We start from the raw sequence: 72,089 nt of genomic DNA, 5'->3' as shown, positions 1-72,089 counted from the left end.
TGATATCGTTTGTGCATTGTGCGTTGAAATGGTATGCTAATTTAAATTGCTAGCGTGTATGAGGTAGTTGTGTAAGTGGTTGCAAGTAAGTAGGTTATATATGTATATGTATAACTATTGCATTTACTAAGCGTTAGCTTACCCCTCTCGTTGTTTACCTTTTTCAGGTATTGTGTCATGTGGCTAGCTAGTTGTTAGACTAGTTGCGTAGGAGTGCTTGTGCTCGATGGGGTAACTTTTGGATATACGGACTCGGATTGGGGATTTGGTAGTCCCCGGGATTATGCTCTTGGTATCGGGTTGGGTTATAGAGTCCTAACTCGTCTAAATGTAAATTGGGATTGAAACTTGTATTTTGTACGAAAGTCGTAAAACGGCCGATGTAGGCCCGGAGTTGTAAAACTCGTTTTATTATTGGAACGTGTTAGTTTTATCTAATATTATATGTTGTGAAAAGAGTTTCGTCTAAAAATGTCGCGAAGTGGGAGATCTTTAATTTAAAATTGGAAATTTCGGACAGAAGCTGACCAGGCCTTGTGCGCGCCGCGCACAGGCAGTGGAGCGCGCCGCGCACCCTTCTGTCATATATATATATATATATATAAAATTTGCTGCGTATTCGGTTGGATAGCGGGTTGAGTCGTTACAAGTGGTATCAGAGCATAGTCTAAGGGAATTTGGTAACCTTGGAATAGGTGCCTAGTCTTAGACTTATTGACAGTTACGTAATTATTTGCAGGACTTGTTGGAATACGGGCCGGATTGAGATTTGTTAGTGCCTTAGAGTAGGTGACTAACTAGGACTTCTGTTTGTCCAAAGTGTGATTATGTGGGGCCTTATTTCGTGTGTAAATTAGTGCCTTAGATGGATAGTGCCTAATGTAACTAGGCAAACTTGAACGTTGTTTTAGTGACAGTCACCTAAGTTGTAGGTGGACTTGTTGTTGCGGTGTACTTGGGGTACATTTATTATTTTATTGTATATAGGTGTATGTATATACAGGTATCTATTTGATGCGGTGTCCTAGGGATGAATCTATTGGAGAGATTCAAATGTTTGGCGGTTTTGAGTGATCAAATTCACGATAAGGACTTTGGTCATTCGGGTACTAGGAGTTATCGCGTGTTATTTTGTGTGAATGTTGCGTCAGTCCTAGTAAAGTACTTTGCGTAACCATGTGAAAATGGTAAGGTACGTATTTGTAATAGTGACTGATCACCATTATTACGAAAGTGTATCTTGACATCAAGCATGACATGACGAGTACCGAACGGAGGAAACGTGTCATGGTTGGGGTAGATTCGGGATGAATTAGGAATCGTTTATTGGTTCCTAGGATATAGTTGTCTCTGATGATGTGCTTGTAGACACATCGGGTTCATTGTTAGTCGGGAAGTGTTATGGTGGTTTTGGTTAGTTAAGTGAATGAGCAAACTCACGAGTTCGACGCGTACTTAGTCACCCTAGGTAGCGGGTGCACTATTGAGATTGTGATGTGTGCAGCGGGGTGTACGAAATAGTATTAATTTTTACTACAAAATGCGACGAAATATTACACAAGTTTTATTTATTTATTTATCGAGTGGATATACCTAAACCTTGCTACAACACTTATAGGCAGTGTACCTAATCGTAGAGTAGTGTAGTTTTTAGTAAGTCCGGTTCGTTCCACAGGGAGCTGGTGAAGTTAACGCTATATTATTAAGTTTATTTGTAAAAATATATATATAAATAAGTAGTAGTATTATTATAAAATGGGGGTTTTACCGTTTAATGACCGGTTTGTCAATTTTAAGCGTAAAAATAAATGACAAAAATTAAAGTGCGTAAAATAAATTGCGATAAATAAAATGACAGAAAATAAAAGTGCGATGAAAAATACAATAAAACAATTATGCTTATTTAAACTTCCGTAACCATGATGTTTGACTTTTTGATTTTAATTAATTGTCCAATGGGTTAATTGTCCTTTGTCCTGGATTATTTGAAACCTATGTGGTTTTTGTCCAAAATAGTTCACCGGTCATAATTATAAAATGCTCGGCAAATTATCCTTATTCCCGAAGTCAAATAATCCAACTAATTAGGGATCCGAACTGTAACAAGGTCTTAATACTTTGTTTAATGATTACACCAGGTTAACGACTGCGTGTAATCCAAGGTTTTAATTCTTTGTTAACAATTACACCAAGTGTCCTTAAATGTAATCCACCCTTGTTTTATTGGTCCATGAATATTAATTTATCCACTTGGCCGTAGTGAATAATAAATTACCCAACCCAAATAATTAATTAAATGATTGTAAAGGATGTCGTATAAACGTCACTAAATAGGACATCCATAACCATTTTATTATTATTTAGATTAATTAATTTGAAGATAGGTTCGACAGGCTCCCATGAGTTGTCGCTCAATTTTAGACAATACCCCCCATCTATTAATTGTCCATGGTCCAAAGTCCACAGGTGTCGGTCTTTTGTCCATACCCTAATTATGGTAAAAAAATCCAATTACCCCATCTTAATATTTAGCCTAACATCACGATTACTTCAATTTAAATAAGCATAATAATGACTTAGCTACTAGACATTAATTTAAAAAGGAAGAACATAGCTTACAGTGGTGATTAATCGCGTAGCGTTACACGGACAGAGTTCCTACTTTAAAACCCGTAAAACATTTCTTACAATAACCCAATTATTATTAATCTTAAATTAAACTTAATATTATAAATATAAATATAAATTACATAAGAAAGAAAGAAGATTGGAAAAGGTGTATCCAAATCATCGATTTAGATGGCCTTTTATAGGCAAATAATAAATTGAAATTTTCACTTATGACCCTGAACTATGCTCAATTAACAACTTTTTATTATTTAATATTATTCTTATTATGAATTATTTAAATATTATATTATATTCTTGTGCATAGTTGACTTGTACTTTCAGCTCCGTTGCGTCGAGCGTTGAAAGTTGGTTCATGCCTCGGTTCCGGATTTTCGAACGCTCTTTCGTACTATTTTATATCGTGTACTTTGTGTTTTGCGTCTTGTACTCTTATCATTTTTAGACGTTTCTCATCAATAAATTGAACCACTTTAATTGTATCTTGTACTTTTTAGCTTTTCGGACCTTTGTGTCTTCAATTCGTCGAATCTGCCTTTTGTCTTCGCACTTATTTAATATAAACGAATATTACTTGAAAATAGAACAATTGCAACTAAAATCTTGTCTTTCTTGAGGGATAATGCTATGAAATATATGTTCCTTTTTAGCCTTATCAATATCCCCACACTTGAGCGTTGCTTGTCCTCAAGCAATACAGTCTTGAAATAAGATAATACAAATCACACGAATCACTTCTTTATTCTTCACACTTTGTACATCAGTGATTTTAATAGAGCGGTATAAACAATGATAGTAACGATAGAACCATGGTTGAAGGTGGTTGTGCCATCCACAGTTGCCTCGGGTTCAGGTCAACGACACTTGCAATCAAATAGCCGATTTACTTTCGGTTTCCAAAGCAAAGTGCACATTTGAAAGGCGGTTTACAGTCCCACATGACTATAAAAATGTAGATCCTTAAGGAAATTGGATCTTTATGAAAACATTTGATCTTTTGAAAATTCAATCTAGATTTTACCCTAGATAAGTTTTCTGATTTGACCCACCATTCGTTGTTGCAAAATATATTTGTGGATCAATATTTTGGCTAAAAACTTTTAGGTTCGTGTAATCCACTGCTATCCCTGTATCGGAAAGCACACATCCAGTTTACTTGTTCCGTATATTACCTTTCGGTAAACTACCGTCCGGTTGTAAAGGAAAGCGATGAACAAGAAACTGTTAAGGCAATGTCCCATGACATGCAGATGATTATGGTCTTTTGACGTCTCGGATGCTAGTACTATCCTTGGTAGGAGCAATAGTAAAGATCATCCTATGATTTTTCGGTCTGGCACAAGGTCCTGTCTCCGACCATGCTATGCAACCACCGTTCTTACGGTTGACACCCGATTTGGTTCAGGTGACCTAATGAATTCCAGGTGAATTCCTAGGATTTTACGTTCAATGGTGATGAACGCATTGAAAATGGGTTTTCAGAAAACAAATCGGTTTGTATTTTTGATCAAAATATTTTCTCGTTCAAGCTCGAGTTTAGATATCATTGAATTCCATGAGTTTGAATTCTCAATCTTTAAGGTCAATATCAAGGATTGAGTAATATCAGGCTTAAATGCTGATTTTTAATCTTTAAGGAGATTATCCTTTCTGGGGATCTGATTCATTAGTCTTATCAAGCTAATTTTCACGGTGCCTCCCCATTGTACGAGATAAATCCTTCTCATGGTTAGGATAAATCTGACCACCTGGCGACCCTGTTTGATGCTGAGGTCCGTGGATTTCCTGCTGATTTTAGAGATGACTTTTCTAGATTTTTCGTCAACCTACAGCTGGTCTGGACGACAACTTCTTGACCTAAATCAAGAAGCGCGTGTCTTTTTCGGAAGACTTTACTTCCTTTTAATGATGGAATTGATTCATCGTGTAGATCCATCTCTTCTTTCAAAAGTATTACAATAAATCGGGTAAAACAGTTAATTTAGTCCAAAACAAAAGCACCTGCAATAAACTTTACACAAACATGTGATAGATAGTTTTTAATTGAATAACTTGGTATATTCTCCCCACACTTAGTTTCTTTCTTTGCCTTTTTATTCTCCTTTATTCCATTTTAAATGAATTCAAGCGTTTTGGGTTGTTTCTCAATTTATGTCCTTTTTGAGGTAACAATAATTTCGGTATTAACACCTAGTTTTCATCGTTCATAAATATATATAAACGTGATTTTGATTTCATTTAGTTGAAAATTTTTCAAATTTTCGCAAAATTTGGCAAATAAACCAAGTGTAAACCCGAGAGAATTTATAACCCTTCCCCACACTTAAGATCATGCAATGCCCTCATTTGCATGAAATCAGACTCTAATTATAAATTCATGAGGGTGATTAGTGTAGAAAAGTTATTGGAAATACCGAGTTTGCAAACATGTTGTTTTATATCACATTTGATATTTTGCGTCTTGTCGTCAAAATTAGAAGCTTTTGCTGAACTTAATGACATTCTTTGAAAGTGCGCTGTTTTACCCTGTTTTGTACATAACATAAAATACAAACATATATATACATATTTTTAAAGTTTGATATATTATCCCACGTTTAAAAATTTATAAAATATAATATATATATATATATATATATATATATATATATATATATTTTTTGCATACTTTAGATCAATAAAATTAAAAAAATAATGATAACAAAATATATCGCCCCGTCCTTGGGTAAAGCAATTTCGGTTCAACGACCTAGTCTTCAACTCACGACGAATTTTAGAAATCAATTTTTTAAACTTAATGAAATAAAGTAAATTTTGTTTTTAAAATCACACAAAACTTAAATTTAAAAGGCATATTAATTAAAACCTAAAAAATAAAAATTCAGAATGGTGGGAGAAAACTAGTTCTTTAGTGTCTGCTAGCGGAAAAGACCAATCGGATTCCATTCTCGGAACTACACGAGAACAGAACAATTAACTCTAGACAGCATTTTCTTTTTAGAACATTTAAATCTCCCCACACTTAGGTAGCTGTGGTGTCGAAATTGTGATTAACTTCATCGTCAATTTCTCTTGGTCCATAATCAACTTGCATATCCGTGACTTTTTCTTTAAGCCATTGGTCGGATTCCTGTGTAATATCCACAATTTCAACTAGTTTCTCCTTTTCTTTAGGTGATAGATTGGATACTAACCGGTTACATAACTTAAAGTTCCCCTTGGTTCTAGCATCGCGAATCCGTTTAATAAGTTTCTTCATTGAACTATTAATAACGGGGTCATTTAATTTCGTATCAACAACGGGGTTCTTTGTTATCAGGTCATCATTAGGTGTTACTTCATTTTCCCCACACTTAGGCGTTTTATTATTGCTAAGCACTACCGTTGGAGTTGGTAAAACAACATGGTTCTTACCAATCGTTTTTGCTGGTTCAACGGTTTTGGTTGGTGGAGATTTAGACTTTCGAATCATAAAGGTGATCGATTTTTCATCATTACTAAGTGTCATTCTACCATTTCTTACATCAAATAACGCCCCGGTGGACGCTAAGAATGGTCGACCTAAAATTAGAGGAATGTTTGGGTCCTCTTCTATGTCAATGACAATGAATTCGACTAGAAAGGTTAAATTACCTACTTGAATGGGTAGGTTGTTAGCAATTCCAACTGGGTGCTTAATGGTTTGATCAAGGAGTCGAACACTCATATCCGTTGGACTTAACTTACCTACACCTAATCTCTTATATAAGGAAAGAGGCATAACACTCACACTTGCACCTAAATCTGCCAGTGCATCATACATGACACAATCACTAAGTAGACAAGGAACAATAAATTCACCCAGATCACCTACCCTAGGTGGAGGTTTTGGTGGAACTGTATTCACCGGGTTTACTTCTACGGCTTTTGTTTCTTGTACTTTCTTATTCTTTTTCTTCTTCTTCTTTCCAGAGGTATCACAATCTTTATTACCTATTACTTGCTCATACTCAACTCCTTTTCTTGGAAACGGGATGGGTGGTTTGTATGGTGCCACCACTGGCTTTACATACTCGGGTGGTGGTGGTGTTGTAACTTCTTCATTGTTACTCATATCTAAAACCTCCCCAACTTCTGGAGCTGGTTTTTCAGAATTCGTGGACACCATATTAACATTCTCATTCCGAGGATTTACTTCAGTATCACTCGGTAGCTTTCCTTGTTCCCTCTCACTCATCATGCTAGCAAGAGTACCTACGTGTTTTTCTAGATTCAAAATGGAAGCTTGTTGAGTTCTTAATGACTGATCAAACCTCTCGTTCGTTTGGGTTTGAGACGTAATAAATTGTGTTTGAGATTCCATTAGCTTTGCCATCATTTCTTCTAGATTTGGCTTTTTCTCTTCGGTTTGATGTGGCGGTTTATACAAGCTAGGTCTTTGTTGATTGAAAGTGTTGTTTTGAGTTGGTTGGTTATTCGGACCTTGTTGGTTGTACGAGTTGTTGTTGGGTCCATTTGGATTGTAAAGAATGTTTTGATTTCGATCAAGGTTTAGCTTTGGCGGTTGATAATTATTCTGATAATTATTTTCCGGCCTTTGGTTCATATAGGAAACATTCTCTCGTTGTTCCATCGTTAGTTCAATGTGACAATCTTTCAATAAGTGTGGTCCACCGCATTGCTCACAACTAATTCGTATTGCGTGAATATCTTTATTCATCTTTTCCATTCGTCTTTCGAAAGCATCTATTTTTGCGGAAACGGAATCAAAGTCATGGCTAGAATCGGCTCTAGCCGCTTTAGATGATCGAAAGATATCTTTTTCTTGATGCCACTCATGAGAGTGGGAAGAAGTGTTATCAATAATTTTGTAAGCTTCAGTTGCGGTTTTCTTCATAATGGAACCACCAGCTGTTATGTCGATGTCTTTTCTTGTAGCAACGTTGACACCTTGGTAGAATATTTGTACTATTTGATAAGTGTCTAAACCGTGTTGAGGACATCCTCTCAACATCCTTCCGAATCTTGTCCACGCCTCATATAATGTTTCATTTGGCTTTTGTGTGAACGTAACAATTTCTCCTTGAAGTCTCACGGCTTTAGATGCCGGAAAGAATCTTTGAAGAAATTTTTCAACTAAGACATCCCATGTGTCAATCGCCCCTTCAGGTAACGATTCTAACCAATCTTTGGCTTCTCCCTTTAAAGTCCAGGGAAACAACATGAGATATATCTGTTCATCCTCCACTTCTCGGATTTTGAATAGTGTACAGATCCTATTAAAGGTACGAAGATGTTCGTTGGGATCTTCTTTTGGCGTACCACTATATTGGCACTGATTAGTTACCATATGTAGAATTTGTCCTTTGATTTCATAATCTGGAGCATTAACTTCTGGCTTAATAATGGCGTGACCTTGGCCCGTGCGTTTAGCTCTCATTCGATCTTCCATACTTAGAGGTTCCGTTACTTCCATAATTGAATTCGTTGAATACGAATCACTAGAGGACTCTGATTTAACGGTTTGTGGTTCAGGATCTTGGAATTGTCCTTGAATATCCTCCAGTTTCTTAGTTGTGAAATCGGGTTCAAAAGATGGATTGTCGGAAATTTGAATTGGAGTATTTGTTCGACTGGATGATGATTCTAAAGAAAAATCAACGGCGACAATATTTGCTAAATGTCTTGATCGAGTTACAGGTGGTGAATGTATGAAAGGTGGTGAACGTTTTGCTCGGTGCATTCACAGAATATCCTAGTAGTTATAAAAAAAATAAGAAAAACTTATATAAGTTGTCCAATTAATAGACTTTTCTGATTTTGCCCACGTTTCGAATAGCCAAAAGATGTAGCAGGTAGCCAGGACCCTTTAAATCGGAAGCCCACAACTAGCCACTAACAAATCCAACTATTACTACGAACCAGAAAAATGTCAACGTCCATTAATTTAACCGCTTAAATAATTTTTCTTTTCGTTTGAGAATTAGATAAGAAGTAGAGAAAATTTCTAAGTCCTAAAAACTAGAATGCGTCGAGAAATAAGAAAGAAAAAGATTGCGCGTCGAAAAATGTCGAAAAATAAAAGGTCGAAAAATAGGCGTCGAAAAATAAAAATAAGAAAGTAGCGCGAAAAACGGCGTCGCAAAATTCTAAAGCACCTAAATCTTAGTCTAAAGAAATATCACTTAAGGGATTTTACGGCAAACCTAAAAATTCTAGAAATAAAAATAACTATGCAAAACTAAACTTAATACTAAAAATTGTAACTATAGTCTAAAAATCTAAAGGTAATAAAACTTAAAAAAAAATTATTATTTATTATTTTTTTAAAAAAAAAAATTTTTTTTTAAATTTTTTTTTTTTTTTTTTTTTAAAACGAATTTTTTTTTTACAAATTTTTTTTTTTTTTTTTTTAAAAAAAAACGAATTTTTTTTTTACAAATTAATAATTTTTTTATAATTATTATTTTTTTTCAAAACTTTTTTTTTTAATTCATTTACTATTCATGAATAGTAAATGAAAAGAAATTAATTAATTTACTATTCACATGAAAGCGACATGATAGAAATTATTAATTACAAGTTACATAATATACCCCTGAAGTATTTAATAAATACGACTTTTTAAAATTTACGTATCAAATTTTGATTCTAAAATATTATTATATTATTATATTCTATTTCAATATTATTATATTATTATATTCTATTTCAATATTATTATATTATTATATTTTATTTCAATATTATTATAATTAAAAATACAGCGTTTTAGCGCTCCCCGGCAGCGGCGCCAAAAACTTGATGTGTGCAGCGGGGTGTACGAAATAGTATTAATTTTTACTACAAAATGCGACGAAATATTACACAAGTTTTATTTATTTATTTATCGAGTGGATATACCTAAACCTTGCTACAACACTTATAGGCAGTGTACCTAATCGTAGAGTAGTGTAGTTTTTAGTAAGTCCGGTTCGTTCCACAGGGAGCTGGTGAAGTTAACGCTATATTATTAAGTTTATTTGTAAAAATATATATATAAATAAGTAGTAGTATTATTATAAAATGGGGGTTTTACCGTTTAATGACCGGTTTGTCGATTTTAAGCGTAAAAATAAATGACAAAAATTAAAGTGCGTAAAATAAATTGCGATAAATAAAATGACAGAAAATAAAAGTGCGATGAAAAATACAATAAAACAATTATGCTTATTTAAACTTCCGTAACCATGATGTTTGACTTTTTGATTTTAATTAATTGTCCAATGGGTTAATTGTCCTTTGTCCTGGATTATTTGAAACCTATGTGGTTTTTGTCCAAAATAGTTCACCGGTCATAATTATAAAATGCTCGGCAAATTATCCTTATTCCCGAAGTCAAATAATCCAACTAATTAGGGATCCGAACTGTAACAAGGTCTTAATACTTTGTTTAATGATTACACCAGGTTAACGACTGCGTGTAATCCAAGGTTTTAATTCTTTGTTAACAATTACACCAAGTGTCCTTAAATGTAATCCACCCCTGTTTTATTGGTCCATGAATATTAATTTATCCACTTGGCCGTAGTGAATAATAAATTACCCAACCCAAATAATTAATTAAATGATTGTAAAGGATGTCGTATAAACGTCACTAAATAGGACATCCATAACCATTTTATTATTATTTAGATTAATTAATTTGAAGATAGGTTCGACAGGCTCCCATGAGTTGTCGCTCAATTTTAGACAATACCCCCCATCTATTAATTGTCCATGGTCCAAAGTCCACAGGTGTCGGTCTTTTGTCCATACCCTAATTATGGTAAAAAAATCCAATTACCCCATCTTAATATTTAGCCTAACATCACGATTACTTCAATTTAAATAAGCATAATAATGACTTAGCTACTAGACATTAATTTAAAAAGGAAGAACATAGCTTACAGTGGTGATTAATCGCGTAGCGTTACACGGACAGAGTTCCTACTTTAAAACCCGTAAAACATTTCTTACAATAACCCAATTATTATTAATCTTAAATTAAACTTAATATTATAAATATAAATATAAATTACATAAGAAAGAAAGAAGATTGGAAAAAGGTGTATCTAAATCATCGATTTAGATGGCCTTTTATAGGCAAATGATAAATTGAAATTTTCACTTATGACCCCTGAACTATGCTCAATTAACAACTTTTTATTATTTAATATTATTTTTATTATGAATTATTTAAATATTATATTATATTCTTGTGCATAGTTGACTTGTACTTTCAGCTCCGTTGCGTCGAGCGTTGAAAGTTGGTTCATGCCTCGGTTCCGGATTTTCGAACGCTCTTTCGTACTATTTTATATCGTGTACTTTGTGTTTTGCATCTTGTACTCTTGTCATTTTTAGACGTTTCTCATCAATAAATTGAACCACTTTAATTGTATCTTGTACTTTTTAGCTTTTCGGACCTTTGTGTCTTCAATTCGTCGAATCTGCCTTTTGTCTTCGCACTTATTTAATATAAACGAATATTACTTGAAAATAGAACAATTGCAACTAAAATCTTGTCTTTCTTGAGGGATAATGCTATGAAATATATGTTCCTTTTTAGCCTTATCAATTGTCATTGGTTAAAGTTACTCATCGTAACTAGGATAACCGATTAGTGTGTATGTGTGTGCGACGAGGACTTGAATCCCGTGATGGGACGTAGCAAGTCTAATGATTGTAAAATTGAGTTACACTCTGTAGAGTGTGTGGTTAGAGAATCGCGTAAGGATTATAGTTATGAGTCATCTTGGAATTTGCGAATCGAGGAGTCTTCGGGTCATTAAACTCATGGGAGTAAGATCCGAATGACAATGGTCGCGTTAGTGTGATTTGGACTATAGGGTAACATTCCTAACGGAATATCCCTTGTTGTAGTGGTTGTGTCGACATTCGGAAGGGTGTAAGACTTGGTATTCCAAGCACCTCTTAGCATTAGACGGAAGTTTTCATTAGGCTATATCGTTTGGCCTTGTGGAAATTACGAGTAGCGTGTGATCGGTAGAAACTTTCGATAAGACAGTAAACCGTAAGGTCTTTCGGGAAGGTATGACTTCAGGTCATTATTATGAGAGGTAGGTGATGTCGGGTGTATGGAACCCAAAGATCGAGTTTCTAAATCTCGATAGGTTGCGGTGGGAGTGTGCATGACACGGTGTCAGGTGCCTTTTTATACCTGCTAGTGTAATGTTCAACTCCGGTGATGGTGTGATCACTTTGTGCTTAGGGTGCCCGTAAGATACCCTTGGAAGCATCGAAGGTTATAATAGTGATCGACGAGTGATAGTAATTCGACGGTTGCACAGGTTGAAGTTTAAGAGCGTTGCGGTAAATACTTCTTATGAAGTGACGGGTGAGCGAATCATGTTGCTCTTAAGTGATAGGCGGGTAAAGATGACCGGTGAGTCAATGATGGACTTAGTGGTCGGTTAGGCCGAAGGTTAGGATGAAGTGTTGATATTGCGGTCGATGCAATTATTGTGTCGGGTTGGTCACTCTTCTCCATGAGAGTGAGCAATTGTTAATAAAGGTTCGTTGCGGGAAAGGTCGAGTGATCTCGACTGAGATGCACGACTGATTAAGCGGAGTGGCGTATGCCTAGGCTTAGAGGCGTACATAGGATTTTGGTGGTGTTCGCTTTGCGAACGATGAAGGGCTGTTAGTTTTTAATCGTGGTACGAAGGTGCGTTGTCGTCGCGTGTACGACATCTCTAGTGGGTGTGTATGACGGCTCTGAGAGCCTAAGGTGAATTTACGGTGATTTGGTGTGTATGACTAACGATGAGGAGGGTCATGTGTGTCGTGGAATGACAATTCCGCGGGATGTTATCATCTTGGCGGTGAGAATATGGAGCTAAATCCTAAGTGGGGGAGTTTTTACTGATGTATGAGGAAGCTCCGGTGGTGTTAGATCTAGTGAAGTGTAAGACCTCTTATGTAAGGTGGTCGTGTAGCACCAAAGTGCGGTATGAAACCAATTGTGAAGTTGGAGTTCACGGAGGTGAGATAATGAAGTTGTTGTTGCAGGTGCTCTCGAGATGTAAAATCTGGGTTGCTATGAAACTTGGATCGTATTGTCGAATAGATACAATTTCGATATTGTGGTGGATACTGCATTTTCCCTGTCGGGAAACGTGATCGTGAAAATTGTCAAGTGGATTATTCCACTTAATGGACGATTGTGAGGCGAGAGTGTCGGTTCTAATTGTCTCACATAGAGACACGCGGATGTTGTTTTGGTTGCGAGAGTGTGTACCATAGTGATGTGACCCGTAGGTTGCATTGAAATGTCGAGGCCATCCTTAACGGACGGTCTAGGTAGGAAGGTTCATCCGGATTTGGTGACTTTTTTTTTAGAGTCGTGTGATGAATTGCGGAAATTTTGTAATGATGATTCGCCGTTGACGGGGTTTTATTATACGAATAGCCTTTATGCTAGTAATAGGAAGCCGTATTATATGGTTCAGAGGAGAAACCCTATGATGATGCGTTGATGTTTCGCCTAACTCGTAGTGTATTATTATCATCCTGGATTAATCCAGTGACGGATAGTCGTGTGCGGATCGATCGGCGGGAAAGCGGTGCTTCTAAAGTGTTATTTTGGGGTTATTAAAATTTCTTCGTTGAAGAATGACCCGGGTATGGAGCCGGAGGAAGTTGGTTCTTGGTCTAGAGAATATTCAGGAATGATCGGTTGATTAGTACGTTTATTAACCAATGGAGTACGGAGTTTTAAGGAAGCATAAATCCTTCTCAATTTGGATTAATGCAAGTCATGGTTCACGACGTAGTGGATTTTAGTAGATCGCGTTGGGTGATGCGATTATTGATTTAGTTTGTTGCGAATTTTAGCCGAGAGGACTTGAAGAGATATGTGGTGTTTTTCGTATTTTTCTAAGCGGAAATTTTGGACTTCGAGTGTATGAGATATCACTTGTTGCGGTAGTGCACGCTAGTGATTATTAGCGTGTGGTGAGATCTTAGAATTTACGGAGGATGTTATGGATGTCGGGCTTGATTGTGTTTCGTAGGATCGTGAGGAGTGACGACGATGATTGTCGGTGAATTGTTCTACTTTTGGTTTGATTGTGAAATGTATTGTACGGGTTGGATACTCGGTGTAGGAGCAAACGGTTGCGGTTGTTTCGTCTCGAGGGGTGATTACCCTTTCTCGTTGTAATATATGATGCTTTAGTGTACGAAGCAAGAAGTCGGATGCGTGATTACTACATGTGTGACTCCGCATTTGGAGGCGAGAATGTTCAAGGGGGAAGTGCTTAACTTCTAGTATTTGGTGCGGATCACGAGGACGTGATCGAATCTAAGTGGGGGAGAGTTGTAAGACCCAAATAATTATTGTACATAGAGTAAAAATGATGCACATTAAGTGTGTGAAGCGTGGAGGAAATTTAAAAGCTGACAGACTATTTGGACCATCGTGCACGCCGCGCATGGGTAGGGGTGCGCGCCGCGCACTACACCTGGCGACAGTTTTCTGTTTTCTGTTAATTAGAGTTAAATGAAGGGCAATTGTGTGTTTTCACTTGGGGTCGGATCTGTAGCCTTAACACCAGAATTGGATCTAGTTTTGGATCATTTTCACATCCATTAAACACTCTCATCCATTCTTAGAGAGAGAGAGAGAGAGAGAGAGAGTTCTAGAGATAGATTTTAGGTTTTGGAGAAGAAGAAGCTTGAATCGATCAAAAGCTCGAGTGTTAAAGTTGTTCATCTTGTTCTTGGCTACGTTTTGGTAGTGTTGGTAAACTTTAACTTCAAATTTAATTGTTAAGATTCTTGTTCATGTTTAGGGTTTGAGTTTGTTGGGGTTCTAAACCCCATTTCTCATGAAATTGGGGGTTTTGTTGTATGTATTGTGTAAGTAAACCCGTTTATTGTGGGTTTAGGGTTTGAGGACGAATTTTTTTATGGTTTGGGTGTTAAATCACTAGCTTGTAAGTGTGTTAGTGTTTAGATGTTCATAAGAACATGTTTGTATGACAAAATGGGAGTTAACCTTGATTTGGTGTCAAACTAAGTTTTGAGTCAAGATTTAAAGAATCAAGTATGTAAATGCTTGGTTCATGCGTTAAATGGTGTTTTGAAAAGTTAATCACTAGCCGTTAGTGATTAAGGATGTTTTCGGAACTTATGTCAAATGGGTGAATTGAATTGGGTCAAATTTGGTAATGACACTAATTTTGGATTAATTGGATGATAAGCACTTTTGTTAAGTGTTTAATGGATTTTGAAATGATTACTACCTAAGTAGTAATTTCGTGTTAAGACCTAGGTTGGTTTAAATGGTGCCAAGTATAATTTAGGTTAAATTGTACTTGTTTGATGGGTCGAAATTACCACCCGTAGTGGTAATTGGTGAAGTCCCCTTTAGGTGTCTAAATGGGCGGTTTGTGGAGGTCGGTATAAACCCTTGGTTAAGGGTGTTGGAGTTAAATTCTCTCGTAGAGAATGTATGTTGATTGTTTGTATACCTATATGCGTATTATAGGTAAAGGTTTGCTCGGTTGCGTTTGGAGGCGATTTACATACATGACTTGTGCGGGCATTTCGAGGTGAGTGGAATAATTATACATGTGTGTATGTAATGTATTTACTTGTGTGAAATGCGATGTGGGTTTTAAGTTCGGGTATACGATACCACATCGTGTTGGCATGGGATGAGGGTTTAAAGTTCGGGTATGCGATACTGTAAAGACCCGTCTTAATCCATAAGAACGAATACTATATGTAAATTGGTAGTCCCCGGGATTATGCTATTGGTATCGGATATGTAATGGTAGTCCCCGGGATTATGCTCTTTGTGACGACCCGGAAATTTCCGACCAAATTTAAACTTAAATCTTTATATGGTTTCGACAAGATAAATATAGTCTATTAAACTGAGTCTCAAAATTTTGAACTGCTCATATATGCATTTGACTTTCGACCGTTCTAGACAATTCACGAACAATTAATTGTAAATAGATATGTGTGTATGTATATATAAATAATAATTCGAAATATAATTTGAAGTATTATATGTTGTTGTTATTAAAAATTAATAAAATAAAAATAGGATATTATAATAATTATTTTTAAAAAAATATATCTCTATATATAAACAAAAAATAAATATTAAATGATTGTAATAGTCGCTAGACGTTTCGATTATTATTTAGAGAAGTCTAATTCGAATTTATATGATTTTAGAATAAACGGTGATTCGAAAATGAGTTTTATAAATTTTAGGCTTACTAAAAATGTATTTAGGATTTAGTTATCAAATTTTAGAACTTTTTATATTTTACACATAAATGAGAGGGACAGTTGATATAATTTTATTTATTAAATTAATGATTGAATTTTATACCATAATGACCAAAATAAATAAATATAGTTAATTTAAAAATTAGGGATTTTTAAGAACACTTTTATATTTTAACTGATTAGCAATGGACACGATATAATACCCGTGTAAGCTGTCGGTAACTATAAATCAAATAGATGGATGCTAATCTATTTTCACACGTTAGGTAATTATTATTATATTATTAATAGTATTATATTATATTATATTTCTATTCTAAATTTTGTCTATTTCATATCCGTGAATTGAATGAAACACGTACTGTGGCTAATTGATACTGTGGCTAATTGATGCATTAATTGAGATTCAGTGTGCATGATTTTAACTTCCTCTATCTGAAAATAAATATCTATATAATACATCATCACCATTTCACTATCAATATCTATATTTCCTCTATTCTCTATATAATATATATCTTTTACCTTATACCCGATTATAAACTTGCTTAGCTATCTATCTATTTCTATATGTAATACATACATACATATATTCATTATATGCATCGAACTTCATCAAACCCACTTCTACATATCGGTTACCATCGAAACCCACCATTCAACTTGTCATCACCTTGTTGTTTACAACCGATATTCGACGAAGACTGCTATTCGATCATCTTTGGTTTTGTTAGCCAGGACAACTATCAATCAACCATCCACCACCCTACAAATCTCCACCATATCACCACCTTTTTCTTCAACCTACAACAATCACCACCCGTCACCATTCCATTGAACAACCGCCGAGAACCACCACCTACACAACCACCATCAACTAAACTGCTAATCTACTTTATTTCGGTTTTGTTTTTCTGTATAACACAGCAACTTAGGCTGTTATTTTTCCTGTCCAAAAACCTGCAACAATAACGATGAATATAGTAAACTACGATGAAGATGATGGAAACAATGAAACAAAAGCTCCTGCTATATAACTGTTTTAATTCACTGCTGTTACGCCATCTTCATCTGTTTACTGTTCCGGCCAAACTCAAATCGACTCCAAAGACAAACATCATCGTACATTCCTATTTAATACCCCTGATTCGAACCACATTTTTTTCCTCTTAACTGCTGCTACTACCGGACGTTTCTTTTCTTTCTTGTTTCTTTTAAATGATAAAGATTTTGGTGAATATTATTGATAAAGTGATTGATAATGCTCTTTACAAATATAAAAGGAGTAGAGAACCGATAGCTTTTTGTTAGTGGAACAAAGTGGAACTTCATGGGAGACATAATGGGTCACATAGAATGACATTTTGTTATTTTTTGTTTTAAAAAAATAATAATGATAATTACTAGGATGATGATAGTAATAATGTACAATGATGATGATACATTGGTGAGGCTCGAATAAACTGAATGAAAGGGGACATGCATATCAAACTGCATACGTTATAGTCTCTTGTTTTGATTCTGTCGATTGGAAACTCTCAATTATAATCACACCATTTAATTAAATCCTTTTGGGCCGTGAGGATCCATTTGGTTGTTGGGCTTAGATAATATGGTTAATGGACCGTATTCTTTGTTTTGTATTATTGGGCCGAGACCCACTTGATTCACGGTTGAACTGAAACAGATTTAGGATAAATGAATTTGATGGTGATATTAGTAAGCTAGTGAATGACGATCATAATCTATGATTAAAGGATGATGATGAGTTATAATTATAGGATGATAAAGATGTTAGTTAGATGATAATGATGATTGGGTTAAGTAAATGAAAGCAGACAGAAATATGGTTAAATGTATTTAAGGGACAAAATAATTGAGAAACGATCAGATGGAACAATGGTTAGGAGTGTTGTGGTTAAATGAGAAGTCTCGAGTTCGAGCCCTGACTGAGGCATTATATTTTTTTAAGCGGCCATTCCTTTGAGGTACTTACTTGTTTATTTTTATTTTTATTATTATTATTATTATTATTATTATTATTATTATTATTATTATTATTATTATTATTATTATTATTATTATTATTATTATTATTATTATTATCAGTATCATTATATTACAACTTCTATTTTTAATATAATTTTACCAAGTAGAGTAGTAGTTATATAAAAACATATTTTTTTTTATATAATCATAAAGATATGAATTTTAATACATTATAATTGAATTACTCTAATAAGAATCTAATATTAAAATACTAATCATTTATTTGAAATATAGATATAATTAATCTGGTTATTAAAATAGCATTTAAACTATTAAGATAACAAGTATATTAATATAACTAAATAAACTTAGTTGATTAATATTATATGTGTTAATATATATATTTGATATAGGTTCGTGAATCTGAGGCTAACCCTACACTTGTTTAATGTCGTCATATGTATTTTTACTACAAAATACAGTATGGTGAGTTTCATTTGCTCCCTTTTTACTCTTTACGTTTTTGGGCTGAGAATACATGCAAATGCTTTATTAACTGTTTTACAATATTTATATGCGTGAGTTTCATTACTCCCTTTTTATATATATTTTTGGGCTGAGAATACATGCGCTGTTTTATAAATGTTTTAGGAAATAGGCACAAGTACTAAAACTAATTCTATGTGGGTTTAAACCAGAAATATACCCTTAGCTTAGTAACGTTAAACTACTTGTCTATGTACAGTAGGCGCGAATCCTAAAGATAGATCTATTGGGCCTGACAAACCCCATCCTGATTATGGGATGCTTTAGTACTTCGAGGTTATTTTAAACACACCTGATCTGGTGTACTTCAGAGGGTAAAACATGAACGTTAAGGCTTGTTACCGGGTGCCTACAACTTATAGAATACTTTTATACACTTGCGAGTGTACATATATTTATAAACGGAAATCTTGTTGTCTATTAAGATATTGAAATGATTGTTATGATAAACCTATGAACTCACCAACCTTTTGGTTGACACTTTTAAGCATGTTTATTCTCAGGTACGAATTAAGTCTTCCGCTGTGCATTTGCTCATTTTAAGGACATTATTTGGAGTCGATCATCGCAATGGGACCAAATGTTGATGACTTCGTCCAGGTAGATAAGGACGGGTCTTCACAGGTGGTATCAGAGCGGTGGTCTTAGCGAACCAGGTCTTACATTAGTGTGTCTAACTGATAGTTGTTTAGATGCATTAGTGAGTCTGGACTTCGACCGTGTCTACATGTCAAAAGTTATGCTTATCATTTAGTGTCAAAAATTATTTACTTATCATTCTTAGTCTAAACATATCTTACTGCCTCTAATGCATAGACAGTGTATAGATAAATTCATATCTTAGCGTATCTGTTATTGTTACATTTGTCTGACAGCTTCCGTAGATTTCTCCGTAACTTATGGGATTTTAGTATTATATATGCATATGTAAATTATGTATTGCAGGGTATTAATCTACATCCTATAATCTATTTCTTATCGAAAAGTTCTTCATCTGATCGTACGAGCTGAATCCCTCAATCAGTTCGAGTCCCTCAGATTTTTGATAGCTATTCCGATAGTTATTCCGACAGCTATTCCGATATGAATGTTCACCTAAGCTCCAGAAGCAGCGTCACCAGAATGAATCAACCAATCGGCCATCCTCAATTCATCTGATGAGTTCGTAGTCGATTTAATCAATGGAGACGAGAAGAAGGCGATACTTTACATCAACCAAATTTCTCTTGGCGATGAACCTGAAGCACTTACCGGCAAACCAGTTCGAAACACCATCTTCACTTTCATTTCTGGGGTATCTCGCCACGACTATATCACAAGCCAGATTCTAAACCTTATTCATCCGCTCGTTCTGACCGACAACCATCCCGGAATAATAGAAGAAGTCAACAAACTTCGCGCCCGAGTTGTAGCCTTGGAAAAGATGGTGCAAAATGTACCAGCTTCAACAGCATCACCGGCACCAACAGTACCATCAGTAACAACACCAGTACCACCAACAACACAAGTTTCAACATCGCATGCCTCAACATCTCATTCTGTACCTCAAGTATAATCATCGTTCTACGTATCGTCCTACATCAATTATCTTCGTTATTCATGGCGATTAAGTAATCTCTAAATGTTTTAGAGATTAGGTATTCTAGTTCTAATGGTAAACCAAATGAGTTTAATATCATATTAACTCAATGAATACATGATTACATCTGAAGAAAATATATATGTATATATGTTTTCATAAAGATTTTAATTAAAAAATTCTTTCGTACAAAGTGTTACTTGTGAAAATATTTTAACGGGTAGGTAATACCCGAGGAATATTCAGATTTCACATTAATAAGTTACAATGTACATTCTCCGAAGCTGATTCAACAGTCGTTTACTATCTTACTTACATCTACCGTTATACAAATCCGTTCACCACAGAATAACCATATTCATCCAATTTCATATTTGGATTTTTATTTATCAGAATCCAACAAGTGGCATAATGAAGAAAAACATTTGACAAAAGAAAATTTGTTAGAAACAAACAAATTAACTATGAGGAATTTTGTTAAGAATCCACGCTAACTGTTCCTAGCTAACTGTTCCTAGCTAACTGATTACATTTTATTTATCGCAATTTAATTATGGCAATTTACATTCTCGCAATTTTATTTATCGCCATTTAATTTCTGTTATTTACTTTACGCACTTTATTTATCGTCATTTAATTTCTGTTATTTATTTTTACGCACTTTAAATATTGGGACACGTATACAAGGTTTTGACATATCATATCGACGCATCTATATATATTATTTGGAATCACCATAGACACTCTATATGCAGTAATGATCGAGTTCTCTATACAGGGTTGAGGTTGGTTCTCAAATAATATATATACTTTGAGTTGTGATTGAGTCTGAGATGTATACGGGTCACGGAACGTATTAATTAATTTGAATATTATATATTAAACTATATATAAATTATTGGACTGTTAACTGTGGACTATCGACTGTGGACTAATAATATTGGACAATTAAAATGAATTAAAATATTGATCATAACATATGAAACTAAACATTTCTTCAAGTTTGCCACTTGATTTCATCTTAAACCTCATTTGTATCTTGACGATTCCAATCTGCGTTCAAACATTTCATAATTCTTGAAAACACCTCAATCGAGAGTATGAATCAACTGCATCTCATCTACAGAAGGAAAGATTGATGCATATAGTTATACACCTGAAAAACTCTTGGGACCTGAGTAAACGTTTGACACGTAGCTATGCTAATTCCTTTAGTGTTATTATTACCCAAAATAACTTGGTAATTCCTTTCAAAGTAGCAAATTTTGTCACAGCTCCAGCAAGTCAACTTCGACTTTTCGTTCAAAACAACCTTATTATCACTTTGATATATACGCGTGCTCTTTTATTGCAATTGGAGAACTTTTTATATTCCACCATATTACCATCAGCGTTTAATCATCTAAAAACACAATTCTCCTGAAAACACCTCGATTTGATAACCAATGATCCAGATCCATTAACTTTGAGAATGCTGACGAAGCAGCATGTAGTAAATGGTCTTAATGACCAAAGGTGATGATAAAAGAATGGAGTGTTGGGAACGCTCGATAGAAAATATTTGGTACTGAAAAACAGATTGCGCTAACCATAAAGGAAACTAAGGAGAAATACAAGTAACATACCCTATATTCAAAGAACCCAAATGATTCTGGATCTAATGAAATCTTTAGATAATATCTTGCTCCGAAGTCATGTTAAAATCTTGCGGAAAATTTTTCTTCACCAACCTTCGAACTTAGAAATTCCAAAATATCATCATAAATATCTTCGATATTTCTGAGGATATTTTCATAAATATTCTTGTCCGAAATTATCTACCTCTTCGTGTTTTCTGTACTCCATTATATTGGAAATTTCTGTAAAATCTAAGTATAAATTATGAATGAATTCTGAAGTAGTGTTGGAAATTGATGCATGAGTTAGTATAATATAATGACGTCCGGCCAACGTGATTATATTACAGTAAGTCATGCTGAGTTTCTATTGGAACATGATGATTCACAGTAGATCATACCATTATCATGTGCCATGTTACATAACTCTTTCATGCTACTCAACTTCTGAACATATCAAGAAAATGTATTCTTGATGGTTCTATCTTCCGTGATGTTGATAAATTTGAAAATCAAATCGTACTATCACGTTCCTTTCTGCTTAGAACATTATAATCATTCGAAACTCTACATCTACAAATTCTGGACCGTTATTCGCTTGACTTGAAGTCGGGAAGAGAAAACAAAAGTATGAAACTCCAAAATATAAGGGGGAATATAAAGCTCGATAACAACACATAAAATTACAAACCGTGTATATCAATGTTTATCGCAACATAAAGACACGGGAGAATTAAAAACACTATAACCCCAAGGGCGAAGTAGAAGAAAGCAGATTCCTCTGGTGGAAGTTGAAAAAGGAGAATGATTGTTGCGATAGTAAAGATGAGGACAAGGATCAGAATTTGATTAAGCATTTTCACAATCTTTTAAATTTGGGAATTGAGTATAGAAGTGGTGAAAATTAATGGAACGGAGAAAGTGAATTTATAATGGAAATACCCGACAGAGCAATCAAGGCAGATCATCGCATTTAATTGAAGAGATCTTAATCTCCTTATTCACCGAAGAATCAGATCTCACTCAGATTTCAAAGATTTCTTTAAATCCCTTGAATTCCGGAATTCAACTATGACTACGTCAAAAGTTATGACGAAATTTATTTTCCTCATTCATTTATTTTATGATAGCTTCATTCGTATTCTTCAAATAATCGAATTAATTCATCCTTATTACTTTATGGTAATAAAACTATATTTATCAACTCATATTCGTCATGAAAACATTTTTATTGTTAGCAATGACCATCCCAATCAAATTTCGGGACGAAATTTCTTTAACGGGTAGGTACTGTGACGACCCGGAAATTTCCGACCAAATTTAAACTTAAATCTTTATATGGTTTCGACAAGATAAACATAGTCTATTAAACTGAGTCTCAAAATTTTGAACTGCTCATATATGCATTTGACTTTCGACCGTTCTCGACAATTCACGAACAATTAATTGTAAATAGATATGTGTATATGTATATATAAATAATAATTCGAAATATAATTTGAAGTATTATATGTTGTTGTTATTAAAAATTAATAAAATAAAAATAGGATATTATAATAATTATTTTTAAAAAAATATATCTCTATATATAAACAAAAAATAAATATTAAATGATTGTAATAGTCGCTAGACGTTTCGATTATTATTTAGAGAAGTCTAATTCGAACTTATATGATTTTAGAATAAACGGTGATTCGAAAATGAGTTTTATAAATTTTAGGCTTACTAAAAATGTATTTAGGATTTAGTTATCAAATTTTAGAACTTTTTATATTTTACACATAAATGAGAGGGACAGTTGATATAATTTTATTTATTAAATTAATGATTGAATTTTATACCATAATGACCAAAATAAATAAATATAGTTAATTTAAAAATTAGGGATTTTTAAGAACACTTTTATATTTTAACTGATTAGCAATGGACACGATATAATACCCGTGTAAGCTGTCGGTAACTATAAATCAAATAGATAGATGCTAATCTATTTTCACACGTTAGGTAATTATTATTATATTATTAATTGTATTATATTATATTATATTATATTTCTATTCTAAATTTTGTCTATTTCATATCCGTGAATTGAATGAAACACGTACTGTGGCTAATTGATACTGTGGCTAATTGATGCATTAATTGAGATTCAGTGTGCATGATTTTAACTTCCTCTATCTGAAAATAAATATCTATACAATACATCATCACCATTTCACTATCAATATCTATATTTCCTCTATTCTCTATATAATATATATCTTTTACCTTATACCCGATTATAAACTTGCTTAGCTATCTATCTATTTCTATATGTAATACATACATACATATATTCATTATATGCATCGAACTTCATCAAACCCACTTCTACATATCGGTTACCATCGAAACCCACCTTTCAACTTGTCATCACCTTGTTGTTTACAACCGATATTCGACGAAGACTGCTATTCGATCATCTTTGGTTTTGTTAGCCAGGACAACTATCAATCAACCATCCACCACCCTACAAATCTCCACCATATCACCACCTTTTTCTTCAACCTACAACAATCACCACCCGTCACCATTCCATTGAACAACCGCCGAGAACCACCACCTACACAACCACCATCAACTAAACTGCTATATCTACTTTATTTAGGTTTTGTTTTTCTGTAGAACACAGCAACTTAAGCTGTTATTTTTCCTGTCCAAAAACCTGCAACAATAACGATGAATATAGTAAACTACGATGAAGATGATGGAAACAATGAAACAAAAGCTCCTGCTATATAACTGTTTTAATTCACTGCTGTTACGCCATCTTCATCTGTTTACTGTTCCGGCCAAACTCAAATCGACTCCAAAGACAAACATCATCGTACATTCCTATTTAATACCCCTGATTCGAACCACATTTTTTCCTCTTAACTGCTGCTACTACCGGACGTTTCTTTTCTTTCTTGTTTCTTTTAAATGATAAAGATTTTGGTGAATATTATTGATAAAGTGATTGATAATGCTCTTTACAAATATAAAAGGAGTAGAGAACCGATAGCTTTTTGTTAGTGGAACAAAGTGGAACTTCATGGGAGACATAATGGGTCACATAGAATGACATTTTGTTATTTTTTGTTTAAAAAAAATAATAATGATAATTACTAGGATGATGATAGTAATAATGTACAATGATGATGATACATTGGTGAGGCTCGAATAAACTGAATGAAAGGGGACATGCATATCAAACTGCATACGTTATAGTCTCTTGTTTTGATTCTGTCGATTGGAAACTCTCAATTATAATCACACCATTTAATTAAATCCTTTTGGGCCGTGAGGATCCATTTGGTTGTTGGGCTTAGATAATATGGTTAATGGACCGTATTCTTTGTTTTGTATTATTGGGCCGAGACCCACTTGATTCACGGTTGAACTGAAACAGATTTAGGATAAATGAATTTGATGGTGATATTAGTAAGCTAGTGAATGACGATCATAATCTATGATTAAAGGATGATGACGAGTTATAATTATAGGATGATAAAGATGTTAGTTAGATGATAATGATGATTGGGTTAAGTAAATGAAAGCAGACAGAAATATGGTTAAATGTATTTAAGGGACAAAATAATTGAGAAACGATCAGATGGAACAATGGTTAGGAATGTTGTGGTTAAATGAGAAGTCTCGAGTTCGAGCCCTGACTGAGGCATTATATTTTTTTAAGCGGCCATTCCTTTGAGGTACTTACTTGTTTATTTTTATTATTATTATTATTATTATTATTATTATTATTATTATTATTATTATTATTATTATTATTATTATTATTATTATTATTATTATCATCAGTATCATTATATTACAACTTCTATTTTTAATATAATTTTACCAAGTAGAGTAGTAGTTATATAAAAACATATTTTTTTTATATAATCATAAAGATATGAATTTTAATACATTATAATTGAATTACTCTAATAAGAATCTAATATTAAAATACTAATCATTTATTTGAAATATAGATATAATTAATCTGGTTATTAAAATAGCATTTAAACTATTAAGATAACAAGTATATTAATATAACTAAATAAACTTAGTTGATTAATATTATATGTGTTAATATATATATTTGATATAGGTTCGTGAATCTGAGGCTAACCCTACACTTGTTTAATGTCGTCATATGTATTTTTACTACAAAATACAGTATGGTGAGTTTCATTTGCTCCCTTTTTACTCTTTACGTTTTTGGGCTGAGAATACATGCAAATGCTTTATTAACTGTTTTACAATATTTATATGCGTGAGTTTCATTACTCCCTTTTTATATATATTTTTGGGCTGAGAATACATGCGCTGTTTTATAAATGTTTTACGAAATAGGCACAAGTACTAAAACTAATTCTATGTGGGTTTAAACCAGAAATATACCCTTAGCTTGGTAACGTTAAACTACTTGTCTATGTACAGTAGGCGCGAATCCTAAAGATAGATTTATTGGGCCTGACAAACCCCATCCTGATTATAGGATGCTTTAGTACTTCGAGGTTATTTTAAACACACCTGATTTGGTGTACTTCAGAGGGTAAAACATGAACGTTAAGGCTTGTTACCGGGTGCCTACAACTTATAGAATACTTTTATACACTTGCGAGTGTACATATATTTATAAACGGAAATCTTGTTGTCTATTAAGATATTGAAATGATTGTTATGATAAACCTATGAACTCACCAACCTTTTGGTTGACACTTTTAAGCATGTTTATTCTCAGGTATGAATTAAGTCTTCCGCTGTGCATTTGCTCATTTTAAGGACATTATTTGGAGTCGATCATCGCAATGGGACCAAATGTTGATGACTTCGTCCAGGTGGATAAGGACGGGTCTTCACACTCTTGGTATCGGGTTGGGTTATAGAGTCCTAACTCGTCTAAATGTAAATTGGGATTGAAACTTGTATTTTGTACGAAAGTCGTAAAATGGCTGATGTGGGCCCGGCGTTGTAAAACTCGTTTTATTATTGGAACGTGTTAGTTTTATCTAATATTATATGTTGTGAAAAGCGTTTAATCTAAAAGTGTCGGGAAGTGGGAGATCTTTAATTAAAAATTGGAAATTTCGGACAGAAGCTGACCAGGCCTTGTGCGCGGCGCGCTCCACTTATATATATATATATATATATATATATATATATATATATATATATATATATATATATATATATATATATATATATATTGCTGCGTATTCGGTTGGATAACGTGTTGAGTCGTTACATAGCAAATGCATCTCGAGCATCTGCCAATGAACATACGCGGTCTTCCATTGCGGATGGTAGTGGATTTGGTATGGCGTAGTAGGGAGCGATTTCATCCAAGAATTCCACTCTTTCGCGCAATCATAGCGCAGCAGCATATGTTGAAAATTGAGCAGAAACAGGCTGAGAGTTAAGGATTTTTCTGGCCAACTCTGGCAAATGTTGGCGAAGCTTGGTAAACTGAAGCTTCGCAGAAGCTATAGCAGCTAGAGCGTTGTCTCGCTCTGTAGTTAGCTTAGTAAACTCCTCTGTTAATGAATTAATAGTAGCTTGGAGGCTGTTTTCTTTTTCAGCTGCAGTAGAAACCTGCTGTTTTAAATCATCAACCGCGATTTTTGCTGCAGTGAGTTCATAAGAGAGGTTAACACAGTGCTTTTCATTGTCCGCAGCTTTGGCCTTCTCGGTGTTATACCTCGTCTTTTCAGCCTCAAGAACGTTGAAGAACTGTTCTTGACGGCATATCATATCATAAGCAGAATTGAAGCACATGTAGAAATTCTGCACAAAACTGTTGTGCGCAGAGAGCTTTGAAAATTCGTGGCGAAGCTCGTTAGGGATTGCCATCTTCATTTGTTGGCACTGATCTTGCGCTGCAGCGGAAGAGGCATAAGTGTATCCCGATAAACCGTCAATTCTCACACCATAAGAGTCGGGTGGGGTGCGAAATAACTCGGTAATTTGCTCAACAGTATGTGGGCTGAGATAAACTAGATTGAAAGGTGAATCACCTGCAAAACAAAGCAATTAATTAATCAGCGAAATAAAAAGCATAGCGAATGTTATAAACATGAAATAATGCTCGCGATGTACCAGGTTGCTGATCCCCTTCATAATCCGATGTAACTGGATTATCGTAAAGGGCGGCGTCGTGTTGCTTGAGTTTTTTACTCTGTGATGATGGCGGCGTCTAGTATGGTCGCTTGGTGGAGCTTGGCTTGGCGGTAGGAGATTTCGAAGTCAAATCGATGACGGGAATTGATTGTTTCTCTTTGCCAGAAGACGCCGTCGATTTGGACTCTGGGCTAGTTAATAGTTTTGTAATTAGTGTTTTCGGATTTACTTTGCTATCAACTTCGTCAATCTTCATTGTAGAGTGAAAGAGAATTACGAGAAAGAAAGAAGTTGGGGAGATGAAATGAATGTTTTGGTTAAATTGCGAAGTGTTTCAGAGTAGCGAGTGGGAAATTGGTGGTTATGGACGCCGATATATATATATATATATATATATATATATATATATATATATATATATATATATATATATATATATATATATATTTATATATATATATAGGGGAAATAAGGGTGCTAATTAATTGTGTTAAGTATCCGTTGTGATAATTTAAACGGTAATATTTTTGCGGATAAAAACGGTAACTTTATTTGCTGTAACGGTAACAAAGGCAAGGCGAAAACGTTTTAATGCGAATAATAGCCAAGATAACTGCGAATTTTTAGAGTTTATCATGATACATCTACTATGCAAGATATATCATAATAAACTGGGGGACTTGATCATATACATAACATTGTATATGTATATTTTGTTTGCTAAAGGTTAAAAACAGAAGTTACGCGAATTATAAGCAAAAGGCTTGAGATATCCGCTGAAAATAAAGATAGCGGATAAGTTTCCGCGCTGATAAAAGACTGCGGATCATTTCGCTAAGTTTCCGCGGATAGTTAAGCAATCCGCAGGCCGTGAATATTTCTAATACTATAAATAGGGAGCATGGCCTCTCATTTATAGGTTGTTGATTCTCTGCCATTTGCCTGAACCTTTGTAATTTTCTCTTGTGATCTTGCCCAGGGAACTTTACATTGTTTTTAAGGTGAATCATGCTAATTAACAATCAATACCGGATGGGGGTGGTTGATCACTTGATAGCTAATGTGAAAGACGATCATCGGGGCCCAAAATATTCATCAAACATCACATCCTCCATCTTAATCATATTGCACTCAATCCTTAATTAAGTAACACATTAATTATGGATTGATCATTGTTTTTTGTTGTGGAGTATTGTTGGTGTTGGTTTTTGGTGTAGGTTAAGAGTATTATGGTATTGTGTCAAAATATATTGGGTAATTATTAAAAAGGAACATAAATAATATTCTAAAATTAATAAAAAACTAATAAAAAAAACAACTAACGCACGGATTTTGGTGTTGAATTCCAACCAACACCACATAAATGCCTCATACCCAACTCAATACGGACAAATTCGTGTTGCCTTTTGCCATGGCCATGTAAGCATCCAACGGCATTGCCTTCATACCGATACAATCGACCTAATAAAATAATAAACTGAAAATATTCTATTGACAAAATTACTCCCGTCGTCCTTGAACTTTTATCCAAATCACTGACGTCGTCCTTAAACTTTTTTTTGCTTGGGTCGTCACTGTACTTTCAAAAAATAACGCTCGTCGTCCTTCTGTTTAGTTGCCGTCTCTTTTTTCTAGTTAACCTGGAACATGTGCAAGACATGTGAGGGTAGTTTTGTCACTTTAATCTCATTCTTCCTTTCCGGTTCTTCATCTCTTTCCTTCTCCTTCATTCATCCCAATTCATATACCCTAATATCCAATAGAATTCATATACCCTAATAGCTAACTAAATTCATCTCAAATCATAACCCTAATATCAAAAAGTCATCGCGTACAAATGGCTCAGCACCACAAAGACTACTACAATCAAAAAGTCATCGCAATCATCGAGATCTACCACGAAGACTACTACTTAAATGCCATCACATTAAAAAAACGCCGCTAACCACTATGGATCTGGCGGGTACAACTACTAACTGAACCGTTGGTGGTCGTCGATACGTTTATTCGAACTGCTGTGAGTTGAATTGAAGATTGGGGCCTTAGATTTTCGGTTTAGTCGACCCTGGAATACGAACCATGAATTTACTACCATATGAAGTTTTGTAATATTTAGGTGTCGTAGCTTAACAAATTGGATTTGTAAGTTTAGGGGTTTTAGAAATAAAATCAGATATGGTATCTGATATGGTGGGCTTTGTTCATAGCCTGAGAAAATTACTTCGTAGATCTTGATGCCTAACTTCAAGTATGTGATTCTTTATCTTTATTTTACTCTGTAGATCTTGATGCATCTGGGTTTTATTTTTATTTTTACTTCGTAGATCTTGATGCATCTGGGTTTTATTTTTATTTTTACTTCGTAGATTTTGATGAAAAAAATTACTCTGTAGATCTTTGATGCATCTGTGTTTTTATATTATTCGTATCTATGTAAAAATTAATGAGTGTGTGAAAAGATTAGACGTTTGTTTGTACGTATTCGATGCGTCACACAGAAACAAGAACAAAGGTCAAATTGAATTTAAAGGTATTTATTTATTTTTATAAATTAATTGTTATTAATTTTATTGAATTTTGGTGGAGAAGGGAGATATTTAAAAGGAGTAAAAAAGGGGAAAGGACTGAAATACCCTCACATGTCTTGCACATGTTTCAGGTTAACAGAAAAAGAGACGGCAACTAAACAGAAGGATGAAGAGCGTTATTTTTTGAAAGTACAGTGACGACCCAAGCAAAAAAAAGTTTAAGTACGACGTCAGTGATTTGGATACAAGTTCAAGGGCGGGAGTAATTTTGTCTATTCTATTAGATAAAGAATAAAAATATTCGGTGGCCACTATATTTAATACGTGTCCTATGTACTGTACCTCCAGACACGTCAGTACGTCTCGTATGTGGCGGACCCCATAACATAACATTTATCATCGTCAATCGAATTCCCAATTTCCATCGGAAAAAAAAATCAATCAATACCCCGCCGCCATGACAACAACCATCGCCGGAGCCACTACAAACCTCCTCAAGCAGCCACCACAACCCCACCAGCACAACAAACTCTTCAAACCCACCCAAATCCTTCTCTCAAAACAACCCAAACGTCATCTCATCACAGCTGTTCGCGCAGCCGAAAAGATTCCCGCCAAATGGACACCTGAAAGCTGGAAAACAAAACCAGCTCTTCAAATCCCAGATTACCCGGATAAAGATCAGCTGGAATCCGTTCTGAAAACGTTGGAATCTTACCCGCCTATTGTGTTCGCCGGTGAGTGCCGGAAACTGGAAGAACGGTTGGGTGAGGCGGCGCGTGGGGATGCGTTTTTGCTTCAAGGTGGTGATTGTGCAGAGAGTTTTAAAGAGTTTAAAACTGATAATTTAAGGGATACTTTTAGGTTGTTGTTGCAGATGGGTGTTGTTCTCATGTTTGGTGGCCAAATGCCAGTTATTAAGGTAATATCTTTATTTTAATTTTTTTATTTGTTTTTCTAAAAGTATGCATTTTCTGTCTAATCTTATTTGTTTAATGCACCCATGAGAATAGTATGTTGCCTTTGCTCAAGTTCAGTACCACATGCCCACATAGGCATATATTATATTCATAGGGATGATACATTCAGGGACGAAGGATAATGGGGGCAGGGGTGGGCCCCGGCCACCCCACAAAAATTGATCCCAAATAGCATTTTACTTATTTATAAAGGTTTAGTATGAAAATTTGTACAATTAGGCCATCCTTTATACATTTGAGTCATCCTTTGCATTACTAATCCAATAGCATGTTTTAGATATTGAGCTTTTAATTATTGTTTTTTCTTTTTTTTCGGCCGCAACTACAAATCTACTGTCTACTTATACTAAATTATACGTAGTACAACTTTTTTTTTTCTTAATTTTTATTTCAATTATAATTTTTATCTTTATACTCCTTCCATATCATATTAATAGTCTACAGAAAAAATACACACAGTTTAAGATAATGTCATAAAAGTACTGCACTTCGTGTTTACTTTCTAGTTTTATCCTTACATTTTCTTTCTCCTTTAATCTTATCCACATACATTAAGGGCATAATAGAACTTAAGCTTATTATTCTTTTCTATTTATGAAATTGAACTATTAATTTAGGACATCCTAAAATGGAATAGTGGACTAGTAAAGGGACTATTACTTTAATCTTTAATTTAATTAATTAATATAGAATTAGTAATATTGTTATAAATAAATTGAATATTGAATATTGATATCTTAATGAATAAAAAGGCCAATGTTTAACACACAACGTTTATGTTTAGAATTGAACTATGTGTTTATTAATTAACTGAGTTGAATGATTAATTAGACTACAAGAATAATTTTATACTGAATTATTTTTGCAGTAGCTAAAAAGTCACAAACGAAAAAAATAACTTCGTTTTTAAGAGAATCTAGTGACGTAATGATGCATAAAGCATACGACACTACACGTTTTGTTTTATTTAACTCGGCCACCCTAATGTTACTTTTCAAGCTCCGTCCCTGGATACATTAGTTATGGATCAAACAACCAGGATATAATTGTATATTTGCATTTTTTTTTTTTTTTTTTTTTTTTTGTTTTGTTTACAATTAGCATTGATTCAAAATGTAAGGGCCTATTTAGATCATTCTTTTTTGTATATATTTAAAATTTTCATGTAATGTTAAATTGTTAATAAAAATTCTATGAATTTTTAAGCTGTGGGCTCTATTCTTTGGTTGTGCACAAGGCCTTTGAAATGCATTAGCCCTAAGCCCCTACCCAAAACCCCCTCATTGTGAGGTAAGGTGGTGAAATATGGCCCATTTCCTACAGAGGGGACACGGCCTCGTGTTCCACCCAGGGCCGTGTCCCACACTGACATGTCCAACAGGGAGATGCTGAATTGATATTTGTTGTTTCTCTAAGCCATTTCATTTAATTATGTTAATACTAATATTTGCTCTTGTTTTGTATTGTTTTGCAACTTTCATAACTGTTTATCATGTGTTTTAACAGCCCATATGACCCCATCCCCGAAAAAGAAACAAACAGAATCAGAACCTGGACTGCGCACCAAACCAGAACATAGACAGGCTCTTGAGAGCTAAAAACAGCTGTTCTATGTTATCCATACCAAATAACTACCTAAGCTCACCCCCCCTCATTTTCAAATTCATTTGTTTGGTTAATAAGAAAATGGTCATTTTTAAAGAAATATTTAATGTTGGTTCATGAATCATGGAATGAAGAGATGGATTCATTTTTGTTTTCATAGCTACTTATTGTTTACCTGTAGATAGTCTATCTTGTATGGCAGCAATAGATAGGTAGATTGTGTTAAAGGATGCATCTCAATTTTTGGACCCGAGTTGTCAAACCAATTACTTAGGCACCGTTTGACTCACGGAATCCAATGGGATTCCGGCGGAATTGGAATTGGAATTGAATTTAGACACACTAAATTCAATTCCGATTCCGCCGGAATCCCATTGACTTCTGTGAGCCAAACGGGGCCTTAGTAGTGGAAAATTGACTTTTTTACATACAAACCAAAGAAAATCTTGATTGTGAAGTCAAATTCACATCTGTGGATTTATCAAGCAAGTTTGAACAGGTTGAGTTTGTCAATTGTTAAGTTTGTCAATTGTTAATCTGTTAATACCTTATTTAATTTTGAACTTTTAGTACTTCCCATATGCGACATTGTAATGAGACGTAGTATTGATTTGATTTTTATTGCACTTTTAGCCTAAGGTTCTATATATGATACAGTTTAAAATTAAACAAAGCCCACAACATTTTTTTGATAGTTTACGAACTCTATTAGGCATCTAGAGTAAAATATATGGTGCTTATTGCTTTGTATAATTAAGGGTATAGTTTAGAATTGATGAATAAGCGCTCGCTAAAATGGAGACTAGATATACACATACAACCGGCTAACTGAGTATGCAAAATATCATTGTTCATCTACTACAAACAATTTGTTATGAACGTATGTATACACACTTAACAGTAATGGTTGTGTAATTAGGTGGGGAGAATGGCAGGCCAATTTGCTAAACCTAGATCAGACTCATTTGAGGAAAAAGATGGAGTTAAATTACCAAGTTACAGAGGTGACAATATAAACGGTGACTCATTTGACGAAAAATCAAGAATCCCAGACCCCTATAGAATGATTCAAGCTTACACGCAATCCGTCTCCACCCTTAACATCTTAAGGGCTTTCGCAACCGGTGGTTACGCAGCTATGCAGAGAGTTAACCAGTGGAATCTTGATTTCACAGAGCATAGTGAACAAGGCGACAGGTAATTTTTTTATTTTTTTTACAAAATCAATATTGGAAACTATAGATTAACCGAATTGAGGTTTTTTTTTTTTTTTTTTAGTTTTAGTTTTTTGGCCGAATCCCCAGTGAGGTTAGATTTAAGATTTTTTTAATATTCTTTTTTTCTTTTTTGAGTTAAATTGAACTGTGAGTGATAGGTACCGGGAATTGGCTCACCGAGTTGATGAGGCAATGGGGTTCATGGCGGCTGCTGGACTAACGATAGATCATCCGATCATGACAACTACACAATTTTGGACGTCTCATGAATGCTTGCTTTTGCCTTATGAACAAGCACTTACAAGGGAAGACTCTACTTCAGGCCTTTACTACGATTGCTCCGCTCACATGGTTTGGGTCGGTGAACGCACACGCCAACTCGATGGTGCTCATATTGAGTTTTTACGAGGTGTCGCAAACCCTCTTGGCATCAAGGTACATTTGCTAGAGTTTTTATTTTTTAATTTTTTTTCCTAACATATCATATCTTTAGTTTTATGAGGAGTTGCAAACCCTCAACATTTGAGATTTTGTGATGTAGGTGAGTGATAAAATGGATCCAAGCCAACTAGTAAAGCTGATTGAAATCTTGAATCCTCATAACAAGCCTGGAAGAATCACCGTCATTTCAAGAATGGGAGCTGATAATACAAGAGTTAAGCTTCCTCATCTGATCAGGGCGGTTCGTGGTGCTGGTCAAATCGTCACCTGGGTTAGTGACCCGATGCATGGCAACACCATCAAAGCTCCTGTTGGACTCAAAACTCGTTCTTTTGATGCTATAAGGGTACTCTCATAATTTCTGTCATGTTTTTTTCCTTAAAATTTAAATGTTAGGTGGCAAAATGTGCAAGGTCCGCTTGTTAGGTAGCTAGTCAGAAGGCCAATTTTTGGTACAGGTCGGGTTTGGTTAACCTGCAGCATACCTGTTCAATAATTTGTTTTATTTTTAACTTAAAATAAAAATTAGTCTATTTTTAACATAGTGTTTCAGGATCAGGAGGTTTGATGCTTAAAATAAAAATATTTTTGTCTAATTTTGATTGTTTTCGCGTAAGCTACTTTTTTAACCCATTCACAAGTAAAAAGGGTTGAAATTGCCACCTGTGCTTTATATCATAACCTGTTGTTGTGGGTTATTTCTTCCAATGGGGTTTTAAAGAAAGATTGTGGATTATTTTGTAGGCTGAGGTGACAGCGTTTTTTGACGTGCACGATCAAGAAGGGAGTTACCCAGGAGGTGTTCATCTTGAAATGACTGGGCAAAACGTGACCGAATGTGTTGGGGGTTCACGAACCATCACTTACAATGATCTAAGCTCGCGCTACCACACACATTGTGACCCACGGCTCAATGCTTCTCAATCGTTGGAACTTGCCTTCATCATTGCAGAGCGGCTTAGAAAGGGACGCGTCAGACGTGGTATTACTGCTACCACTGCTGGTTTTATACGTTAAATAATCTTTAGTATACTGTTTTGGTTTTGGTGAAATATATATAATGGTAACAATCAAGAGATCTATAGTGTAAGAGCAGTAAACTTATTATATGGATTTTGTATGTTCATATATACACATATGTTGGTATAGGATGGATCGATCTAAAAGAGTTATATTTGGGTTTATTTGTCAACATCTTTTGTCTTCTCTTTAATTTCTTGAATTTTTGTTAATAGTCCTTTCCATTCAAATAGATCTATTTGTTTTCCTCATACAATGAAACAACTGCAGAAATTACTTTAGTGTTATGAATATGTCATTATAACATGAATAGTTATAGCCTATAGCATGTATCATGTTACATTGGTGTCGTATGATATTATATATGTAGCGTCACAACAAACAAGATGCATAGGATGATAGTAAATAACGAACATATAATCAATCTAACACATTCTAACATGATACCAAGTTCTAACATAGTAGCATGATTCAAACTGTACACATATATGCAATCACGTCATGGTACATCGAATGCATGCCAGAATATATGATCCAAGAACGCATGAAGCTCGATCAACAATTGAAAGATGTCAAAATGGTCTCATCAATTTACATTGCTTGAGCATAATCCAAAATCCTTCTAAAGTATCAGCTACTGTATAAATTATGACAATTTATTTGTAATTGTCTACACAACCAGTATATAAACCATGTATAGATTCATGTTACATAATCTACACCTGAAAAAATCTTTCTATTTCCGTGGGTTGCATCGAGCCCTGATTCAGAAACCAAATACACATTACCCATTGCCCTATACACTGCTGCTGTTGGGAACTTTATCCTTCTTTAAACTCGAAAGTTTTTCGATTAGCTTCCTTTCTTCCCCACTCAATCGTTTTGGAATTTCTACCTGCACTCTCACCAATTGATCACCCCTCATGTTGTTTTTGTTCAGAACTGGGACCCCCTTTTTCGCCATAACAAGGGTAGTCCCGGGCTGGGTCCCGGCTGGGATTTTCAAATCTACCATCCCATCTACAGTTGGAACTTTCATGGTTGTCCCCAAAATAGCATCAATATACGTGATTTTACAAGTGTAGAGAATATTAGTGTCATCCCGTTTTAATACGGGATCTTGAAGAACATCAATCATAACAAACAGGTCTCCAGGGGGCCCACCTTTCCTTCCTGCATTACCCTCCGAACGGACCCGCAAACGGCTGCCTGCATCGACTCCAGCCGGGACTTTAAGGCTGATCCGTTTAGATTTTCTTACCCGCCCGTCTCCGTTACATGTATTACAAGGGGTTGATATTTCACCAGTTCCATTACAAGAAGAACATGTCATGACTTGTTGGAAGACACCCAATGGGGTTCGGGCTGAAGATATAACTTGACCTTGACCACCACAAGTTGTGCATTTGGATGCGCTGGTTCCAGGTTTGGCACCCGACCCACTGCAAGTTCCACAGCTCTCGAGACGGCTAACCTCGATCTCTTTTTCAACACCAAATATGGCTTCTTTGAAGTTTAAAACGAGATTGTAACCTTGGTCTTCACCTTGTGTAGCCCTTTTACGTGTATTTCGTCCCCCCATGCCTCCCATTCCTCCCATGCCACCCATCCCACCCAAGCCATCAAACAACGATTCAAAGAGATCAAACGGGTTGCTGAAATCCTGTAAAATATAAAAATAAAAAAATAACCTGAAGTGACCTGTTCAGAAGTAATTGGTTCGAAATTGCCATCTTTAGATATCTTGATTAACTTAAGAAACTAGTCTTTTGGTAGAAAGAACTTACCCCTGTGCCAACACCAGCACCTTTAAGCCCAGCCTCCCCATATCTGTCATATATGGATCGCTTTTCATCGTCTGATAAAACCTACATAATAAATTTCTCCATCAAAATGTTGACTAACGACTTATCTGTAACCCTTGACAGGCCAAACGATGAGGTAGGATTGGGTAAGAAACTGACCTCATAAGCATTGCTAATGTCCTTGAACTTTTGTTCAGCTCCGGGTTCTCTGAAACGATACAACCAAAATGAGTCATACAAGAATATAAATGTCAACGGTAAGAAATTAGTGAAAGACTGAAAATTACATAAACAATTGGACGTAGATGATATAATGCTAATCTCTCTTATCAAGAGACTACATCTAACTAGCATAATCCTCCATCAATGTGGGCAGCTGCGGCCCATATTTCATGGTGAATTTAAAACAAGTTATTCAAGTAAAAGAAGTTACGGACTTAAAGCAAAAGCAGTAAAAAAAATCAAAAATTATAGACTCCAGTTGAGCATTTAAAGAGAACCAGTAAATAACAAGCGCAGTCACACGCAGTAGAAATACTGAGGTAATTGCCGAAAAAGAAAAGAAAATATAATAGTTGTATGAGCATTTGAAGCCTACGCATCAGCTAAAGACCCCTATTGAATCCATAAACAATAACATATTTACTATATTTCGTCTCAAATATTTTTCAAATGAAAAAATAACCCATTAAAAATCTTCTTATAGCATGTATTACCAACACAAAGCAAAGCTAGCATTTAGATACTGGTAATAAATAGCAGTTAAGCTGCATCGGTTTATAGAGAATTTTCTAAAGCTGGAAGCATCAGATGAACTTACTTGTTCACATCAGGATGATAACTCCTTGCAAGCTTCCTATATGCTGAAAATGTAATTGAAGAGTTTAAACTTCTCCAAAAGCATACCATTGTCTTATATGCTCACAGAAAACATGATACAAAATCACCCAGAAAAAGTCACAATCATATTTCATGAATATTAATACCCAAACAGCCACAACAAGTCATTGCAAGCATGCAGATTGGACTATAAGAAACATATTGACAAGATGGTGCATACCAAGCCCAAGTATCATACTCAAGGACATTAAGGGTGGACACAATAGAGCATTTAGGGTGGACACAATAAATTTATACAAACCAATTTTGGATCTGATCACTCAATAAATTAGTCGGTGCGTTCAACAATTAAAAAGTAATAAAAGTGAAGAGATGATGTCAATTGCTTTCAAGTAAATAAATACGTAAATGATCAGCATAGATCATGCATCAACAGTTACTGGTACAATATTATAAGTTTATAACAAGTATTCTATAATGAACTAAGAACAGATAATAACTTCAAAACTCCCATCAAGCTTCCAAGGACGGAGTTTTACTAACCACTTTTTATTTCTGATTTGCTAGAATCCTTTGACACGCCAAGTACTGAATAATAATCCTGTGTGTTCAGATACTCTTTATTAAGCATGTGTATAACAAAGGGAGGGAACATTAAAAAAAAAATATATATTACTTACACTTTCGGCCCTAACAATGAGGCGGCCACCTCTTCTGTGAAGAGATTTACCAAATGACCCCGTACTGTATAGAGCATGCAAAGAATCTTGTGAACAGAAGGCAGAGCACGGTGACGTCAACTCTCGTGTATTGATTGACACACTGACATATAAACAAACGTTTGTCTTACACCAAAAGATGTGAAATACCGCATTTGTTTTTATAATGTAAACGTCTAACAAGCACTGTAAAGAATAGAAGAAGTTAAAAATTTAAACATATATCCTCGATAAAGCTTCTTCCGTCACTTAAAATAACAAGCACAACCACTTGAAATTAATGAAAAGAAAATACGAAAACTATACTAAGCGAAATCTTTCAGTAAGCTATTAAAATTCTCTTAAGTTCTTATCAAATATTGTAGATTGAAGCCACCAAGAAGAATACACTTCAGCAGTTCAACTACAGCCAACTAGATATTGAAATTAGTTGTGACTAGGGATATGTAAAAAAAATTGGTTCCTTCGTTTACAAAACAATCGGTTTCGGTACTACGCGGTTCGGTACCGGTACTCCCAGAGTGAAAACAGAAATACAAAATGAATATAAAGGGTCATGGGATGTATGTAATATAGTCCATGTTAGGGAAAAGAAAACATATAACGCAAAAAAGATTAAATGACTATCTTTTCACATTTGGGTAAAAACAATTAGCTTGATTGTTCTGAAGTTTTAAAAGCTATAGTAGTCCCTTTGCTTTCCTTGTTACTAATTAGACAAGTCCCCACTTATCACATTCAAGAGATATTATATGTTGGATGGATTAACTTATAACTACCGAATGAAATCTACAATATGTGCATATTAATGAGGTAACAACAATTGTACCCAAATTAAAGGATTAGTTTAGCTAAATTAAGAGTTTTGAGCCAAGTTAATGAGCTAATAACGACTAAGCATAGTTTAACTAGACATGTAAGATTTCGGTACTATATGGTATCGGTACCAAAAAACCGTTCCCGGTACCTCAGTATGGTATTCAGGAGAAGGGTTTGGTCTTTTTTGGTATGGGAACTAAGCCGTTCGGTACGGTATTGGTACCGATACCAGTATACCATCCCTAGTTGTGACATACTGGGATGAGGTATAAGTATCTTCAGATTAAAAAACATGGCCAAATCTGTTTGAAATGAATATTTGCCAAGACTTCTCTATGACATGAGATAATCATTTCTAACAAATTCATCAGCTAACGGACACTATCTTCAACATTGAACAGAGGTAACAAGGTAACAGTACACACCAAGGCAACTGCATTGATGAATAGCTTGTTGAAGAAGCTTTAGACATTAGTTGAGGTTGAACTCCCCACCTAGCCACCCATGTGCTCCCTCCAGGTACTATTGACATTAGATATACTCTCTGCAACAAGCAAAATAATACACATTTTCACAACACTATCTAAAAATTAACTACTGTAGCTAGTATGAGGTTGTGAACAATCACCAAACCTACGGCATTAAATTAAATTTGATAATGTAAATTACTATTTCTTGCAGGATAAACTAAGGCATGTTGTTGAATAATACACCAGAATATACATATACTTGAACAAAACCCTAACACCGACGAATAAGTAGATACACAAAACTAGCGAGTATGAAAACAGAGGTGGTGAGCTAGAGTAGATAGGTAAATCATATTGAATCAATGCGAACAGATTAGAATTAGAATTAGAATTAGATTGAAAAGGAGACCTGAAATGAAGGTACAGAGGACTGTGCAGCGTGGAATTGAGGTATGGATGGCGGAGATGTGATGGTGAACTGTGGAAGGCGAGTATGGGGGGCTTCAGTTGGTGGTTGTAGGAATTAGGAATGATGTTTCTAGACAGATAGACAGGATTTTTTTTTTTTTTTTTTTTTTTTTTTTTTTTTTTTTTTTTTTTTTATGGAATAAGACTTTTTTCTTTCTTTTTTTTTGTGTTGGGTCTTAAAATGAAGGTACAGGTTTCTAGACAGACTTTTTTTTTTTCTTTCTTTTGTGTTGGGTCAGGTCGAGACGTTCGAAGAGAGGATCGAAGACTTTCAAATATATAAATATATAAATGTATATATGTGTGTACATATTTTAAAGCCAAAATTTTTAATTGACTAATTTGTATCTATAATCGCTATCACCGTTAATATAATACAGAAAATTTAAACTAAAATACGAAAAATTTGACCGAATTTCTGGCTTTTTCGAATATTGGGAGACTTTGACATGCTCTTTTTCAAATTTGACCCGAATTTTAACCATTGACTGTCATATTAGACGGTTTTCTTCGAAACGGGACATGCTATTCACCAAGCCGTCGTCACGGGTGTCGCAACGGCTCGAGACGGGGTGTTTTGCAACAGTGGTGGTTGTAAATTAATCTTTAATTTTTAATTTTAATATAAAAAATGACAAAATAAATTTTGAGATGGTTAATGAAATTAATCGATCACAATTTGAATTTATTCTTTTCTTATTTTTCTATTTTTTCTATTCATTGTTTATAATCTTTTATGTTTTTCTTGTGAAATTGTGTGGTTAAGGTCTAAGGGTGTGTTTGGATAAACTAGCTGGAAGTTAGAGCTGGAAATTACAGGTGAAGGTTATTTTTTAAGCTAGAAGTTAGAGTTTTTTTAATAAATGTTTGATAAAGTAGTTTTATGATGGTACAAATAATTCCAACATGCCTTAATTTCAATAATAACTTTTATGGTTGACACTAGAAAAATCATTTCCAAAAAAATATTTTTTACATTCAAATACAGTAGTACTTTAATTTAACATTGAACAATTGTAATATGGATTAAATATTTTATTACTTAAAACGGTGAGGATACGGTAAGAATGTGTGCTGTACAGATCATCACATCTAAAAAGTTTTTATTCCTGAATCATACATACGACTATATCAAATCAAACTAAAAATCGAATAAACAAATTGGGGGGCGCGTAAGATTGCTTTAAACGGAGGCCATATTCGATTCGCCATTGTCGAGCTCCTATATCTCTATTTTTCTTTTATTAATGTACAAATCTATCTCTATCTATATTTGTCATCTGCAAACTCGATCTTATTCATATCATTAAAAAATTGATTAATACTTGTTATTAATTCTATAAGGGTTTAGGGTTACTAAAAGGATCTTTCTTCACGATTCATCATCGTCCTTCTGAATTGGTAACTCATTTGGTAGTTATTTAATTAAACTGTTCGCATATGATGTGTGTATTATTTAGTATTGTATTGTATTGATTGAATGTTTAATTTTTAACCTAAACATTTATTTTCATAATATAAAATATATTAAATGATGTTTTGTATTTAGGGCAATGCTTGTTAGTTAGTTGAGGTTGTTAAGTTCAGTAATTTAGGAAGATTGCTATTTAGTTAATTGAAAGTTAATCGAATAAATTGCTTAGTAGTTGAGTTTAAATTTTAATTAAACATTAATTATTATGGACTGTTCTGGATAGGCAGGGTTAAAAATTGTATGTGCTGCACATAAAATTAGGTGATTTTAAAATGACTTTATTTTCTTGCAGTTGACTCTTACTATAGTAAGTCTTGCAGATCTTGATTCATTTAATTATGCTGTATTTTACATCTATATCCTGATCATATTCGTAGGTCCTTGATTTGTTTGTGCAGGTTGAGCTTGCTTACACTTTAAGCTTTGAAGGAGCTAAGCAACCTTGATTTGTGTCTGAAAAGTAGAAATGGCTTCCAAATCAAGACCTAGAACAATAAGTGTGTATCTTTACATCCCCAACATCATTGGTGAGTTTATATGAAGCCAATGAATTATATTAGATAAGTAAAACAAAATTTGTTACATGCGTAGAACTAATATATATTGATGCAAAACCCAACTGAACATCAATCAGTATCAGTATATCAGTATATTAATTACAAAACTTATAATATCTCGTCCGTGATATGGTCAAGTGTATCTACTCATTCTTTTTCTGCAATGTTATATGTTTTACTTCCTGTCCTGTAGCGTCTGTATCTCATATTCTATTTTCTATATAGTCTCAATATTTACCTTCTTTTACAAGTCAAAGCGCTTCTATTTCGTTATGTATGTTTGCTCAAAGGCATTAAATTCTTTTATTTTCTAAACACGAGTAAGCAAGAAGCCTAGAGAAATTTCTTATACTCGATATTGTTTTTGTTGTTCCTTTATTGTAAGGGTTTGTTTGCTGGGTTTTAATTTAATTAGTTTCATATATAATTGAGTTTAGGATAGGTAAGTTCATATGGAATATTGTATATAATTTTTGATTAATCAGCAGTGTCACTTATCTTGTTTACTCTTTCATGTATGCATTTTTAATTTCCGGTTAAATTGATTCTGTTATTCTATTGCAAAACAATTTGGATCTGTTTGAAATTTTTTATATCATAAATTTGACTGCTCATGCCTATGTACAGGGTACATTAGAGTTTTGATGAATTGTTTTGCCTTTGCAATTTGCTTTACCAATAAAGAGCTTTTTTCTATCCTTTATTTCATCAGGTAAAGAATAAATATAAACAAAGATAAAGTTTTGTGAAAGTCATAAATATGATATTGAACTGTTACTTCTACTGTTGCAGCTTTGTTTGTGATGCCTTGGATGGTTGGTTTGCTCGCAAATTTAATCAAGGTATATCATGATTCAAAAATTGTTACTAACTTGGGTGAATCAGAAGCCTGCAAATCATTTTAGACAATGTTCTCTTTCTGATTTCTATCCCTTCTTAATTGTTCTTAGGATTTTCAAATTATTTTTATCTAATATATTTCTGTATTACCTTTGTAGTTTCAACTTTCGGAGCTGTTCTTGATATGGTCACAGATAGGTGATTATCATAAGTTCTTGCTCCCATCTGTTTCACATTTTGCATATGTTTCCATTTAGTTTCGCCTTGTATTCATCACATATATTTCATATTCGTTACTGAAATTTGACATCTCTCAGGATAAGCACTGCATGTCTTTTGGTTATTCTCTCCCAAGTCTACAGGTTCTTTTTTCTTGTTTCTTATTCCACTATTGTTGTGCTTTTGCTTATGATATTTATCACTCAACCATTTGTTTATTAACCTTGCAGACCTAGTTTTGTTTTTCTGTCTTTGCTTGCTTTGGATATAGCTAGCCATTGGTTTCAAATGTACAGGTATGTATGAAACTCTCATATCTATTTTCGGTCATCTGATTGTGAACTGGATTATAGATCTTTAATCAGTTGTTTTAGAGGTAGCAAATAAATGGGTGATTCTTTGGTATGGGTTGAACGGTTTGGCCAGGTTTGGATGACCCAAATCAGCTATCCAACTTAATAACTTCTTATAAATATTTAATTAATGTTGCAAATATTATTACAAAAGCTGTGTTCAATAATAATCTAAATTTTTTCAGTTTTTTTATTAACATGAGTTGCGGTGGATTTATGCATAAAAATACTTTTTTGGGTGATTTCAAGTTTCAATCGGTTTCCTTGCAAGCTAATTTTTTTCTATTTTACATGATTCTTCTATTAAAGGTAAAGCAGAATCCTACGTAACCTATTTATAAGTATATAGGCTGGAATTTCATTCCTTAGTTAGTGAGGAAGTAGCATCAGTTGTCTCAGCCACTTTTTTAATGCAGTACTTTCTTGGTTGGCAAATCGAATCATAAAGATGTGAAAGATAGCACGAGTTGGTTATTCAAATTGTATTATGGAAACAGGATGTTTATGGGATTCTGTTGCATAGCTTGCGAGGTAAATGCTTACCTTTTGTTCATATATTTTCAGTATTTTTTTTTTCTCAGATTTCTTACCACAACATGTACTTTAACCCCAATGGGTGGCCTAGTAGTTGTATGCTTGGTAATCTCCAAAGCAGATCTAGGTTCAATCCCCACTAGATACACTTTGGGGCTCCGCCTTTCAAAAAAATAACATAACATGTTCCTAAACTAAATGTCTGATTTGCAGGTTCTTTACATAACTTTGTTTCTCCTAGCAAAGGAGTCTGCAAATATAACTGAAGTAAGCTTAAACTTTTTACGGTGAAGTGGTTATGTTTAACTTATTAGAGTTACAGTTGTCATTTGTTTTTCTATGAATAATTAGGTGCTGCTGGCTGCTGCACAACAAAGTATAGTATATTCTGCGATACTTGCTCTGCTTCTATTTGGATGGGCAACGAAGCAATTAGTCAATTTTATACAGGTACCAATGTACCATTATTGTTTTCTACGCTAGTTTACACAACTTGATTGTCTTCATTTAGTGATCTAGAATCGTGCTAGAATATTTGCTTGGTTTTCACCTTATGTTCACTGATCTTGATAGTGGGAATTAGAGAATTAATGGTATTAATGTGGTGACAATAAACAAAAACAACAATAATGCAATATATGTGGTCACATACGATTAGCAAATAGAATATTTGATGAATAATAGATATACAGTTTAAGCCACTAAAAATACATTCTTTTCTAAAGTATACCCAGTTACAAGCGTACCATGCAGGGTTTTTTATACACAAACCAACTATTTCATATTATGCAATAACATGTCATTGTGTACATGTTATGCTTTTAACATTATATTTTGATCTCACAGTCAGAAGAATAATTAGCTAACCTTGTTTCTACCAAAGTTAATGATATTTTCCGTCGCTTTTGAACGATAATCAGGGTATTAGAATAAAAAAAATATTAGGTCGTTAAGGTCAATTCATGTGCACTGTTTATCAGCTCAATAGCCTTGTGAGAAAGTACATCAAAATTCAACACGTTTAATTGCAAACTAAGTGTGCTAAAAACCTCCACCTTCACAAATTTAACTGGCAATATCTTAATAGTTTGCTGCAATTGAGCCTAAATTTGTGAAATCTTTGAATGGTTTCAGATGAAGACAGCTGCGGATTTATGTGTGCTATATGACCTCAACAAAAAGCACAACACCTAATTATTGGATCGGGTGATGGTCATTGTCTGTGACTTATACATATGCTATTTGACCCGCGCACTTTATAAATCTCATTCTTAGAAGCTGTGAAGATCAAAAGAGGCACACTTACTGGTTGCAGAAGAGAATCTAAAAGGCCTTGTGTATACTGTAGTATCCCATAACTATCACCTTTCAAACTAGTCTTGTTTTGCAGTTTTGCTTACAATAGGGATTTTTGGGTGGATCAAAATTCAAATTATACCAGACAAACCCATCTATTATTTAATTAATAGGTAAACGGTCTTAGTTGGTCTTGTGATGATGTAGTGTCGTGTATTTTGTGGTTGAAATGCATTTTTTTTTTTTTTGCCTCATATTGAAAAATAAGTTCAAGATACAAAAAATTATTTTGGTGAGTAGCTTACTTGGTGGGTGAATTAGTTATCAGCTGAAGCTGAAACATTATAGATTTTTGCAGCAAGTAATCTCTACTCACTTCGAGTAGAAATATCTACTACAATACTATAAAGGATTTTTCTAGTGACGGACCCACCCACTCGATCATTTTTCACGGACACACACGTTTTCGGGTGTTAACATGAATCACATTACATGGACTCGATCCTTAAACCATAAAACTTTGTCATTAACCTATATCTTAGGTCAGTTTAATGGTTTGGTTCAGTTGGATACAATATGTATTGATGTTCTTGCAATCATGCTGAAAAATAGCAAAACCATCATAATACATTGACCTAGTATGTTTTAAAATTGGATTTGTTTCTCTATTTTTTGTAAGCGCAATCTTTATGTTGTTATGCGAATCATTGCAAAGATAAGTTTGCTTTCGACTTTCAACTCTCTTTGTTAATGTTTGGAACCAGTGAAAGAAGAGAGGGAGGGCATGATCGCTTTCATTGTAAAGTCTAACTTAATATTCGTCGTCTTCTTAAATTCCGATTGTTATTTCCATACCTTGTTATGTGCTATGGATTTGTAAATTGATGGTGGGAAAAAGTTAACCACTTAAAAAACTGGATTTCATGCTTCGATTATTTTGAGAAAATATGATCACTCGACACAAGAGGAAACCATTATAGTATAAGATACAATTTCTACCAATGAAATATCTGACACTAGACAAAAGACTAATCTTTATTTCTGTAACGTGAAAAGAAGAATTAATATGTTTGAACATGTGTTTATTCTCCTATGAAGTTTATGTGTATAACACCAAAGATAAACCAGAATCTTCAAAAAGTGGCACATGATGGGCTCAAGCTCATCAGCTGCACTTTGCTAAGTTAGAAGATGCAACCTGCTAAAACAGATTAAATGCACCAAAGTGCATCTAATTCCTCTAACAAATCTAACATTCCACCGCTATAAAGCCGTCTTAGCTTTTTGTCACATCCATATATCTTTAAATAATTTGTCCAAAATGTAGTTAGGTTCTCGCAAATCGCAAATGGTCATGATGTCAAATTCTGCAATCTGAACCATACAACTCAATACGAATTTGCATACCTTCTGTTTAAAAGGTGACGTTGACTATCTATGTTTTCCATCCAACAGAATCTGAGAATGGAAAACTCATCAGTGTTTACCATCCAATGGAATATTCTCATCCTATCAAACATAATATGCTATGTAAAACCGCTTTGTAATAAAGATCGAATCTGATGTCCACCGAAAAGGACTTTGAATACTGAACCAGGTTCTTCTCTCTTCTTCGCACATTCATGATGGAATATAGTAGAGGTGGCTATTTCGACCCATTCGTTTATGTATGGGTTAATCCAGATTCCAGCCTATAAATGGCCATAACAAAGTGAAGAGACTTCCCAAGCATATCTACTCATAAACATCAACGACATGGAAAAGCAAAAACGGTGCAAAGGGTGCAATAATTACCTGACAGTGCAACCAGCACAACCTTGTTCCTTCTGTTATAAAGTCAACAAACGCAGTGAAGAAAGGGACCAAATCCTCGAATTAATTAATGGTTATGCCAACAGTCCGTCAAGCAATAATTACTATAACGCCCCTTATAGACAGCCTGCACCAACACCAGCATATGAAGGTGGTTATGCTTCTCCAGTTTATGTTTCGGGCTATTATAGCCCAAAACCACAGCCACAGCCAACGTCTTATCCTACGACTTACGGTGGTGGTTATTATAATCCACCACCACCACCACCACCACCACCACGATCACCTTCGATAGGGTACGGTAATGACGGCTATTATAACAGCTATAACCAACAGCCGTCACAGGTTCATGAGCAGAAGAGAGCGGTGTTGTGTGGAGTGACTTATAGAGGCCACCAAAAGACACTGCCTGCAAGTATAAATAATATCAGGACCATGCATCAATTCTTGATGAAACTCGGCTTCCAGAATGCTTCCATTCGCATCCTTACAGGTTTTGACACTCTTTTTCCTTATTTGTTTATGTTTACACACTTAGGGTGCGTTTGATCGCCTCTCAATTGAATGGTTCAACGCTAAGCATTTAGTGTGTGTGTTTGTGACATTTGAATGACAAATGTTGTTAAGTTGTTCAACAATCTGTGTAGAATCATTGAGAGTTGAAATACTTAACCATTCAAAACCTCCATTTCTTTTTATGTCATCCTTACTTATATCCAGAATACTTATCCTACAGCTATATTCTTCTATTTATTCATTTATTAGGTTAGATAAAGTGGTTTTACATCATTCATCATTCATAGAGTTCATTAAGAATGATTATAAACACGTTATTGTTGTTGAGAACTAAGTTCAAATAGAACCTTTGAACCATTCAGATTTTCGAACCATTCAGCACTTAATCATTATATTCTATCAAACGAACCCTTAGACACACAAAACAAGATATAATGACAAACTATGATAACGGAAAACATAACAAACAATAGAGAATTATGTAGGGAAGAAAAGTACAGCAATATTTGGACAAAATATAAGAACCAAGGATCTAACTGAGAACTAATGTCTAAAAATCTTGAACCAAGGTTGAGTAAAGCTGAAACTTAACTAGAGAAGCTTTTCTGCAGAAGAGGAAACGGACCCCACCAGGATCCCAACAAGACGTAATATGCTAATGGCAATGGAGTGGCTAACCAAAGGTTGTCGATCAGGGGACTCATTGGTGTTCTACTATGCGGGCCATGGCTCCCACGTGACTGATGGTGAAGGAGATGAAGACGACGGATATGATGAAGCCTTGTGTCCTGTTGACTACACTGTATCTGGAAAGATATTAGATGATGAAGTCAACTCCGTACTAGTAGCACCACTTCCTCATGGAGTAATACTTCATAGTATCATCGATACTTGCTATAGTGGAACTGTTCTTGACCTACCTTATCTCTGCAGAATCGATCGGTTAGTATTATTTAGTATTATAATTTATAACAACATGTTCAACACGTTGTTAGTATTATTATTACTTTTACGCAGGAGAGGATTTTATAAGTGGGAAGAAGAAAATCCCTCTGATGTATCATCGTTTACTCGTGGTGGAAAAGCAATCTGTATAAGTGCCTGTGATGACAATCAATATTCAGCCGATACGTCGGTCAGTATTATGTTTATATAAATATACATGTGTTTATGCATTAAGGGCAAAACTTTACTGTTTAAGAACTTGTTATAGTATCGTACCACGATAATTTTCCAGTAAAACTTTTGACTTGCAGCTAGCTTGCTAATAGTTAAATGTATATTTTATATGCAGGCTTTTACAGGTAGTGCAATTGGTGCATTGACTTATAGCTTTGTACAAGCTGTGCAAAGTGCGCCTAAATTGACTTACGGAGATTTACTTGACAACATGCGCAAAATAATTCGTGATGCTCAACAACGACAAGGCTTAAATACCGCCTTTGCATCTTCTGCATCGCAGGTATGATAGGATGATTACATTTTATAGTAATATACAACACATAAGCAAATTAACCAAGTGATAAGTGTAAATTTTGGAGTAAACTAAAATAGTAAGCGAATTAGAGCGATGAGTGTAAATTTTTCTAGATTTTATCCAATTAATCAACATTATCGATCTTCTTCATATGATTATCTTATATACGCTTAGTATACATTGCTGTACTGATACTTGCAGGAACCTCAACTGTCCTGCAACAAAAGATTCGAGATTTACTCGGAGCCTTTTATGTTGTAGAAAACATGTTCACTCCATTTTACTATCTATACAAAAACAAGAAGATATTCTGCATACTATAAACGAAGCTGTGCATGTCAAAATCTTAATTTAAGAATCCTATAAGGCTATAATGTCGAATAAAAATCCTTCAGCTTACTGTGATGGGGGATTATTACAATATTCTACAAAGGATGATTATTATCATGATTCACGCGATGTATTCTTTACATATCGTATAAGCCTAGTAGTGTACTACTGTACTCAACATACTTGTTAATGAATGTCTTATTTACAATATTTGAATGCTTGAAATACAACTTTTGAATGTTTTTCAAACCAACACACCAAGTGATCAAAATTGTAATTCTTGTCTAACTTGTTGTAAATTTGATAATCTGATTCTGTATCACATCAGTGATAAGGCAACATGTATCAAATTAAAAATTAATGTACAGTAATCATACAAAGTTTCCTACATTGAAACTTTGAAGGTGTATCAAGCAAGAAAAAGAAGAAACTTGTCTTCAATAAGAATTGTGCCATTACACAATTTCCTCATTGTCTCAAATTATAGATTACACAAATTCAATAAACATATATATGTATATGTATGATGATGATGAAGATGATATGCACAACATATTAACAGTTTTATGCTTGTAAAAGGCGACTTTTAAAGTATTCAAATATATAAGAATATAAGATTATATGCAACTTCAAAGAGGAAGATGGTTCCATCATTCTGCATGTCCGTTTTTGATGACTCTTGACCTTCTTTGTACTATCATTAGACGAACTTGTAACTTGTAGCACAAGCTAACCAATGCTGATTGTTTGCTTGCATTTATCTTCCCTCGAGTATCAATAGCTTGCGAGAAGTGGTGCACCAACGAGTATAGTAAAGTTGAAGGTTAGGCCAATCGGAAGACGCGCAACGAGTGAAGTGATCAATCCATAAAGACAGAATCTTTTCTTGTTCTTCTTCATGTTTCAAAGACGATATCAGTTCTCCTAACACGTTTTCTAGCTCAATTTTCTCATTAAAAGTTAGAACCGGAGCATCTGTACCAATACTTGCTCGACACAAAAATGGTAGCCATGACATTAACAGTTTCATTTTTACTTCCCTTAGTTCCTCACCATTACCTTCTTCCGCATCTTCACCTCCCATACCAGCCGCTTGCTTGAGCAAGTACGCTGCAATACGTTAATGTTGACTTTAATATTACACCACAAGTTATTTTTTTCGTCTAAAAGTTCGCTTCAACACTTTTACGTTTTTGTGTAATATAACACTATCCATGTACCAGATTGAAAAATAGAGGTGTAAATGCAAGCTGCCTGAGCCCGAGCATGAACATATTTTGAAAATTATTTAGTAAACAAGCATACCCAACACCCTTTTTGATAACAAGGCAAAAAGGCCCGACCTGACATTCATTAGTTTCGAATGAAGAGTGCCTACCGCACCTACAAGCCTTATATCACGTTCAAACAAGCTATGAGCCTAAATGAGCTTTCATTGAAATGCATTAATTGTATATTAATTATTAGTATTATTAAATAATATAATAAGAGATATAGTAATAGCTATGATATGTGATATATAAATGAGACGAGAAATTGAGCCGAAATCAAAATGTTAAACCAGTCGGGCTCAAACTTGATACAAGCTCGAAACAAGTCGAGATTAAGCTCTTTGAATTTTAAACAAGCCGAGTCAAACCCCCTAAAAAGATACATTGACGAGTAAATGGAAATACTAATCTTTTTATGGAAATTGAGAAGTAACATTATTATTTAGGGAAAATCATAACCGTTAGCTTTAAAAACGTACGTGCATCAATTCTTGTAATCAAAGAACGAATCTAGCATTTAAATTCGTATAAAAAAGCATTAAACGTAAATTCGTATAAAACGATAACAAATCGTCAAATCTTTTAATTTATAAAGTTCAGCGATAAAATCGTATAAAACAGCATTCAACGTATATTCACAAAATCATTATATAATAACTTTGTTCAAAAGAACGAATCTAGCTAGAATTTAAATAACGAACATTTCATTCCAATTTAGTAATGATAATATTGACAAAATTAAAAAGGGTGTTCATATAAAAATCTTACCACAAATTTTAACCAATGATCCTTGTAAACGAAGCTGAGCCGAAAGAGCCACAGAAGCCAGCTTCGAAGCCGAAGCCCATTGACAAACGGCTTCACCACCGCTTCCACAAGCCGCCAATTTCTCCGCTAACCACAGCAACTCAGCCGCCAACTTCTCCCCCGAACCGCCAAACCGGTTCAACCTCCTTTTCCTAAACCGGGTCCAAGCCACATCACCGTAACGCCCGACCGTTTTCACCACCCGGTTCAAGCCAAAACAAACCCCGCCATCACTATTTACCACCACGCTACCATCATCCTCGGCCGCCACGCCAGCCGCCATCACCGCTAGTTCCAGCTGTCCAAGCGTACGAGAAAACGCGCATGAAAGAACAGTAGCGTTAACTTTTCGTAACGACTCGTTGCCTTCTACGAGATTTTCATCCATCAATTTCTCGGCGTACGATCTAACAACCTCGTACTTTCTTGAACTAACTGGTATCTCGTTAACGATAGCAAGTAGTTGAGTAAGTGCACGTGCAATACACGTGTCAGTACCATCATCCTTATTATTATTCTCTTTGAAAAACTTAACGTACGGATAATAGTACTGATCACAACCATCATTATTCAAATTAGTATCCGAATAATTATTACTACTATCATTACTTTTATTTGAATTAGGTTTGAGGGAAGGTGGGATGATTTTGAGAAGGAATAAAAAGACGGTTGTTATCGTGTAACGGATGATTTGGAATAATTTAAATTTGCGAATTAGGGATTTATGAGTGTAAATGAATGATGGTAAGATGAAGGTATGAACAAGAAAAGGAGCTAGAGGAGACGGTGTTTTCATCATTCTGGATTGCAGATTTAGTGATTGATGGATTTTGGGGATGAAAGATTAAAATAAGTGGTGGAAGACAGAAAGCAACAACATTATATTAATAAAAAGACAAAAAATAAATACTCCGTAATAAATAAATAAATAAATAAATAAATAATACTAAGAAAGACTAAATTGCATCGATGGTCCTCGGTCCTCTTAGTACAGATAGTTGTTTTATGGTTCGAAGTGAAGGCAATCAATCGCTCACAAATTAAGCTCATCGTCTCAAATTAATACGTTTTATTTATAATTAGAGTTAATTATAGAATTGGTCCCTGTGATTTTTCCTAAATTGTGCTGGTAGTACTTATCTTTTTAAAATTATACCGTCAATCTCTATAATTTTTAAAACGCAGGGCGCTAGTCCCTGTAACTAACTTCTGTTATAATACTCCGTTAAATCTATAATATAAAGGTTATCATCGACTTTTCACTGCTTTTTCTTCTTCTCCAACCTACATATATTTCTCAATGTTTATTTCAAATGTAAAAAAAATATATTACGGAATAAACTATGAATCAGTATCCAATTGATGAAGTACTCCGTATTTTGTAAATTGATATTTCAACTAGCTTAATCTAAAACATATACATACACAGATCTTATCTATTCATAACTAAGAATAAATATAAGTGTCTATTCAAGGATTACATAAATTTTATTGAGCGTGATTACATAATTAATTTTTATTTTTTATATAGGATTTTGTTTGAGAGGAGTTTGTTTGATAAGAAGTGAGAGGGTAGCGAAGAATCATTATGTGTATGTTTGATGTTGGTATATACTAATACTAGTAAAAAGACCCGTGAATTCACGAGTTTGTTAAATTAAATCTATCAAAAAAAAAAAAAAAAAGGCATTAGTAAATTCTATTATGAAAAAATTACGTCGATAGTACATGTGGTTTGTTATGTTTTTTACCACTGCACTTAAAGTTCATTTTTATCTTGGTTGGTACCTGTGGTTTGATTGTATTACGCAGATGGTACCTGTTACTAACTTCTGTCACAACTTTAACGGCAAGCCCTCACATGTGCCACACATGTGAGGGCATATTCGTCACTCCAGCAATATATTGTATACATATCAATAGGGTTTCAGATGTTCAATTCTATTACTACAAACCTGTAATTAGAAACCCAAATTCCCAATTTGTACCTTCCTGTTACGCTAAAACCTAATCTGCTCAAACCCAAATTCCCAATTCTAAACCCTATTCCCTAATTAAGACGCTAAAAATAGTCGATTGCAGGTGTGGAAGAGCTTGGGTCAAAATAACACTTGTTAAAACAGTTTTTTAAAAAAAAAAAAAAAAAAAAAAAAAAAAAAAAAAAAAACAGCTGGGTCTAAATTACCACTTGAACACACAGTTAAAAAAAATAATAAAGTTAATAGTTGGGTCTAAATTACCACTTGTTAAAACAGTTTAAAAATAATAATAATAATAATAAGATGTTCATCTACATGATCCCCTCGTCCTATGTTAATAAGATATCCGTTTGGTCCCAACGCGTCAATGACTTCACGATTGATTATATGGTAGGTTGATTCGGTTAATGAACAAGCGACAACTAGAATTTCACAATTGGTAGCTAGTTCAATCACATTTGGATGATACTTGTAACCTGAATTTTGCTTCTCTGTTCTGGAATAGTAACTAACTGGACAATCAAATGCATGTATTCTTTTAGCAATTGCTGACCCGATTCTTCCTAATCCTATAATCCCCATAGATTTTCCACTAACCTGCAAACAGAGTTAAACAATCAACTCTAATAATGTAAGTTACATGATAAACATTATGAGTATATGGTATTTGAAATAATTGTAATGTAATGCATATCATCATATACTCTGTTTCAAACAACCGTCTTTAATTGTGAGTTTCACGTACTAAGCTTGAGTTTTGTTTTGCACATAAGGTCTGAAACAAGCCGAGCCGAGTTCGAATCGGCTCAATTACATCCTAGTGGCAGCCAATGCCATATAAGATGCCAAATCATCCATACACATGTTATAAGAGGTCATGTGCATACAACTAGTAATTGAAAATCTATTAAATGTGTACCACTTGAACAGTTAGAAAGTACAGTCTAATAGAATAACAATACATGATAAGTTAGATATGTTTTTGTACATTTAGCCATTAAGCAACTTATGATTTTGAGATACTAATCACGATTGCAACAAATAAGAGTTACCTACCTTTGTGGCCAATTTGAAGTCTTGTTGCTTCCACAATCCATTCCTCACGAACTGATCACATGCACAGATTCTTCTAACAGTTGCTAAAATTAGGGTTATTGCTAAATCAGCGACTTCATCAGTCAAAGTATCATGTGTAGATGTAACACTAATTCCCCTTTCCTTGCATTTAACTAAATCGATTTGATCTAAACCTGAACTGACACTCGATATGATTTCTAGATACGGAAGTGATTCGATTAAAGTGGAATCAGTTCCGTTCGCTCCGTTGCCTACAATTGCCCTGATTGATTCTGAGTGGTGGTTTATGAACTCAGTTTTGGACGCAAGTTCCCATGATTTAATGAGATTGAACCGCTTTGCGACTTCATCTTGAAGATAATTGGACATGGGGGACGTAAGCCACACCCCTATTTTGTTTTACAATATATTGCTGGAGTGACGAATATGCCCTCACATGTGTGGCACATGTGAGGGCTTGCCGTTAGAGTGGTGACAGACGTTAGTAACAGGTACCAGCTGCGTAATACAATCAAACCACAGGTACCAACCAAAATAAAAATAAACTTTAGGTGTAGTGGTGAAAAACATAACAAACCACAGGTACTATCGACGTAATTTTTACTTCTATTATGCAATAATATAGCTACTTTTTTATCATCATAAGTTTACACTAATATTAGAAAAACACAACACTCATACACCCTCTATTATGTACATGCATAATAAAAATAAAATCACACATCAATAAATGATGCTCAAACAGTATTTCAAAACAACAGCTTCCAAAATTGTAAAATTGCGTACCTTCTTTTATTTGATGTATTTGAACAGCAATATCACACCATCATTCTCAAATTTTAAGGCAAAATACAATCAAATCAAAACTATACCACATAAAGAAAGGCAAATAGTAAAAAGAAGAGAGTAAGATATGTTACTTCCATTACCCTAAGTAACTAACGTACCAAGAACTATTATTAAAGCTTATGGTGTTACCCTATGACAACAGCCTCATAAATAGCAAGACCAAGTGCAGTCAACTTGCTATGCCCACAACCAGCAAGCAAAGGTTTTGTACTACACTCTGTCTCCAAAATATAACATGAATGAATACTTAAAAGGTAAATTCTATAAAACTACACCACAACTAAATCATAACCCACTATGGATATATTTCAATTTCTTGAAAACCAATACATATTACCTCAAAGTTTTTTTGATTTCAGTGGAACCAATACGAATTAAACCGTACATTTTTAGCATTATCTTCATATGGATCTTGTGCCATCCAAGAGAGCTATCCAAGTCTGAGAAAAAAATTAAAAAAAGGAACTATTACATTGTTACAATTGAAGTTATTTTTAACAAAATAACCGCTACAATACGATCTTATAATAACCTAAAAACTAATAAACACTCTTAACACCCCCGTTAGAAGCATAAAAAAGTATAGCAATACGAAACATAAAGATATAGACAATAGAGTTTTTGGTGTGAAGAACTTGAGGGGAAATTGATAGGTCAATGGAACATTGTCATTTGTCAATAACAATAAAGCATTTCTTTTTTTCATCAAGAAGCCAACATCAAAAGGATCCGCATACCTCCATACTTCTATAATGAGCATAAACATCAATATCATGTATTGGTGAGCATCTCTTCCACATTTAATTCATGGACCGAACAAAATATAACGATTTAATGAGCAAAAGATAACGAAATAAATAAAGAACTGGAAATGGAAAATTATTAAGAAGCATATTTTGCAATGTTGTTATCCCACTTAAATAGCTCACCCAGTTTATACAAATAAGTCAATATGATATTTTAACCATAAAAGACTATTCAAGACAACATGACTTTTTTGTAAGCGAGCACATGACCAGACAACTGATGTTTCAACCTCACTCTTCATATACCATGTAAACCTTGAAAATAGCATATCTAATGATGATAAAAAACAGTACAATATTTTCTGAAAAATGTCTAGAAGATACCAATTATCTCAAGAAACTTATGAGATACCCTTACGCTAAAATGATGATTTTATCTCAACTATAATACATTTTTGGAAATACCTATTATGAAAGAAATCAATGGTTCCAAACACTTTTAGGGGGTTTCTGCCTTATGGTCAAACTGGAAATTAGCTAATCAGCAAGTTGTTATACGTAACTACAAATCAATGCACAATGTACCAACTGAACAAATTTCTTCGATGTACAGTGTGATAATATTGCAACAATAAATGACATGGATTCTCACCTTGGCTTCAGGAGATGATACTATGGAAATGTGCACATCGATTCTTATGCATCATCATCAACACAGTCAGAACACACAAGTAGCTCCAGTTTCTTTGCAACTTCAATTGTCATGCCCATACATAGGATGGAAACTACGGAATAGTTGGATGTGCAAGCATTAGTAACATGTGCAAATCTGCTATCTATTTCTCTTTTAAAACACACCTTTAAACTATAGTGTAAAACACCAAACTAATACCTCCAAGTGAGCTAATATCAAGAGTTTCATACAAAACCAAATCTCTGTAAATAATACTAATAACCCATCAAGTAAAAACATCAAGTCAAAATCTTCTACTTCAAATTATGACACCATGCAACATCCATCTTCGTGTATTCATGTTCCATCACCTGAAATCTTTTTAACTACACTAACACATATTAGAATCGAAATTAATCAAGAAGCCAAACTTTAGACAACTACTATAAGTACCCAAAGCATTGATCATGTGCTCATGTTGAATGCAATAGGATAGCACAATATTTCAAAAAATATGTACTATACAAACATCATCATAATACCCTGAGAACGAATTTTGAACTTCTTTGTGGCATTTCATCGAACACTTAGTGTTCAATAAGTAATAGTAGTATTCTACATCACACACAATGTTAAGATTTCTTATCCTTCATCCACATAAACCAAAACAACCAAATGATAATTAAACATTGAATAAATCACACAGGAATAATTTAAACAATTTTAATATTTTCAAAATTAATTATAAAATTTCATACATCAAATCAAGCATAACGATTCTAAGAACCCTAAATGTACTAACCTTGAATAACATGTACTAACCTTGAATAAGCATGAGTGCATAACTGTTGAAGAACCCCAAATGCTGCTTTTAGAAATCAATGAACCATGAAGATAAATACTCAAGATATACTTATAACCAACAAAATCAAACCACAAAGAAAATTATTTGTTTACCTATATGAGAAAATCAATACGCCGATGGAAAATAAAATTGTGAAATGGGATGGGAGACGAAGAGCAGAGCGGCAGAGAGAAATCGTTGAAGAAGAAACCAAGCAAGAAAGTGAGGAAGATGGAAATTGTTTTGGTTTTTAGGGTTTATTTTGATTTGAGAGAGAGAGGAGGTGCGTTCAATATATCTTATACGGAGTAATTAATATTTTAATCTTTAATTATATAAATTTTATGTTAATGACATCATCTATATCTATATGTACTTAAAAAATTTTAATTTATTTTTGATTCTTTTGTATGAAGAGAAATTCTTTAATTATGATATCACCATGTTAGTGTTTTAATAGAATCTATAAACTAGTTTAGTGACCCGTGAATTTTACGGGTTTGGTTAAAAACCATTGTGACTTGAGACACAGTTCATGATCCAATCATTAACACCCCTCTCTTCTAAAGTGGGATCGAAAATGAATTGGGCATATTAAATCCAAACAAATTTCAAGTCCGTAACATGCATAAAAATTGTAGAAACATAAGAATATGCATTATATGCACAAAAGTTTCAAATCACCTAAGAAACTTTGGCATACATTCTTTACTTCAAAACACTAACAAACTGATTCAAAGATGTATATGAATCACTACCCTCTTATTATATACTCCGTACTAATGATCAAAACTGAAAAGAAACAGTTGAACCATAATACTAACCGAAAGAATCGAACTTATTGTGTATACAATTTTATCACCATGTTGTATTTTTCGAGTACCATATTGTTTTTTTCTTTTTTTTCCCCTGAAAAGCTAGAAGATTTTATATCACCATAAAAGATTACATATAGTATGGAGTATATTAAGGAGTATAAAGAGAAATTTGGATCATAATTATTATTTATGACATCATTAGATTAATTTAGGTATATATTTAGAAGCACATAGTACAACCTTAAAAGCACGTCATGACATCAGCGCAAACTCCCTTTTATTATATAGTATAGATACTATTTTAGATTTGAGAAATAAGATTAGGGTTCATGTATGTATATAAAAAGGTGAAGAAGAAAATAAAGGAGAAATAGGTAGGAAGACTAAGATGATCAAATCTCCCTTCTTATTATAAGATTTAACGGAACATTTTTTTAGAAACTAGTTCCAAGGAGCAGCATCATGCGTTTTAAAATCCATAGGGACTATCGACATAATTTTATGAAGATAGAGATTACTGGTATAATTTTAAGTAAACCACAAGAATCACTGGTATAATTTACTCTTATAATTATTAAAATCTTTAATTCTTAACTTTAACTTTAAATTTTTTTTATGCTATATAAAATTTGATGAAAGTTATATCAAATTAAATCACATATAAATTTAATATTTTCATATAAATTCCATCAAGTATTGTATAACACGAAAAAAATTATTTAAATATAAAGTTAAAAAGTTAAAGACTTTAAAAAGTTTAAACATGACTATTAATTTGGGAAGGATGAAGTAATAGACCACTTTATGCATATGTTAATTTGGAATCAAAAACTTAAAAGGTAGTGGTATTTTTTTGTTCGCGGAGGAAACATCACTACCGGCAAACACATTTGGTCCCACTAACGAGTAAAAATCCCGAGTGACGAGCCCCGAGCGACGAGGCTCGTAATTGGGTGAATTGCGCACATTGATGCTCCCTACGGTCAATAGTCCATTTTAATTCGATCTTGGGTGTTACCAAGATTCGAATCTGGGTCTCGTGCTTCACGGGGAACTCGGTAACCACTGGGTTATGTGTAAGACCCTAATATTTATTAAACAGAGATGTATATAGAGTACATGAAGTGTGGGTGACCTTGTGTATTTAAACAGAGGTCAGAGAATGATCTGAGCTTGGTGCGCTCAGCGCACACATAAGGGTGCGCGTGGCGCACTGTTCACTGTAGCCGGATTCTGTTCCTTTTTAATCAAATATTTTGAAGGGCTTTTTGGTAATTTCACTTGTGGACGAGTTAAGGCCAGTAGATCAGATCTTGGGGTGTCATTCACTCAAATTCCAACAACCTAATCCTATCCACTTCAATTTTAGAGAGAGTGTGAGATTCTTGTGTAAGAAAGCTCAAGCAAAGGAAGAAAGAGCTAGTTTTGAGTCTTAACTCGAGTTATAAAGTTGTTTATCTCCTCTCTAGCTACGTTTTAGTTGTAGTGGTATGTTCTAACTTTGATTTTCTTACTTTGATTTATGTATGGGTTAGGGTTTGGGTAAATGAAGAACATAAAACCCATATTTGGTGATTTGGGGTGTTCTTGGGTAAGATTGAGCCATGAAGACTCAAGAATGACTAACCTAGGGTTTCAAAGTGTTAATTGATGTTTATGAGCCTTAATTGGTTAGTTAATTACTAGTACACCTAGTTATTAAAATGATTGGGTGTTATATGGGTTAGTGGATGACCCGAAATGGGTATGTTGGCTTTAAAATGGTCAAATGAGTAACGATTGACCTAGTGGGGAAAGAAGGGTATGAAATACCCTAAATGTGTATTAGTTAGTGTAGTGACCCGAACTTTTCTATGTTTATATATATTAATTGAGATTGATATTTACATGATTAAATGTTTCCAACATGTTAAGCAATCAAACTTGTTAAGACTTGATTAATTGAAATAGGTTTCATATAGACAATTGACCACCCAAGTTGACCGGTGATTCACGAACGTTAAAACTTGTAAAAACTATATGATGACATATATATGGATATATATATATATATTGTTAACATGATACTATGATAAGTAAACATATCATTAAGTATATTAACAATGAACTACATATGTAAAAACAAGACTACTAACTTAATGATTTTTAAACGAGACATATATGTAACGATTATCGTTGTAAAGACATTTAATGTATATATATCATATTAAGAGATATTCATACATGATAATATCATGATAATATAATAATTTAAAATCTCATTTGATATTATAAACATTGGGTTAACAACATTTAACAAGATCGTTAACCTAAAGGTTTCAAAACAACACTTACATGTAACGACTAACGATGACTTAACGACTCAGTTAAAATGTATATACATGTAGTGTTTTAATATGTATTTATACACTTTTGAAAGACTTCAATACACTTATCAAAATACTTCTACTTAACAAAAATGCTTACAATTACATCCTCGTTCAGTTTCATCAACAATTCTACTCGTATGCACCCGTATTCGTACTCGTACAATACACAGCTTTTAGATGTATGTACTATTGGTATATACACTCCAATGATCAGCTCTTAGCAGCCCATGTGAGTCACCTAACACATATGGGAACCACCATTTGGCAACTAGCAAGAAATATCTCATAAAATTACAAAAATATGAGTAATCATTCATGACTTATTTACATGAAAATAAAATTACATATCCTTTATATCTAATCCATACACCAACGACCAAAAACACCTACAAACACTTTCATTCTTCAATTTTCTTCATCTAATTGATCTCTCTCAAGTTCTATCTTCAAGTTCTAAGTATTCTTCATATATTCTACAAGTTCTAGTTACATAAAATCAAGAATACTTTCAAGTTTGCTAGCTCACTTCCAATCTTGTAAGGTGATCATCCAACCTCAAGAAATCTTTGTTTCTTACAGTAGGTTATCATTCTAATACAAGGTAATAATCATATTAAACTTTGGTTCAATTTCTATAACTATAACAATCTTATTTCAAGTGATGATCTTACTTGAACTTGTTTTCGTGTCATGATTCTGCTTCAAGAACTTCGAGCCATCCAAGGATCCGTTGAAGCTAGATCCATTTTTCTCTTTTCTAGTAGTTTTATCCAAGGAACTTAAGGTAGTAATGATGTTCATAACATCATTCGATTCATACATATAAAGCTATCTTATTCGAAGGTTTAAACTTGTAATACTAGAACATAGTTTAGTTAATTCTAAACTTGTTCGCAAACAAAAGTTAATCCTTCTAACTTGACTTTTAAAATCAACTAAACACATGTTCTATATCTATATTATATGCTAACTTAATGATTTAAAACCTGGAAACACGAAAAACACCGTAAAACCGGATTTACGCCGTCGTAGTAACACCGCGGGCTGTTTTGGGTTAGTTAATTAAAAACTATGATAAACTTTGATTTAAAAGTTGTTATTCTGAGAAAATGATTTTTATTATGAACATGAAACTATATCCAAAAATTATGGTTAAACTCAAAGTGGAAGTATGTTTTCTAAAATGGTCATCTAGACGTCGTTCTTTCGACTGAAATGACTACCTTTACAAAAATGACTTGTAACTTATTTTTCCGACTATAAACCTATACTTTTTATGTTTAGATTCATAAAATAGAGTTCAATATGAAACCATAGCAATTTGATTCACTCAAAACGGATTTAAAATGAAGAAGTTATGGGTAAAACAAGATTGGATAATTTTTCTCATTTTAGCTACGTGAAAATTGGTAACAAATCTATTCCAACCATAACTTAATCAACTTGTATTGTATATTATGTAATCTTGAGATACCATAGACACGTATACAATGTTTCGACCTATCATGTCGACACATCTATATATATTTCGGAACAACCATAGACACTCTATATGTGAATGTTGGAGTTAGCTATACAGGGTTGAGGTTGATTCCAAAATATATATAGTTTGAGTTGTGATCAATACTGAGATACGTATACACTGGGTCGTGGATTGATTCAAGATAATATTTATCGATTTATTTCTGTACATCTAACTGTGGACAACTAGTTGTAGGTTACTAACAAGGACAGCTGACTTAATAAACTTAAAACATCAAAATATATTAAAAGTGTTGTAAATATATTTTGAACATACTTTGATATATATGTATATATTGTTATAGGTTCGTGAATCAACCAGTGGCCAAGTCTTACTTTCCAACGAAGTAAAAATCTGTGAAAGTGAGTTATAGTCCCACTTTTAAAATCTAATATTTTTGGGATGAGAATACATGCAGGTTTTATAAATGATTTACAAAATAGACACAAGTACGTGAAACTACATTCTATGGTTGAATTATCGAAATCGAATATGCCCCTTTTTATTAAGTCTGGTAATCTAAGAATTAGGGAACAGACACCCTAATTGACGCGAATCCTAAAGATAGATCTATTGGGCCTAACAAACCCCATCCAAAGTACCGGATGCTTTAGTACTTCGAAATTTATATCATATCCGAAGGGTGTCCCGGAATGATGGGGATATTCTTATATATGCATCTTGTTAATGTCGGTTACCAGGTGTTCACCATATGAATGATTTTTATCTCTATGTATGGGATGCGTATTGAAATATGAAATCTTGTGGTCTATTGTTACGATTTGATATATATAGGTTAAACCTATAACTCACCAACATTTTTGTTGACGTTTAAAGCATGTTTATTCTCAGGTGATTATTAAGAGCTTCCGCTGTCGCATACTTAAATAAGGATGAGATTTGGAGTCCATGCTTGTATGATATTGTGTAAAAACTGCATTCAAGAAACTTATTTTGTTGTAACAAATTTGTATTGTAAACCATTATGTAATGGTCGTGTGTAAACAGGATATTTTAGATTATCATTATTTGATAATCTACGTAAATCTTTTTAAATCTTTATTGATGAAATAAAGGTTATGGTTTGTTTTAAAATGAATGCAGTCTTTGAAAAACGTCTCATATAGAGGTCAAAACCTCGCAACGAAATCAATTAATATGGAACGTTTTTAATCAATAAGAACGGGACATTTCAGTTGGTATCCGAGCGTTGGTCTTAGAGAACCAGAATTTTGCATTAGTGTGTCTTATCGAGTTTGTTAGGATGCATTAGTGAGTCTGGACTTCGACCGTGTTTACTTGAAAAATGATTGCTTAACAAATTTTGTTGGAAACTATATATTTTTAACATGTGAATATTATGTGATATATTAATCTCTTAACGTGTTTGATATTATGTGATAGATGTCTACCTCTAGAACAAGTCCCATTGACTCACCTAATAATAATGAAGAGTCAAATGTAAATTGGAATGATTCGTGGACTGATTCACAAGTTCCCGAAGAGGAACCGGAAGAAGAGTCAGAACCGGAAGAAGAATCGGAACCGGAAGAAGAATCGGAACCAGATGAAGAAATAGAACCGGTGGGGGAAATAATAAAACGGTTAAGTAAAAGAAAATCCTCAACCAACCGACCAAGGTTAATTATGGTCAATGGTGTTTCCGCCAAGGAAGCAAAATATTGGGAGGATTACCAATTCTCCGATGAATCGGATTCCGATGAGAATTCCTATGATGTTATAGAAATTACCCCAACTGAATTTAAAAAGGCAAAAGAAACTAATAAGGGAAAGGGCATAAAAATAGAGAAATCTAATTCAAACCCCGATGAACTTTATATGTATCGTCAACCCCCGAAGTCCTTAAGTTGTAACAATGACCCGGGAACCTCTAAACCACCAGGTTTTTCTAAACCAATGTGGAAAACGACGGCTCGTATTAGGGGAACATCATATATCCCTAGAAACTTGGCAAAACGAACCAAAATCGAAGAAGAAGAAACAAGCGAGTCTGAATAAGATAGTTGTATTCGTGTGGTGTAATATATGTAATATAGTGTGCTTATGCTTTATGATATATGTAAAAATTGCTTGTATTAATAAGTATTTTTTTATGAATCTAACTCTTGTCTATTTTACAGTATAAAAACACAAAATGGATAGACAACCCAATATTTTAAGAGACCTACCCGGAGACATGATTGATGAAATCTTGTCTAGAGTCGGTCAGAATTCTTCGGCACAACTATTTAAGGCGAGATCAGTTTGTAAGACATTCGAAGAACGTTCCAAGAATGTCTTGGTTTATAAAAGGCTTTCGTTCGAAAGATGGGGGATATCACATTGGGAAATCCATAAGTTACGATGTGTTTACTTTGACGCATATATTGCGGGGAACCCAAATGCTATTTTACGCAATGGGTTAAGAAATTATTTTGACTCAATATATCCGAATATTGGACTTCGTGATTTAGAAAAAGCGGCTAACATGCAACATAAAGAAGCATGTTATGCTTACGGATTAGTAATGTTCGCTTCTCACCAAAGTGAGAACAAGAACATCGGGCTACAACTATTAAACAAAACGTTTCCACAAGTGACGGAGTCGGTAATTGGGGTAAGAAATGAGGTTTTTAGATTGTTACGGGACTGTTGGACATTACGTAACCCTCGCCCCTTTGACGACGTTACAACACGCTGTCTTATCAACGGCCATAATGGTTATGTTCCACAAGACCAAGGATGGGAAGTAATCCTAGTAAAACCAGAATGCATGACTTGTTTCTGGACGTATGAATTACGTGTCTTTATTGCCTTTGCTGAACGACTTGTGTACTAGCTAGAATTATCTTCACAACCATCTTGTATCAAATTTATTGTGTGCTATATTTCATGCTATATGTAAAATAAGCGGTATTGTAAGTTTGTAAAATATTGTGTAAAAGTTTGAACGCGAAATATTATTATAATCAGTTTTTCATATAGAATTGTGGTAGTTGAATTGTATATTAGCTACTAAGTATGAACTTAACGGGTAGGTACTACCCGAATTTAAACTTATAAAACGCTAATATGAAGAAAAAGCTTTTATAAATGAGTTCATATTATGCTACGAAATACTATTAACTACTCTTAACATTCTGTATGATTAACTTGTTCTATTTGACTATTTTGAAGAAAATGGCACCGACTACTCGACACACCTTGAATATGAATGAAGAGGAATTCCGTACTTTTCTAGCTTCAAACATAGCCGCAGTACAGGCTGTGCTACATACCAACAATAACCTTGGATCTAGCAGTACAGGAAATCGTGTAGGATGCACCTACAAAGAATTCACTGCCTGCAAACCTTTGGAATTTGATGGAACCGAAGGACCGATCGGATTGAAACGGTGGACCGAGAAGGTCGAATCGGTGTTTGTCATAAGTAAGTGTACTGAAGAGGACAAAGTGAAGTACGCTACGCATACCTTCACAGGTTCTGCGTTAACATGGTGGAATACCTATCTAGAGCAAGTGGGACAAGACGATGCGTACGCACTACCGTGGTCAGCATTCAAGCACTTGATGAACGAGAAGTACCGTCCCAGAACCGAGGTCAATAAGCTCAAGACAGAACTTAGAGGGTTACGAACCCAAGGATTTGATATTACCACGTACGAAAGACGATTCACAGAATTATGCCTATTGTGTCCGGGAGCGTTCGAAGATGAGGAAGAGAAGATAGACGCGTTTGTGAAAGGATTACCGGAAAGAATCCAAGAAGATATAAGTTCACACGAGCCCGCCTCCATACAACAGGCATGTAGAATGGCTCACAAACTAGTGAACCAGATTGAAGAAAGAATTAAAGAACAGACTGCTGAAGAGACCAATGTGAAGCAAGTCAAAAGAAAGTGGGAGGAAAACGGTGATAAGAATCACCAATACAACAACAACAGCAATTACAACAATAATCACAACAATTATCCCAACAATCGTAACATCAATCGCAACTACAACAAACGGCCCAACAATAACAACAACAACAACAACAACAGCAACTACAACAATCATCCCAACAACAATAACAACCGCAACAACAACAACAATCAGAAGCAGCTATGCCAAAGGTGTGAAAAGTATCACTCGGGGTTCTGCACCAAATTTTGCAACAAGTGTAAAAGAAATGGTCATAGCGCGGCGAAGTGTGAGGTCTACGGACCAGGGGTTAATAGAACGAAAGGAACAAATGGTGTCGGAACGAGTAATGGCGGAGCAAGTAGTGTCGGAGCAAGTTATGCCATTGTAGTTTGTTATAAATGTGGAAAACCGGGCCACATCATTAGAAATTGCCCAAACCAGGAGAACACGAATGGACAAGGCCGCAGAAGAGTTTTCAATATTAATGCGGCAGAGGCACAGGAAGACCCGGAGCTTGTTACGGGTACGTTTCTTATTGACAATAAATCTGCTTACGTTTTATTTGATTCGGGTGCGGATAGAAGCTATATGAGTAGAGATTTTTGTGCTAAATTAAGTTGTCCATTGACGCCTTTGGATAGTAAATTTTTACTCGAATTAGCAAACGGTAAATTAATTTCAGGAGATAATATATGTCGGAATCGAGAAATTAAACTGGTTAGCGAAACATTTAAGATTGATTTGATACCAGTAGAGTTAGGGAGTTTTGATGTGATAATCGGTATGGACTGGTTGAAAGAAGTGAAAGCAGAGATCGTTTGTTACAAAAATGCAATTCGCATTATACGAGAAAAAAGGAAAACCCTTAATGGTGTACGGAGAAAAGGGCAACACGAAGCTACATCTTATTAGTAATTTGAAGGCACAAAAACTAATAAGAAAAGGTTGCTATGCTGTTCTAGCACACGTCGAGAAAGTACAAACTGAAGAAAAGAGCATCAATGATGTTCCCGTCGCAAAAGAATTTCCCGATGTATTTCCGAAAGAATTACCGGGATTACCCCCACATCGATCCGTTGAATTTCAAATAGATCTTGTACCAGGAGCTGCACCAATAGCTCGTGCTCCTTACAGACTCGCACCCAGCGAGATGAAAGAACTGCAAAGCCAATTACAAGAACTTTTAGAGCGTGGTTTCATTCGACCAAGCACATCACCGTGGGGAGCTCCTGTTTTGTTTGTCAAGAAGAAAGATGGTACATTCAGGTTGTGTATCGACTACCGAGAGTTGAACAAACTTACCATCAAGAATCGCTACCCACTACCGAGAATCGATGACTTATTTGATCAACTACAAGGCTCGTCTGTTTATTCAAAGATTGACTTACGTTCCGGGTATCATCAAATGCGGGTGAAAGAAGATGATATTCCAAAGACTGCTTTCAGAACACGTTACGGTCATTACGAGTTTATGGTCATGCCGTTTGGTTTAACTAATGCACCAGCTGTGTTCATGGACCTTATGAACCGAGTGTGTGGACCATACCTTGCCAAGTTTGTCATTGTTTTCATTGATGACATACTTATTTACTCAAAGAATGACCCAGAATACGGTGAACATTTGAGAAAGGTGTTAGAAGTATTGAGGAAGGAAGAATTGTACGCTAAGTTTTCAAAGTGTGCATTTTTGTTGGAAGAAGTTCAATTCCTCGGTCACATAGTGAACAAAGAAGGTATTAAGGTGGATCCGGCAAAGATAGAAACTGTTGAAAAGTGGGAAACCCCGAAAACTCCGAAACACATACGCTAATTTTTAGGACTAGCTGGTTACTACAGAAGGTTCATCCAAGACTTTTCCAGAATAGCAAAACCCTTGACTGCATTAACGCATAAAGGGAAGAAATTTGAATGGAATGATGAACAAGAGAAAGCGTTTCAGTTATTGAAGAAAAAGCTAACTACGGCACCTATATTGTCATTGCCTGAAGGGAATGATGATTTTGTGATTTATTTTGACGCATCAAAGCAAGGTCTCGGTTGTGTATTAATGCAACGAACGAAGGTGATTGCTTATGCGTCTAGACAATTGAAGATTCACGAGCAAAATTATACGACGCATGATTTGGAATTAGGCGCGGTTGTTTTTGCATTAAAGACTTGGAGGCACTACTTATATGGGGTCAAAAGTATTATATATACCGACCACAAAAGTCTTCAACACATATTTAATCAGAAACAACTGAATATGAGGCAGCGTAGGTGGATTGAATTGTTGAATGATTACGACTTTGAGATTCGTTACCACCCGGGGAAGGCAAATGTGGTAGCCGATGCCTTGAGCAGGAAGGACAGAGAACCCATTCGAGTAAAATCTATGAATATAATGATTCATAATAACCTTACTACTCAAATAAAGGAGGCGCAACAAGGAGTTTTAAAAGAGGGAAATTTAAAGGATGAAATACCCAAAGGATCGGAGCAGCATCTTAATATTCGGGAAGACGAAACCCGGTATAGGGCTGAAAGGATTTAGGTACCAAAATTTGGAGATATGAGAGAAATGGTACTTAGAGAAGCTCATAAAACCAGATACTCAATACATCCTGGAACGGGGAAGATGTACAAGGATCTCAAGAAACATTTTTGGTGGCCAGGTATGAAAGCCGATGTTGCTAAATACGTAGGAGAATGTTTGACGTGTTCTAAGGTCAAAGCTGAGCATCAGAAACCATCAGGTCTACTTCAACAACCCGAAATTCCAGAATGGAAATGGGAAAACATTACCATGGATTTCATCACTAAATTGCCAAGGACTGCAAGTGGTTTTGATACTATTTGGGTAATAGTTGATCGTCTCACCAAATCAGCACACTTCCTGCCAATAAGAGAAGATGACAAGATGGAGAAGTTAGCACGACTGTATTTGAAGGAAGTCGTCTCCAGACATGGAATACCAATCTCTATTATCTCTGATAGGGATGGCAGATTTATTTCAAGATTCTGGCAGACATTACAGCAAGCATTAGGAACTCGTCTAGACATGAGTACTGCCTATCATCCACAAACTGATGGGCAGAGTGAAAGGACGATACAAACGCTTGAAGACATGCTACGAGCATGTGTTATTGATTTCGGAAACAGTTGGGATCGACATCTACCGTTAGCAGAATTTTCCTACAACAACAGCTACCATTCAAGCATTGAGATGTCACCGTTTGAAGCACTTTATGGTAGAAAGTGCAGGTTTCCAATTTGTTGGAGTGAAGTGGGGGATAGACAGATTACGGGTCCGGAGATTATACAAGAAACTACCGAGAAGATCATCCAAATTCAACAACGGTTGAAAACCGCCCAAAGTCGACAAAAGAGCTACGCTGACATTAAAAGAAAAGATATAGAATTTGAAATTGGAGAGATGGTCATGCTTAAAGTTGCACCTTGGAAAGGCGTTGTTCAATTTGGTAAACGAGGGAAATTAAATCCAAGGTATATTGGACCATTCAAGATTATTGATCGTGTCGGACCAGTAGCTTACCGATTTGAGTTACCTCAACAACTCGCGGCTGTACATAACACTTTCCACGTCTCGAATTTGAAGAAATGTTTTGCTAAAGAAGATCTCACTATTCCGTTAGATGAAATCCAAATCAACGAAAAACTCCAATTCATCGAAGAACCCGTCGAAATAATGGATCGTGAGGTTAAAAGACTTAAGCAAAACAAGATACCAATTGTTAAGGTTCGATGGAATGCTCGTAGAGGACCCGAGTTCACCTGGGAGCGTGAAGATCAGATGAAGAAGAAATACCCACATCTATTTCCAGAAGATTCGTCAACACCTTCAACAGCTTAAAATTTCGGGACGAAATTTATTTAACGGGTAGGAACTGTAGTGACCCGAACTTTTCCATGTTTATATATATTAATTGAGATTGATATTTACATGATTAAATGTTTCCAACATGTTAAGCAATCAAACTTGTTAAGACTTGATTAATTGAAATAGGTTTCATATAGACAATTGACCACCCAAGTTGACCGGTGATTCACGAACGTTAAAACTTGTAAAAACTATATGATGACATATATATGGATATATATATATATATATTGTTAACATGATACTATGATAAGTAAACATATCATTAAGTATATTAACAATGAACTACATATGTAAAAACAAGACTACTAACTTAATGATTTTTAAACGAGACATATATGTAACGATTATCGTTGTAAAGACATTTAATGTATATATATCATATTAAGAGATATTCATACATGATAATATCATGATAATATAATAATTTAAAATCTCATTTGATATTATAAACATTGGGTTAACAACATTTAACAAGATTGTTAACCTAAAGGTTTCAAAACAACACTTACATGTAACGACTCAGTTAAAATGTATATACATGTAGTGTTTTAATATGTATTTATACACTTTTGAAAGACTTCAATACACTTATCAAAATACTTCTACTTAACAAAAATGCTTACAATTACATCCTCGTTCAGTTTCATCAACAATTCTACTCGTATGCACCCGTATTCGTACTCGTACAATACACAGCTTTTAGATGTATGTACTATTGATATATACACTCCAATGATCAGCTCTTAGCAGCCCATGTGAGTCACCTAACACATGTGGGAACCACCATTTGGCAACTAGCAAGAAATATCTCATAAAATTACAAAAATATGAGTAATCATTCATGACTTATTTACATGAAAACAAAATTACATATCCTTTATATCTAATCCATACACCAACGACCAAAAACACCTACAAACACTTTCATTCTTCAATTTTCTTCATCTAATTGATCTCTCTCAAGTTCTATCTTCAAGTTCTAAGTATTCTTCATATATTCTACAAGTTCTAGTTACATAAAATCAAGAATACTTTCAAGTTTGCTAGCTCACTTCCAATCTTGTAAGGTGATCATCCAACCTCAAGAAATCTTTGTTTCTTACAGTAGGTTATCATTCTAATACAAGGTAATAATCATATTCAAACTTTGGTTCAATTTCTATAACTATAACAATCTTATTTCAAGTGATGATCTTACTTGAACTTGTTTCGTGTCATGATTCTGCTTCAAGAACTTCGAGCCATCCAAGG

General features: G+C 34.4%; 6 protein-coding genes and 1 non-coding gene across 13 annotated transcripts; 4 read left to right on the top strand and 3 right to left on the bottom strand.

The window, feature by feature from the left end:
• The first annotated feature begins 7,592 nt into the window (after positions 1-7,592).
• Positions 7,593-7,699, top strand: LOC139846180 (small nucleolar RNA R71). Its single transcript, XR_011758916.1, has one exon. It is a non-coding gene; the product is annotated as a small nucleolar RNA R71 (small nucleolar RNA).
• Positions 7,700-30,663: 22,964 nt separating this feature from the next.
• LOC139845270 (phospho-2-dehydro-3-deoxyheptonate aldolase 2, chloroplastic-like) lies at positions 30,664-35,739 on the top strand. The gene is made up of 5 exons (XM_071835526.1): positions 30,664-31,224; positions 33,807-34,084; positions 34,263-34,539; positions 34,646-34,891; positions 35,290-35,739. The coding sequence occupies exons 1-5, from the start codon at positions 30,760-30,762 to the stop codon at positions 35,560-35,562; spliced, it is 1,539 nt and encodes a 512-aa protein (XP_071691627.1). The 5' UTR covers positions 30,664-30,759; the 3' UTR covers positions 35,563-35,739.
• Positions 35,740-36,095: 356 nt separating this feature from the next.
• On the bottom strand, positions 36,096-40,765 carry LOC139845268 (chaperone protein dnaJ A6, chloroplastic-like). Its single transcript, XM_071835524.1, has 8 exons — positions 40,628-40,765; positions 40,174-40,292; positions 38,891-39,032; positions 38,754-38,811; positions 38,191-38,233; positions 37,530-37,578; positions 37,353-37,433; positions 36,096-37,228 (listed from the first exon to the last, which is right to left on the bottom strand). The coding sequence occupies exons 2-8, from the start codon at positions 40,278-40,280 to the stop codon at positions 36,362-36,364; spliced, it is 1,347 nt and encodes a 448-aa protein (XP_071691625.1). The 5' UTR covers positions 40,281-40,292; positions 40,628-40,765; the 3' UTR covers positions 36,096-36,361.
• A 1,012-nt stretch (positions 40,766-41,777) lies between these two features.
• LOC139845266 (probable CDP-diacylglycerol--inositol 3-phosphatidyltransferase 2) lies at positions 41,778-46,187 on the top strand. Of its 5 annotated transcripts, none has more exons than XM_071835518.1 (12): positions 41,778-41,935; positions 42,031-42,087; positions 42,559-42,687; positions 43,345-43,429; positions 43,510-43,559; positions 43,716-43,755; positions 43,875-43,919; positions 44,007-44,072; positions 44,546-44,660; positions 44,877-44,930; positions 45,015-45,113; positions 45,798-46,187. In XM_071835518.1, the coding sequence occupies exons 3-12, from the start codon at positions 42,627-42,629 to the stop codon at positions 45,855-45,857; spliced, it is 675 nt and encodes a 224-aa protein (XP_071691619.1). In that variant the 5' UTR covers positions 41,778-41,935; positions 42,031-42,087; positions 42,559-42,626; the 3' UTR covers positions 45,858-46,187. The 5 variants fall into 5 exon arrangements, with proteins under 5 accessions (XP_071691619.1, XP_071691620.1, XP_071691621.1 ...); XM_071835519.1 differs by having other exon boundaries at positions 42,538-42,687; XM_071835520.1 differs by lacking the exon at positions 42,031-42,087.
• Positions 46,188-47,664: 1,477 nt separating this feature from the next.
• LOC139845265 (metacaspase-3-like) lies at positions 47,665-50,310 on the top strand. Its single transcript, XM_071835517.1, has 5 exons — positions 47,665-48,264; positions 48,899-49,229; positions 49,305-49,422; positions 49,582-49,749; positions 49,966-50,310. Exons 1-5 carry the CDS (start codon positions 47,715-47,717, stop codon positions 50,023-50,025), a joined length of 1,227 nt encoding a protein of 408 aa, XP_071691618.1. The 5' UTR covers positions 47,665-47,714; the 3' UTR covers positions 50,026-50,310.
• A 115-nt stretch (positions 50,311-50,425) lies between these two features.
• On the bottom strand, positions 50,426-53,011 carry LOC139845264 (uncharacterized). Its single transcript, XM_071835516.1, has 2 exons — positions 52,134-53,011; positions 50,426-51,204 (listed from the first exon to the last, which is right to left on the bottom strand). The coding sequence occupies exons 1-2, from the start codon at positions 52,969-52,971 to the stop codon at positions 50,852-50,854; spliced, it is 1,191 nt and encodes a 396-aa protein (XP_071691617.1). The 5' UTR covers positions 52,972-53,011; the 3' UTR covers positions 50,426-50,851.
• A 1,369-nt stretch (positions 53,012-54,380) lies between these two features.
• LOC139845263 (glyoxylate/hydroxypyruvate/pyruvate reductase 2KGR-like) lies at positions 54,381-58,625 on the bottom strand. Of its 3 annotated transcripts, XM_071835515.1 has the most exons (6): positions 58,454-58,625; positions 58,319-58,361; positions 57,716-57,882; positions 57,476-57,608; positions 55,208-56,517; positions 54,381-54,748 (listed from the first exon to the last, which is right to left on the bottom strand). In XM_071835515.1, exons 5-6 carry the CDS (start codon positions 55,595-55,597, stop codon positions 54,419-54,421), a joined length of 720 nt encoding a protein of 239 aa, XP_071691616.1. In that variant the 5' UTR covers positions 55,598-56,517; positions 57,476-57,608; positions 57,716-57,882; positions 58,319-58,361; positions 58,454-58,625; the 3' UTR covers positions 54,381-54,418. The 3 variants fall into 3 exon arrangements, with proteins under 3 accessions (XP_071691616.1, XP_071691615.1, XP_071691614.1); XM_071835514.1 differs by having other exon boundaries at positions 57,682-58,361; XM_071835513.1 differs by having other exon boundaries at positions 57,716-58,361.
• Between the last annotated feature and the right edge of the window lie 13,464 nt (positions 58,626-72,089).

Source organism: Rutidosis leptorrhynchoides, chromosome 4, assembly GCF_046630445.1.
Source record: "Rutidosis leptorrhynchoides isolate AG116_Rl617_1_P2 chromosome 4, CSIRO_AGI_Rlap_v1, whole genome shotgun sequence".
Lineage (NCBI taxonomy): Eukaryota > Viridiplantae > Streptophyta > Magnoliopsida > Asterales > Asteraceae > Rutidosis > Rutidosis leptorrhynchoides.
The sequence above is the reverse complement of the archived record's forward strand: the minus strand, read 5'-3'. Positions and strand labels throughout refer to the sequence as shown.

Bases quoted from the DNA above. Each gene is read 5' to 3' on its own strand.
- LOC139845270 (XM_071835526.1), top strand. From the start codon at position 30,760: ATGACAACAACCATCGCCGGAGCCACTACAAACCTCCTCAAGCAGCCA. The intron at 31,225-33,806 runs GTAATATCTTTA...TTGTGTAATTAG, and splicing joins GCCAAATGCCAGTTATTAAG to GTGGGGAGAATGGCAGGCCA. The intron at 34,540-34,645 runs GTACATTTGCTA...TTTGTGATGTAG, and splicing joins CAAACCCTCTTGGCATCAAG to GTGAGTGATAAAATGGATCC.
- LOC139845265 (XM_071835517.1), top strand. From the start codon at position 47,715: ATGGAAAAGCAAAAACGGTGCAAAGGGTGCAATAATTACCTGACAGTG. The intron at 49,230-49,304 runs GTTAGTATTATT...ACTTTTACGCAG, and splicing joins TATCTCTGCAGAATCGATCG to GAGAGGATTTTATAAGTGGG. The intron at 49,750-49,965 runs GTATGATAGGAT...TGATACTTGCAG, and splicing joins TTGCATCTTCTGCATCGCAG to GAACCTCAACTGTCCTGCAA.
- LOC139845266 (XM_071835520.1), top strand. From the start codon at position 42,627: ATGGCTTCCAAATCAAGACCTAGAACAATAAGTGTGTATCTTTACATC. The intron at 43,430-43,509 runs GTAAAGAATAAA...CTACTGTTGCAG, and splicing joins TCTATCCTTTATTTCATCAG to CTTTGTTTGTGATGCCTTGG. The intron at 44,661-44,876 runs GTAAATGCTTAC...TCTGATTTGCAG, and splicing joins TCTGTTGCATAGCTTGCGAG to GTTCTTTACATAACTTTGTT.
- LOC139845263 (XM_071835514.1), bottom strand. From the start codon at position 55,597: ATGTCCAATTATCTTCAAGATGAAGTCGCAAAGCGGTTCAATCTCATT. The intron at 54,749-55,207 runs GTAGGTAACTCT...CTCTGTTTGCAG, and splicing joins ACTTCAAATTGGCCACAAAG to GTTAGTGGAAAATCTATGGG.
- LOC139845264 (XM_071835516.1), bottom strand. From the start codon at position 52,971: ATGATGAAAACACCGTCTCCTCTAGCTCCTTTTCTTGTTCATACCTTC. The intron at 51,205-52,133 runs GTAAGATTTTTA...AACGTATTGCAG, and splicing joins ATCATTGGTTAAAATTTGTG to CGTACTTGCTCAAGCAAGCG.
- LOC139845268 (XM_071835524.1), bottom strand. From the start codon at position 40,280: ATGTCAATAGTACCTGGAGGGAGCACATGGGTGGCTAGGTGGGGAGTT. The intron at 39,033-40,173 runs GTGTGTACTGTT...TTTATATGTCAG, and splicing joins TCATCAATGCAGTTGCCTTG to TGTGTCAATCAATACACGAG. The intron at 37,434-37,529 runs GTCAGTTTCTTA...TTTATTATGTAG, and splicing joins ACATTAGCAATGCTTATGAG to GTTTTATCAGACGATGAAAA.